Here is a 70,743-nt window from a genome sequence, read left to right as displayed (position 1 = left end):
ACTGGAGAGTAATGCCCATGGCAAAGCCACCAAAAGCCCTAGACAGCTGAAGTGTAGCCGGCTGCTGCAAGAACTTAGGCAAGATTCTACCTATTTCTGTAATGGGCCAGAGAGTAAATATTTTAAGGTTTATATCATGTCAATTGCATTTTTTATTTCTTTCTTTTTCAAAGTTTTAAATTACATTTATGTGTGTGTGTGTGTGTGTGTTCCTGCATGTTCTGAGAGTGTGTGTGCACATGTGTTTGCACACAAGCATGAACATATGCTCCTGTGTGTGAACCTAGGAAAGCCAGGGCTATGTAGACCCTGTTTCAAAACATAAAGCAAAAAGAAACAAATAGGAACAGTCATACAAAGAACTGCTCCTCTTTCTTCTGGCTCTCTGCACCTTTCTTGAGCCATAATAACTAGTCAGAAGGCACAGGAGGAACAGGGCCAGCCTGTATGATGACTCCTGCAAACCCAGGTGTGCAGCCAGATCCACCTCTGCTCTCATTTGGATGCAAATGTCCCCCAAAGACCCATGAATTAAAGGATTATCTCCAGCCTGTGACAATATTGGGAGGTAGTGGAACCTTTATATGGGTGGCCTACATGGCAGAAGTTAGCTTATTGAGGACTTGCCCTCTAAAGGGATAATGAGACTGGGTCCTCTTCCTGACTCTGCTTTTCATCTGTCATGAGGTAAGCAGGCTGCTCTGCCAGGTGCTACACTATTACTGTATGCCCAGAGGCAATGGGGCCAAGCAACCTATGTGAACCAAAACTGTGAACCAAAATAACCTTTCCTCCTTTTAAGTGGATTGTCTCGGGTATTTTATCATAATAAGGGGAGACTGAAAAACATGCTCAGCTAAGCAATGTATAAATGTATAAGCAAGCCATATACATTTAAGGCCTACATACAACCAAGTTCTACTTTGTGCTGGCCATAGAACATAAGAGAAGACACCCTCCAGCCACAGGCTGACGTGGAGAGAGCCTTCGTGTTATAAAACTGTTTGCATAACATAAACTATTTCTGAGCCTTGAATCTGTCTGTGATAGGTTTTGTTTGTTTGGTTGGTTGGTTGGTTGCCTGCTTGCTTGCTTGGTTTTAGTTTTTTCAAGACAGGGTTTCTCTGTGTAGTCTTAGCTGTCCTGGACTAGCATTGTAGACCAGGCCTACCTCTGCCTACCCTTAATACTGGGATTACAGGCATGCACCACCAGCTTGGGATGGGTGTTTTTGAGAACAGGGTGTATAGATAATAACCATTAACTGGTAGGAAAGCCCAGGAACAGGGCAGACAAGGCTCATGCCTTGTCTGCTTATGCCTGTAAAGGCATAATTATGTAAGATGTTACTGCCCCGATAAATGACTATGCAGACTCTAGAGAAGAGGTCAAACCCAGCAATTTGGTAGATTCTAAGTGTGGTCCCTTTTTTTTTCGGGGGGGGGGGAAGGTGTCCACAAGAGGTCCTACATTGCATAAAACTAACCTAAAGCAAAATAAACCTATTTCCATAGTTGGAGAGAAAATTATCATAAAGGAGAAGAAATCAGAAAACCTCCTTAGGTAAAAATGACTTTCAGAGGGACAATTACAGTTTCTTTTTTGTTTTTGCAGCACTAGGGATTGAAGGCAGGTTCTTGCGCATTCAAAGTAAGTGGTCCAGTGGAGCCATGCCCTGTCCCCTTTTCTCATTTACACTGAGATTGGCCTTAATTTTTCATATGCTAATCATTCACAAAGGCAGGTGACCCCTGGGTTTCCCTGGCTACTGCACTGCTCAGTACAGGATATGATTTAGAATGGAAAGAGAAGAAACAGAAGCCTGCAGCAAGCCAACAGCTAAGATACAGCAAAAAACACTGCAATGGTTCCACATCAAGATGGAAGACATACTGGTATACACACACACACACATATGTGCCCATAGCCTGCTCTGCTGGAAAGAATTGCTCCTGAAAGTCATATAGCAAAGCACCAAAAGGAGGTAGACACTTTCAAAGCCAGAACGCCACTCACTGATTTCAAGGCAGACAATTTCCAGGGATTCATGGATGGCTCACCCCAAAATTCTACATCTCACTGGCCAGAGTTCTATTCACTAACACTGTGGTGAGCTCAGGCATTTCCCAGCCAACTCTGTTGACTACCAGATTCTCTTCATTCTGCTCCAGGTTATTTATAGGACTAGGCTGAATGAGGCTCAGAATACAAGGAGGGATGAAGTATTCAGTCCTTGCATAGCAAAGCTTCTACTTTCTGGCTCCAAAACATCCCCTTGTGCCCAAAGCTCCCAGTCTTGCTTCTGGAATCCACTCCACCTGGGGTGTGGTGACCCCTGAGTGACCCACTGAAACCCATTTCAGCTCACTCCAAAGCCACACCAGCTTTCCTACAGACAAAACCAAAGGCTCCTCCCTATGCACTCCAAGGCATAATGTAGGTTTTGTAATTGAAGGCAAGGTCTCAAGGTGTAACCCAGACTAGCTGAAACTCTCTATGTACCCCAGACTGGCCTCCAACCCACAGCAATCCTTCTTGCCTCATCCTCTCAAGTGCTGTGAATACAGGAGCAAGCCAGAACATCCAGCTGTTGCCTGTAGCTCAAGTGCAAACCACTGAATGAGGAATGCCCTGTGGGCAGGACTTTACAGGCCAAGGTGGAAGAATGACAATAACAATACCCATCACTTACATAGGTCTTATGTGTGCCAAGTACTTCATCATCATCCCTCTTCCCTGCAAATAGTGGACCCCAAACTTGGTCTCTCCTAATCTCCTATCTACTCATGTTCTACCACCAAGCTATAATCGAGGCCCTGAATTATCTCATTAAAAATATATATTTACAGACAGATATGTTACCATGAATTTGAAAGAGAGCAAAGGGAGAAGAGGGGTATATAGGAGGGTTTAGAAGAAGGAAAGGCGTATAATTATATTATAATCTCAAAAAGATAAAAGAAATAATTTTTAAACATTTAATACATGTGCTGATTAAATGAAAATGGGCCCCAAAGGCTCATATATTTGAATGTTTGGTTTTCCAGTTGGTGGACTATTTAGGAAAGACTGGGAGGCATGGCCTTGCTGGAGGAGGTATGTCACTGGGGTTGGGCTTTGAGGTTTTAAAAGCTCATGCCAGGCCCAGTGGCCCTGCCTGCAACTTGCAGATCACATGTGAGCTTTCAGCATCAGCTCAGCACCATGCCTGCCTACATGCCTCCCTTCCTGCCTGCTCCGATGTTCCCCATCATGATGACATGGGCTTATCCTCTGAAAATGTAAGCAAGCCCTCAATAAATGCTTTCTGTTTTAAGCTGCCTTGGTTGTGGTATCTCCTCAGAACAATAGAACAGTAACTAAGACTTTAATTTGATGTCTATGGATGTTCTGCCTGTATGTATGTCTGTGTGCCACTTCTGTGCCCTTGTGCACTCAGAGACCTGAAGAGGGCATCAGATTCCCTGGTACTGGATTTACATACAGTTGTGAGCTGCCAAGTGGGTGCTGAGAACTGAACCCAGGTCCTGTGGGAGAGCAATCAATCAGTGCTTTTATTTGCTGAGCCATCTCTTCAGCCCATGCATTATCTCACTCAATCTTCATTAGAAGGCAAAGAAATACTACAAGTAGAGTAGTATTGGAAAACAAATAAATAAAAAATTTGTTTTGGAAAACAAATAAATAAAAAATTCCAGTCTTGGGGTCTCAGGTAGGAACCTCTAGGTAAGAGAGAGAAGGAAGAGATAGAGAAAGGACATGGCTGACTTGATGGGGCAGCCCAGGCAAAACCAACATGGAAAGTAACTTGGGCACATGGCTGCAAAATAGCAAGACTAGTAAAGAAGCTCAGTATAAATGAGTATCTGCCCAGTTATAGACCCTAAAGCTTATGAACAAATCTACTAGGTCTCTGTGTCAATTGTTTGGGAGCTAGAGCAGGTAAATAGAAAAGGCCCGCCAAATTATAACATCCTTACACCGCCCACACGCTATGCCATGTGTGCCCATGAGTGGAGAAAATAAATAAATAAATGCAACTTTAAGCTTCTCTATTTTTCCAAGACAGGGGTTCTCTGTGTAGCCGTGGCTGTCCTAGACTCACTTTGTAGACCAGGTTAGCCTTGAACTCACATATCCACCTGCCTCTACCTCCCCAAGGGCTGGAATTACAGGCATGTGCCATCGTTTTTTGTTTTTTGTTTTAAGTCAGGGTTCCACTACGTTGATCATCACTCTGGCCTTGAACTCACAGAGATCCACCTGCCTCTGCCTAAAAAGTGCTGGGATTAAAGAATGCACCACTGGCACTGTAATTTAATTATATACATATAATATAATATGTGTGTATATATATGCCCCGCCCCCCGGCCTAGAAATAGTGAGATTAGAAATCTGTCATGCCATAAAGCTCCATCTGTTCATCTCAGGGTCAGTGAACAATAAGCCACTGGCTCACTGTGGAGACACCAAGCTCTTACTCGGAGAAGTTGAGCCTCAGTGTTCTGCAGGGTATCTGCAGCCTTGAGGTACCCAGGCACATCAACAAGGCTCAGAGCGAGAACTGAACACTATGGAAAAAACTCTTCACTTTTGCTTCCCACCAGCTTCTTTGAAGAACAGCAGGGAAAGTGGGACAGGGAAGAAGCCATTTCTGTCTCTAAAGAAATGAAGGAGAAGAGTAGAACAACCAAACCTACAGTAGCTACCACAGCCAGCTGTAGGGAAATTTTCATTCAGAACATGGCTGCTCTGGCAACAGATCACATCCAAAGACCTTCTAGGTCTATGTGATACAGCTGGAATAGAGACACAACTTTAATCCGAGGAGACAGGGGAAGCAGATCTCTGAGTTCAAGGCCAGCCTGCTATGGAGCAAGTTTCAGGTAAAGAAAGCTCAGGTCCAAGCATGGTGGTACACGTCTTTAATACCAGCACTCAGGGGACAGAGGCATGCAGATCTCTGAGTTCTAGTCAGTGCAGTTCTGTCAGTTCAGCTGAGTCAGTGAGTTAAAAGGCAGTACAGTGGAGCTGAGTTCATGGCAGTTCAGTTTGTTGAATTCAGACAGTTTTTACTGGGAGAGTTTTGCAGAGAGGTTGAAGAGAGAACAAGCTAGACACAGGTGAAGACAGAACGAGCCAGAGAATGAGAAAGAGACAGAAGATTAGAACAGATTGCTAGACATAGTATAAGGCCAAGCAGATCAATTCAATCAAGAGGCCAAGAGAGAAACCAGATTGAATTAGCTTGGAGAGGAGTTTGAGCCAGAACAGCTGAGTTGAACCAGCCAGCCAGAGTTCAGAAAGAACAAAAGAAAGAGAGCTTATTTAGTGGTAAGTCTCAGAGGCTGAAAACATTCCAGGCTTAGACTAGATTCTACAGAGGCTAGAAGCTTCCAGGACTAGGCCTAGGTTAACAGATGGAGGCAGTAAGCCCTCTAGATGACAATTAAAACAGGCGAATAAAGGTTGCTCTTATACTCCTCACTCAATTCTGATGAGCCTTGAGGTAGGAAGCTCCTGGAACACAATTGGTCTGAGACAAGGGAAGTTCTGGTGCAACTCTCAGAGTGGGTAAACCAAGGAGTCATTGTTACCCCCTCCAGCCTGGCTCTGGGCAAACCCTGTTCCCAGGACACTGTGCTTCTTTCCTCTCCACTAGCTTTGACTTTGCATGCTGGCAGCCAAACCTTTAAATTTTTAGTGAGGCAGGGTCTTACTTTGCATCCCTGGCTGGCTTAGAACTTGATATGCAGAACAGGCTGGCCTGGAAATTACTATGCAGACCAGGCTGGCCTCAAATTCATGGAAATCCACTTGCCTGTATCTCTCAAGTACTGGGATTAAAAGTGTATACCACACCTAGCTCTAGCTTCTTTCTCTGCATACATTAGACCATAGGCTCTCAACCTTCCTAATGCTGCCATCCTTTAATATAGTTGTGGTGACTCCCAACCCTAAAATTATTTCATGGATACTTCATAACTGTAATGTTGCTACTGTTATGAATTATAATGTAAATAACTGATATGTGACCCCTGTGAAAGGGTCGTTTGACCCCCCCCCCCAAAGGCGTCACAACTCATGGGTTGAGAACTGCTGCATTAAACAGTTCTACTTTGTACTGAGCAAAGAGAATTTGAATTTTTAAAAAGAAAAAGGGGAAAGACGCTGCTTTCCAATTCCCATATCAAATCACAGAACTAAGTGCAAGCCAGCAAGGGGTACTGTACTCCAAACCTTGAGTACTCCATTCCTAAGAAAGACAACAGGCTGGGGACATAGCTCAGAATTTTGTCAAAGTCCTCATGGAAGATGCTTCTAGTGGATGTCTGTGTCATGTTGCTATGAAAGCAAGCCAGGAGCTTTTCTGTGTGACCCTTCCAGCAACTGTGGGAGAAAGATTGCCCTCTTTTTCTAAAGTGGCTATGGCTCAGAATTTCAATATTATCTAGCTAATAAGTAACTGTATTTGATGCCAAACTCAATTCCACTGTCATAACATAGCAGCTGCCTCCATAAAGCTTTAAAAAAACTAAAACATAACTGGGGTAAGGCTGTCCACCGAAAATATGGCTTTTTGTTTTGCCTAAAAAATATTTTTTTTTTAAAGCTTAGCATTGTGGTGCACACCTTTAATCCCAGCACTCAGGAAGCAGAGGCAGACAGGCCTCTGAGTAGGAAACCAGCCTGTCTTCACAATCAGTTCCAGCTAGCCAGGCAGAATTTACATAGGAGACCCTGTCTCAAAAAATGAGATGGGGAAATGGCAAAGAAAGACACCCAAGGTTGACTGCTAGCCTTTGAACTTACCCGTGGGCCATCACCTATGCACAAACCCACAGGTCAATTAGGACGGGTGAAATTACTCAGGGGGTGAGGCTGGGTGCAAGAAGACTGCCAACATGAGCCTGACACACACCCCACCAGCCCACATGGTAGACGGAAAGAACCAACTTGCACAAGTTATGCTCTGACCTCCACACGGGCACCATGGCACTTGATCACCATTCCACACACACACACACACAAAATGTAAATTTTTAATTTAATTAATGAGTTTAAAAAAGAAAGAAACCCCATATTACTGAAGATACATGAGTGTGCTTACCTTTGAGAAGTGCCACAGAAAGCTGGTCAGTGTTCAGGTTATTGACATACTTCCCCAAATAGGTATTGAGAACCCAGGCCACCAGCCCTTCCAACATGACTATTTCCTCAGAAAAAGATGCTTAGAAATCATAGATCAGTCTTTATTTCTCTCTCATGGTCACAGAATCTATAAAAGAAAAGGGGGGGTTACAACAGGACGACTGGATGTGGCGGCACAGCCTTTAATCACACCAGTGCGGAGTGGAAGCAGGTAGACCTCTGTGAGTTCCAGACCGGCCTTGTCTAGAGTTCCAGGCCAACCAGGGATAAGTAATGAGTCCCTGTCTCAAAACAACAAAACAGAACCTGGATGTACTTCTATGTTGACTTTCTGCTCTGCCTATCTGGAGGTGGAAGAATGCAAGGGGCAGGCTTCCAGATTCGGGAGGAATGGAAGCCTGGCACCCACACTGGTCTGCAGCTTTAGAGGCAGTCACTCCGAAACTTACTGAAAATCCCTACAGTTTGAAGCTGTGTCTTTTAAATTAACTCTTCTCTGAAATCCTTCCTTTGGGGACTAAACTTAGGATCAGACTGCCCTCACCAGGACTTTCCACAGGGGCAACCTGGCAACATCGGAAGACTCTTCCTTTTTCTATTTTATGTATATGTGTGTACACCATATACATGCAGAAGCCTATGGGCGCCAGAAAAGGGTGTAAGTTAACCTGGAACTCAAGTTACTGAAGGTGACTGAGTCTCCATGTGGGTGCTGGGAACCAAACCCAAATTCTCTACAAGAACCAGTGTTCCTAACTCCTAAGACATCCATCTCTCCGGCTCTGTGAAAACATTTTTATTATTGTTGTTTCAGATGCTGCTGTGGCTATCTTGTGAGGAGGGGCTGTGCAAGCCATAAACATCTTACAATACCCACGGCAACCCCACACAGCAGACTCATCCAGCCCAAAGGCTAAGCACGCACCTAGATCAAAGTAAAAATGTTCAAGAGGCTATGTGAACAAAACTCACTCTACAACACTAGTTAAGATGCCCTAATTAAAATTTGCAAATTTAGACTCATTCATTAATCATCTACATGGAAGAGAAATACAGTGTTTTATCACTAATCTTTTTTTTTTTCCACACCAGGAAAACAGGCTGGGGACAGCAAGTTGTTGGATATATATCCAATGCTGGCCTTGAACTTACCATATAGCTGAGGATATAGCCTTGAACTTCTGCCTGTCTTGTCTTCACCTCTCCAGGAAGTGAGGGGGAGATGTGCTGGGATTATAGGTGTGCAACATCACATCTGGTTTCTCAGCGCTGGAAATCGATTCTAGGGCTGTAAGCACCCTGTCAACTAGCTGTACCTCCAGCTCTATCTTCAATATCCCAGATGCTGCTGACCCAAAGAACTACTTTAGCCAACAAAGGCAAACACCACAAATCCTTTGGTTAAGGGTTCAGTATTTAGATTCAGTATTAAATCACAATTGCTTGTTACAATAAGTGGTATAATACTGTGCTTACCAGTATTATGAAAAAAATAGATTGTTCTTTTAAACTCATACTTAATAAACACTCTAAACTTTATCAAAATGTTGATTGGCAACAAAAGTCAGTTTTTGTATCTTCTGGTATATCTATGATAGTTTAACTAATATTTGTAAAATGATTTCCCTGGGGGACTGGAATCATGGCTCATAAGTTAAGAGCACTGGCTGTTCTTTCAGAGACCTAGGTTCAATCACTTCCCAGCACCCACCTGGTGGTTAACAACCATCTATAGCTCCAGTTCCAGGGGATCTGATGTCCTCTTTGGTCCTTCATGGGCACCAGGCACCACTGTGGTGCACATACATTCATTCAGGCAAAACATTCATAATATAAAAATAAGCTTTTTAAAACAGTTATGCCAGACGGTACATAGAATTTTTAGTATTACAAAAGGTTAACTTGAGGGCCATCCAAATAGCTCAGGGAGTAAAGACATCTGCTGCCAACCCCAGAGCCAAGAAAGTTTCATCCCCAGGACCCACACGAAGGAGAGAACTGGCTCCAGAAAGTTGTCCTCTGAACTCCATGTGCATGCTGTGGCATGGGCACACCCACACACAAACTCAAACGCATATACACACAAAAATAAACTTAATGTTTTAAAAAGCTAATATAAAAGAGACTGAGACAAAAAAAAAAAAAAATTAGGTGGGAGCCAAGAATGGTGTAACAGGCCTTTAATTTCAGCACTGGGAGACAAAGCCAGGTAATCTCTCTGAGTTTGAGGCCAGCCTGGTCTACATAGCAGTTCCAGAACAGCCAAGGGCAACACACCTTCTCTCAAAACAAACAAAACAGAAACAAAGTTTAGATGGGTTCTCAGATGCCTGGGCTAGTGGATTCCAATGAGAACTCAGAGCTTTAAATCTTGCTTGAGGCCATTCATGTTGGTCACCAGCCACCACCCCAGACATTCCAGATTTCCTATGGCATGTGCCCCACTTGGAACCAGACTATTTTCAGGATCCTTTCCAAGGACTTTGCCCCATGATTAACGATTTATCTTAGTGCCAGGAGATACACTCACCCCAAGGAAAAGGCTCACAACACAAAGCAGACCCAACGGAAAACCCCCCTAAGATTTGACCCAGCCTCCAGGGAAGACTGCTACTTTCTTGTCAGTAGTATCTAGCACGCCCAAGCAAAATTTGCTGCTATCAAGGGCAGCTAAAAATCAATTAACTGGCCTGGTGGTGCATGCCTTTAATCCCAGCACTTGGGAAGCAGAGGCAGGCGATCTCTAAGAGTTCGAAGACAGCCTGGTCTACAAAGTGAGTTCCAGGATCCCCAAGGCTACACAGAGAAACCCTGTCTTGGAAAACCAAAAGAAACAAAAAAAGTAATTTTTCAGGCTGTGCCACACCTTTAATCCCAGCACAAAGGAAGCAGAGGGAGCCATCTCTGAGTTTAAGGCCAATCTGGTCTACATGGGGAGTTCCAGGCCAGCAAGGGCTACATATTGAGATCCTGATTATCTTAATAACAACAATATTAAAGCAATTTGCAGAATACTTGCTTTATTTATTTCAAAAGGTTTTGTTTTTTTTTTTTTTTTGGGGGGGGGTTGTTTTGTTTGTTGGTAATGCTCCAGACACAAAACCAAGAATCTAGGGGAGACTCTTCAGGATTTGTTTGAAAGATCACAAAAACATTTTTTTTTCTTTTTATTCAAAAGTGTTTCACTGTGCAAGTAAAAGAAACATTATTGTCATTTCAACAACGTAAATCTATTAAAACGCAGTGTGAAACTGACTAGCCTGTTTTACTATGTGAGCCTCAAACAGTCCTGGGCAGCCAAGGCTGGAGTACTCTTTATTTTTGTTATTGCCATTAATTTCAGCCCTAAAAGCCAACTCTCCCTACAGTGCCAACTCCAGATGTTTTCCCGGCAAAGATCTGTCCTCTGACCACACACACACATACACACACACACACAATAACTATAAAGTAAATTTCCTTTTTCAGGAAACTACTGTCATTTGTACCCACGTTCAGACCCTACCGTAATTATTCTCAATGTGGAAGAACACAAAGTACACATTAAAAGACATGGATGGCTGAGGCCCTAAGATGCTCCTCTGCTCAGTAGATTGAGACCCAAGCCAGAAAGCATCCATTAGCTCTGCTAAGCATCTAGAGCAGGCTTAGGCCACTTCAAGGATTCCCTTAAGGAATCCAGTTTCAGGAAGGGCCGCCAGACTGGCCAGAATCCCAGGAGTGTTTATATGCTCCAGCCCATCAGGACTTCTAGGCAACTGCCCGGCAATAACCCCTTCCTGTCTTCCCCTAGCCGGTGTGGCAGGTGACACTGAGGATCTGGGCTCAGCCCATAGCCTGGGCAGACAGCCGGGCATGACCTTGAGCCAGGCCCCTCCCGAGAGGAGGCTAGACCTGGGAATGGGAAGCATTGGCAATTGGAGGCGGAGAGTCCCTCTGCCGGGCAGCTAGGGCTGAGCGCTGAGGGATTCCAAGAGCTCTGCTACAAGGGGACAACTCCCAGCAAGTGTCAGGCCCGGGACTCCACAGGAACTCGAAGCTCCCCTTGCCTTCCCTTATCTCCCGTCTGCTGTCAGAACCCCACGCCAGGCTGCAACGGGGGACAGAGCCACCAAGCCTAGGGAAGATGACTCTTCAGGGGTAAGAGAGGCGAAGGGTCTCCTACCTGGAGTAAGAGAGGGGAAGAGAAGGACCCCGGGGACTAGGCCTAAAGCCCCCACCCAGAGGTGACCCCAGAGGGGATGGAGACACTGCGGGAAGGGACACCGCCCCACCAGGGGCGTGCTGAGGGGACACTCGCACGCTAGCATCAAGCCTCAGGAGAAGTGACACGCAAAATCCAGAGATGTCACCAGCTTGCAGGGACCGGTGCCCCGAGCCCGGGCCTCAGGTGCCGGCGACACTCGGGCTCCGGGGTCCCCGCGAGAGCGCCCGGGTTCCCGGAAAGGCCGGCTGCCGCGGACCCCGGGCCAGGCCGTCTGAGCACAGCCGGAGCGGAAGCGTGGGCGCTGCCCGTGAGGTCCTCAGCCCTGCCCGCTGCCCCACTACCTGTCGCTGTAGCTGTAGCTAACGCTGCCGCTGCCTCCCCAGCCCGGCTCTGCGAAGCGCTTCCTCTCCGCCACTCCTCAATGGCGGTAGCTGGAGTGCTAGACCCGACCAATCGAGCGGCGATGGCCTGCGCCTGGCCAGCCGAGCACCGAGCCATCGATGGGACGCCCCCTAGCGTCGACAGCCGCTCGGGCAGGGCTGCAGGCACCTCCCAGGATGCTAGGAGCTTAATGAGCAGCATCCCAACCAGCCCCATTTTACAGGTGGGTAAACTGAGACCCGCCTGTACAGGAGTGTGTATATATAAACCTAGTTCAAACAGTATTATGCCTCCAAAAACCCTCTGCTTTCCATCCATCTTTTCATCTCACCCCACCCCCAGAGACCCCTTTTGACTGCCTCTGAAACCTGTAATTCAAACCGGGCCTTCCCCACTATGCTTTTATTAAAACCCACTTTCTGAGACAGCAAGATGGCTCAGCCTGTACAGGAGCTTGCAGTAAAGCCACATGACCTGAGTCCAGTTCCCAGCACCCACTTGGTAGAAGGAGAGAAGTTATTCTGACCTCTGTGTGTCTGCCCACACATACACACAAAATAAATAAATGTGAATTTCTCAACTTAAAAATAGTTTCCTCCTTTTGATCACTCAGGAGGATTAATAGTTCAAAGCCAAATTGGGCTACATGGTGGGTTCATCTATAATCTGTCTCAAGCCCCATCCTCCTACTCTTCCACCCCCAACACACAAACACAGACACACACATAAACACACACACACACACACACACACACACTCACTCACACACACACACTACTTCCTGAAGCTGAGGCTGTCGTTCAGATGGGACAGTTCTTGCCTAGCATCCACAATGCCCTGGATTTGATCTCCAGCACCACATAAAACCAGGCATGGTGGCACACACTTGTAATCCTAGAGCTCAGGAAGTAGAAAAAGGAAGATCAGGTGTTTGAGCACAATCTTGGCAACAGAGTGAAGTGGGAGCCAACCTAGGCTACATGAGACTGTCTCAAAAGAAACAAACAAACAAACAAACAAAACCAAACCTCCTTACTGTGCCACACTAAGTCTTAAGTGGATTTATTCCTTTCCTGCAACTCTTTCTCTGGCCCACTTGACCCCCAGCATGCTTGGAGCTCCTGCCTCGGGTCCTCTGCATCTGCCATTCTCTCCTAGGCCAGTGCTATCCAACAGAAGTCCAATGCAAGCACGTAGACTCATTTGTTACTTGCTATATTAAAAGAGATGAGCCTGGGGGTGTGGCTCAGTGGTACAGTCCTTTACTAGCATGGTGCTGGATTCAGTCCCTAGGACCAAAGACAGTAGGAGAGAGGAGAGAAAGAGAGGGAAAAGAGAGATAAAGAGAAGTTTGTTTAGTAATTCATTCAATCTAATGCTTCCCAAATATTCTTATAACAACATATAGCCAACAGCAAAACAGATTTGTTTGGGTTGATTTCTGAGACAGAGTCACTGCAGGTAGCTCAGGCTGGCTCAAACTCAAGATCCTCCTCCAGCCTCAGCCTCCTGAGTGTTGATATTATAGGTTCGTGCCATCGCACCTGGCAGGAAAAAAAAAATGGTTAATAAGCTATATTAACACTGTGTTACTGTAGGTTTTTGAAATCCAGGAGGAGTTTATCCTGTGTTGTTTCTCAGGACAAACCAGCGACTTTGAGTACTCAGTGAGCAATCAGAAGTGAACAGCTGCGGGGTGTGGCTCTGAACAGCCAGCTGCGTGGAGCTGACCACTCCTTTCTCCACACATCCCACTGCACAGGGACTTCTACCCCCTCCCCCCATGAGGTCCTCTCATCCATTACCCTCTTGTATTTTTTCTTTTTGCAAACTTGTATTTTTATTTTTAATCATATATGTGTATGATTAAATATGTAAAATATATATACACACACATATGTCTGTGTGTGGATATGTGCTCCTGAGTACAGGTGCCATCGAAGGCCAAGGGCACTGGATCCCTCTGGAGCTGGAATTACAGGTGGTTGCATGGGTGCCGGGAACCAAACTCTTTTGCAAGAGCAGCCAAGAGCTCCTAAGCACAGGAAACTGTGTCTCCAGCCGCTGCATTTCTTCAAAGACTTTGTTTGTCCATACAGGCTGGCCTGACACTCCCTACGTAGCTAAAACTCATCCTGAAGTCCTGGCCCTCTGCCTCCATCCCTGGGGTGCTGGAATTGGCATGTGGACCACCAGGCCCAGCTTTTAAAGCTCCTTGAGATGATGTGTGCACTTGTGTGTTCCTGCGTAGGCTCTCCTAACCCTGACAGTTACCCTACAGCAGATGCTTCAAATGTTTCCTCAGCAAACACTGTCTGAGCTCCAGCTTGCAATCCCAGCACTTGAGAGGTGGAGGCAGGGGAGGTAGAAGTTCAAGGCCATCCTCAGCTACATAGCCAGTTTGAGACCAGCCTGTGCTACAAGAGACCCTACCAGGAGAGAGGGGAGGAGAGGGGAGAACAGGGGAGGGGAGGGAAAGGCAAGAAAGGAATTCTCAAGTGTGTTCTTTACTGAACTAATGAACACATAGAGCACTAATGAGACCTGCCTTTGATTGTGTCTGTGAGGGCTTTTCCCAGAAGCATTAACTGAGAAGGAAGATGGAGGTGGAAGATGAGCTGCTGTCTCAGATGGAATAAAAAGGAGAAAACAGCGGGCAGATCAGTGGTAGACCATAGACTTTACTATGAAGGACTGTACCCACAAAAATGGGAGCCCAAAATTACCCTTCCTCACTTAAGATGCTGTTTGTCAGGTATTTGGCCACAGTGTTAAGAAAAGGTAACCAATACTGAATGAATGAATGAATGAATGAATCACTCTTCCATCATCCCAAATAATGGGATAAGCATGAGCAAGAGCAAGAGCAGCATGTAAGGCCTACATACCGTCAGAGGACACAGGAGGCGGAGCTGCAAGGCTGTAGCAACGTGTTCACCTTAGTAATTATCCAGCCTCATAATGCTGTGCTGATGTGGGTGATGGAGACTGTGAGCTGAGCCACTCCTGAGTGAGGCCTGGGTTCCCAGGGAGGCAAGATCCACCTCTTAGCATCTCAAAGTCTGGTCTCCCCTCAGCAGCCAAGAAGTGGAAACAAAACCTGGGACTCTCCATATGGATCGAAGAAGGGGGCAGCCCTTCAGCCCCAAAGGATTGCCAACACAGGTGTGGCTCTAGCTGAGGATTTTTTTTTTTTTTTAATGCAGCTGTGGGGACCGGGAGAGGGGCTCCTTGGAAGAGCTCTTGATTAGCATGTGCCAATAAAAAGAAAATAAATAGGGCTGGAGAACAAGTAACTCTGGTTCCAAGGGGCCCTCTGAGGGCTCCAGGCATGCACACGATGGCAAGACTCATACACATGAAACATGAATTTAAAAAAAAAAATGTCTTTGGCCAGGTACAGTGGCTCACGCTTGTAATCCCAGCACTCAAGGAGGCAGAGGCAGGTGGATCTCTGAGTTCGAGGCCAGCCTGGTCTACAAAGCAAGTCCAGGACAGCCAGGGCTACACAGAGAAACCCTATCTTTAAGAAAAAAAAAAAAAGTCTTTGTGCCCTTAGTCCCATAAATCTGTGTGTGCATTAGAAAGAAAGAGAGAGGGAAAAGGAGAGGGACAGGGAGAGGGAGAGAGATTCTATTACGTAGCCTTGGCTTTCCTAGAACTATATAGACCAGGCTGGCCTTGAACTCGAACTTGCCTCTGCCTCCAAAGTGCTGGAATTAAAGGCATGTGTGCACACTCAGTATCTTGAATGCTTTTAACCTTCTGGAACAATACTGTCAAATAGACAGGAGCTCCAACCGCAGAGATGGTTTTAAACTGTCAAGAAGCCAGATCAGCATGAGAGGGAAAAATAAACTGCATGAGATTCATGTTAAACTTTGTATTGACTCCAATTTGTCCAAAACATAACTTTAACATGTCAGCAGCGTAAAACTGACCCAGGGCACGTATATGATTGTGTGACATGTATACGTCCTTAGCGAACTGTGTCCTCCACACACAGCATCTTGTTCTGCCGCTTATTTTGTGTCTCTCATTGGACCTGGTTCTCAGGTGCAGCCTGTGCCTGGCAGCTAGGGTAGTTAGACGCCCAGAGCCAGAGTCTGTAGCGAAAATGCGAACGGCCCAGGGAGGGCTGTCACCGTCACCCCAGGGACATGGAAAAAGAAAAATGGCAGAGGATAGCCCTTGGGTCGGAGGGAGGTTCTGAGCTCTGGAGAGCAGGAGCCATTCCACATTCTCGGGAACAATTCACGGTGGCACTGGGCACAGCCACCTTTAGTTCAGACCCTCTGCAGGCCTGGCCTGGCCTCCCAGCTTTCTGAATGCTGCTCTGGAAGTGTCCCCTTGGTTGCCCAGGTGTCACTGGTTTTCATATACAATCTAAGGACCTGGCTATCAGGAGCCTCCCAACAGTCCACAGCTCACTAGAAGCACCTAGGTAAGCACCACGGCTGACCAGCCCCATCAGCCCGGCCTCCTGGTCCTCCTCTGCAAAGCAGACAATGGACGGCTTCCTTTCTTCTGGAAGTCTTCCAGATGAAGTTACGCAAGCCTGGTTTCCCAACGCTAAGATCAGGCCATGCTAGCATGGCTCCCACGCTCCTCCCGTCATCTGAAAGTTAAAGTGGACTTCCTGTACTGAGCTTCCAGCCTCAGAGCTGTCTAACCCCTCACCTCACTGCTCCCCTAAAGCACCAACCCGTCAGCTGGCTCACCCACTCCCACCCAGTGCCCTTGCTGCTATGCCTCACTTTGTATTTCTTCCTCTTATCCTCCTCCCCATGAGTTTCTGACCATAGCTCTGGGAAGAGACAAGGCTGTCCTCGGTTGCTTTTCCAGCACCTTCTCAGAAGACTGACCCGAATAAGCACTTACTGTGGGCCAGGAACTGCTCTAAGCATTCCACAGATAGGAACTGAAGCCGTCCTTCCCTCTATTTTCTTAATCCCATTGTCCAGATAGGGAGACGGGGTATCGCTGGCCTGAGATCAGTCACACAGACAGGAAGTGACTGCAACAGCCAAGATTCACGCCATGGAAGGTCAGCTTCCAGGACACAGTTTCTGGCCACCGTTACTGCCTTGGTTAGTCCCCTGTAGCAATAGAGTGAGCTTCACAAACTAAAGGGCAAGCTGACACTCCCTCCCCACCTTAGCCAAGCTGCTTGCTCAGCTGTAAAGGAAGCAATCAGCAGGGGACATGCCTGATCTGTTACTGGTGACTTCAGCCAGGTGGCTGCCTCAGTTGCTCCAAATTTGCCCCTTCTTATTACTTAATTACTTAATTATCTGATGCTTCAATGGTGTGAGTCATAGCTAGGTCCTTGAGGCTCCATCCTTAGTCCATGTTCAGTGCTTGGTGGTGAAAGGAGCCACTCAGTTCTCTCTCCCTCCCCTGTCCCCCCTTTTGTTACACAAGGTTTCTCTGTGTAACGGTCCTGTCTATCCTGGAGTCGCTTTGTAGACCAGGCTAGCCTCAAACTCACAGAGATCCACCTGCCTCTGCCACCCTAGTGCTGGCATTAAAGGCGTGTGCCACCGCCACTGGCTGGTTCTCTGTCTCTCTTTCTTCCCCACCCCCACCCCATCTCTCTCAGTCTCTATGTCTGTCTTCAGTAACCCAGGCTGGCCTTAAAACTCACTACATAGCCAAGAATGACCTTGAACGTCTAATTCCTGTGCTAGGATTACAGGGGTGCACCAACCATGCCTGGTTACGTGGCGCCAGGGATCAGACCCAAGGCTTGAAGCATTCTACCACATCCTCAACTCTCAGCTCATTTCTTCATACATCAATGTATCTAGGGGGCCAGGGATGGTATTAAACCTGTTATAAAGATGTTCAAAGATTAGAACAGTGTTGTCTGCTAGGAGGTAAACAACTCAAAAGCCTCAGAAAGTCCCTGAAACTGACTAAATACACTAGGCCCCTCCCTCCTTTCCTGTATTGGTTACTTTTTGGTACTGTAATAAAATGCCATGACCAAAAGCAACTTAGAGAAGAAAGAGTTTATTTGGACTTAAGGTTCCAGAACGAGACTGTGGGGAGGCCATGGCCACAGACAACCTGAGAAGAAGAGAGGAAGGTAAGCAATCACATCCTCCGCTGCACACACAAGCAGAGAGAGCAAACTGGAAGTGGGGCAGGGCTATGAGCTCCCAAAACCCACCCCTAACGATGCAATTTCCCCAGTAAGGCTCCACCTCCTACAGGTTCTACACCCTCCCCTAACAGCACCCCACAACCAGAAATCAAGTGTTCAAAGCCTACCGGAGACTTTTCTCCCTGATGTTACAAGCGGTAAGGACTGCAGACAGACACTCGGACCACCTGAGCTGCCTGGTAGACATGCGTAGAACTGGTGAGCTGCCTGGGTTGCGCAGTGAGCCCCGGGGTTCCAGCGCTCCTGAGCTGTCACTCTTGCGGGGGTGGGCTCTCAGTAATGCAACTGCCTTTCGGTCACCTCTGCCCCTCTAAGTAACTCGTCACCCCCCTCTGTAGCCCCAATAAATATATCGGCTTCCCCATGCTGGAAAGATAGTGTCCTTACCCTCAGGATACAAGATGAGTAGACATTCCTTCCCGTCTCCCCAGGACTAGTGTCATACAACACAGCCCCAGAATCTCGGGCAGATGTTCGGTATGTGTGCGGTGAGTGCTTTGCCAAGCTGTCAAGGCCACAGGGGGCCTCTCTGCAAGAGGCAAAGAGCACGGGCGTCCAGGGGTCATGGGTGGTCTTTGCTGAGGATAGGCCATCCAGGAGAGACCACAGAGCTAAGCGTCTACACCCAGACAAGCCTAACCAGAGGGAAGTTGTTAAAGCCATGGGAAAAGAAAGGCAGAGGTCGAGCAGGGTGAGAGCTGTAGGTAAAGGCAGCGGTTCTCAACCTGTGGGTGGAGACCCCTTTGGGGTTTGCCTATCAGAGATCCTGCTACTGTTTGTTTGTTTGTTTGTTTGACAGAGTTTATCTTTGCAGCCTTGCCTGGCCTGGGCTCACTTTGTAGACATCTGCCTGCCCCTGCCTCCCTAAGCGCTCCGATCTCAGGCGAGCGCCACCACAGGCATGCGCCAGCTCAACATTAGGATTTAGAACAGCAGCAAAGCTACAGCTTTGAAGTAGCAATGAAAGAATTGTATGGTTGGGGATCACCATAACACGAGGAACTGTTTCCAAGGGCCACAGCATTAGGAAGGCTGAGAACCGCTGCTGTAAGGAAGGCAGGAGGATGGAAAACCGAAAACGCATGGAAATGGGAAAGAGGTCCCTCGCCTGAAGATCTGATTGGCATCCCTCACTGGCTGAGGATCAAGGATTTCAATGCAGCAGCCAATACCCCTGTGAAGGGCTAAAGAGATGGGTCAGTGGGTAAAAGACTTCCTGCGAGAGCGTGAAGTCCCAAGTTCAAACCCACAGAGCCCATGTGAAAAGCCAGATGTGGCCACATGCACACGTGCTGTCGGGAAGGGGAACAGAGACCGGAGAACTTCTGGGCTCGCTGGCTGCCAACCTGCCTCCAGGTCACAGACCCTGTCTCAAAGTGCAGAGTAAGGTGGAAAGTGATAGAGCAGGGAACCCAGCATCCTCCTCGGCCTCTGTGATGCATACGCATGGACACATGCCACACACACACACACACACACACACACACACACACACACACACACACAGGCAAATACACATAAATAAAACATACCCATAGGCAAATACACATAAACAAAAATAGATTTCCTTATTTAAAAAAAAAAAGAAGTTAGTGTGAAACAAAGTTGGGATTGATTTATTTAGGTTTCTGATCCTGCTGCCTGCGGCGCCGGAGTGCTGGGATTACAGGCCTAGGCCACCATGTTAGATTTACACGGTGAGTCCACCCCAGGGCTTCCTGCCTGCTAGAAAAGTGCTCTCCCCGCTGAGACACGCCCCTGGCAGGGCAGGGTTTCCCTCTGTAGCTCAGGCTGAACTAACACTCACTGGAGAGCTCTGGCTGGCCTCCAATCCACACGACCTGCCGCCTCAGCCTACCACCCCTGCCCCCAGCCCAGGGAGTAAGGCTGGACTGCCACATGTGGAGCTGTTGTTTTTAAATTACGTTTCACCTCTTTTTGGGGGTGCTGCACACGCGCCACAGCGCTAATGGGGGGGCTGCTGGGAACAACTGTAGGGAACTGGGTGTCTCCTTCCATCTTGTGAAGGAGACTGAACTCGGGTGGTCTGGCTAGGTGGTAGGCGCCTTTGCTTGCTGAGCCGTCCGACCAGGCCCAGAGTTGGGATCTGTGAAGTGTAAGAGGGTCAGATCCAGAAGGGGTTGCCCCTAGTGCCGTAACATTATATGTGTGTGCACGCGTGCATGTGTGTGCATGTATGTGTGTGTATGTGTGATTTTGTCATTTCTGAAGCCACATTGGTCAAAGGATATAATTTAGAACCAAATTCAAAGATTAAGTAGGGTTTTAAAAATGAAGTTAAAACCTACGAGCTAGCTTATTTGTGTCTTATTGTAGAGAGTTTCTTTCCATAAGTGAAGTTATAGGATGATAAGTTTATGGGGCTTGTTGCTGCGGTTTCAGGGTGAGAGAAAAGTTCCGATAAGGCTAAACTCAAAGATCGTGTGCATTTGGCACTTATTATGGGCCATAAAGTGTCTGCACACCCTTGTGGAGATAGCACTCACAAAGGGAGGCTTGTCTCTGCACAGGTGGTCCTTATAAGGTGTGTATGTGTGTGTGTGTGTGTGTGTGTGTGTGTGTGTGTGTGTGTGTGTGGATGTGTGCTGATAATGGAACTTAGATCTTCTGGCAGAGCAACAAGTGCTCTTAACCGGAGATCCATACATGCATTCACCATGGTGAGAGGGTAAAGGTCAGAGGGCAACTTACCTTAGGTTGGTTCTCTCCTTTCACAGTAGGGGTTCTAGGGATCGAAATCAAGTGGAAAAGCTGGACGAGCCACCTTTACCTTCGGAGCCACCCCGGAAATCACTTTCTCTGGTGTGAGTCAGGATCCAGGCATGCGCATAGGATTGTGTCATACACACGGTAACTCCTAGAGGCTACATAAGGAGGAGAGAATGCAGGCCTGTCCTCCCTCTCTTCCTGCTAAAGCCTCCCCTGCTACAGCAAAGAGTGCAGAGAGCAGGTTCCCAGGGCACCAGCAAGCGGCAGGAAGAACTGGGGAGAGGGGGGATGCTCTTTGACACGCTCCTCCCTTGGCTTCCATCTTTGTACCCCACCTGCCTTCCTGAGCAGGAGAGGAGCCCTGGTTCCTCCTTCCTCCTTTTGGCCTCGGCTCCAGTCCCCTCCTGACCACTCCTCCAAAAGGGTGGTCCCACTCCTGGGTCCCTTGTATCCAGCACCCCTTTATCTTTCTGACAGCCTGTTTCCTTTCCACCTGCTTCCTGAGCAGCCTCCGTTTGAGGAGCCGCTGCACCCCAGAGCCTAGAAAGCAAGATCAGCTGAGAACATGGCAAATACTCCTTGACCTGGTCATCAGGATTTGGCAAGGTCTCCTGGTAGTGTTTTATTTTATTTTGCTTTCTTGAGACAGGGCCTCATGAATCCAAGCTGTCCTCCGACTTCTGATCCTCCTGTCTCGGCTTCCTGAAGGCTGGGATCGGAGGGGTGCACCGCCACACCGGGCGGGGTTGGAACTCAGGGCTTGGTGCTTTCTAGGCAAACACTTCACCAACTGAGCCACAGCCGTGCCCCCATTAACCGTTCCACCACTCATGCTGGCACACAACCCTCACTACTGACCATCTCCCCAACTCTTTCCACCTTAGGAAACTGAAACTCTGTTCCCAACATGGACCCACTGCCGGCCTCCCAGCCCCCCGAAACCAGCATTCTGCTTTCCACCTACAAGTTTGACTCTTCTATGTCTTTCATGGAAGTAGAGTCACGTGAGATCATGTGACCAGCTTCATTTGCTTACCCTGTCCTCAGCCTCGCTCGTATCACAGGGCCTATCATAATTCTTTCCATTTGTTTTTGCACGTACAACTATATCTCCGTGTGTGTAGGGGTGTGTGAATGAAGCAGTTTCAGGCGAGTGCCTTTTTAATTTGCTATTTCATTTTATTAGAGTGAATGTTTTGCCTGCAAGTATGTCTGTGTGTCACGTGCGCGCAGTGCCTGTAGGGACCAGAAGAGGGTGTCGGATCCCCTGGGACTGGAGTTACAGTTGATTGTGGGCTACCGTGTGAGTGATGAGAATCGAACCCAGGTCCTCAGTGAGAGCAGTCAGTGCTCTTAACCACTGAGCCATCTCTCAAGCCCAATTTTTGTTTTGTTTAGTTGTTTTTTAACATAGGTATGGACTCAAGCCCTCATACTTACTCTGTAAGCACCTTGCAGACTGAGCCATTTTCCCCGCTTCCATTTTCTTTTTTTAGTTTAATTGTTATTCTTTTTTATTTTTATTTAGGTTGTGTGTGCATGTGGATGACTGTATGGATGCCTGTGCTTGTGCTTGTGCCTGTGGTAGCCAGAGTTTGACATAACGTGTCTGCCTCTATCACTTCCTCTATTTTTTTTTTTGAGATTTCATTCTAACATATACACAAACATGCTTTCTCCTTCTCTCTTTTTTGAGACAGGATCTCACTATTGTTTTCTGTTAATGTTGTTTGTTTTTGTTTTTTTCAAGACAGGGTTTCTCTGTGTAGCCTTCGCTGTCCTGGACTCACTCTGTAGACCAGGTTGGCCTTGAACTCAGAGATCCACCTGCCTCTGCCTCCCAAGTGCTGGGATTACAGGTGTGTACCACTGTGTCCATCTTGGCTTTGTGTTTGGTTTTTGAGACAAGATCCTACCATGTAACTCTGGCTGGCCTTGAACTCACTACATAGACCAAGGCGGCCTCAAACGATACCTGCCTCTGCCTCAAGTGTTAAGATCAAAGGCATGTGCCACCATGCCTGGGTCTGATTTGTATAAATTATGTGTGTGGTATGGAACCTGAATGCGGGTACGGGCGGAGACTCATGGTGTTGGATCCCCGGAGCTGGGATGTAGCAATAGATGCTTCTGATCCATCTGGTGTGATCATAGGAATGCTGGGAATTGAACTTGGGTTCCCTGCGAGAGCAGGATGCGCTTAGCTGCTGGACCATCTTGAGAAGCCGTTTGCCTTCTATGTGTAGTGCACATTTTGTCTTTGTCCATCACTGGTGGGGTTCCCCTGGCTTCCGTAGCTTTCTTCTTGTGGACAGTGTGTGTTTGCAATGCTTTCGGGTGGCTATCCGTAGTACGATTTCTGGATCCTATGATTGTTCCATGTCTGGTTTGTTTTCAGGGCCTGAGACAGAATCCAGGGTGCATTACATATGGTTAGCTTTCTGAGGGACTTCCACGCCATCTGCAGCAACAGCTGCACTGATTCACAGCCCACCCACAGGGCACAGGGGTTCGCTCTCTCCACATCTCACCAACACTGTTAATTCTGTTTTTCTGCTGAGAGATGGGATGTTGTTTTGGGAAAAGAACAAAAAGGTCATTGTGTCTGTAAGCAGACAGGGAAAATGTGGAGAAGGAGGCCGATGATGAGGGAGGGAAGGCGGAGTCACCAAAGCGATACATTTGGCTTAAGAGAGAAGCCCCAGGCTGAGGAGATGGCTCGCAGTTAAGATTTCTTGCAGAGAAATCAGGTTCAATTCCCTATGGTGCTTTCTGTAACTCCAGTCTGGGGGATATGCCACCCTCTTCTAGTCTCCAAGGGCACTGTGTGCACATGGCCCACATATGCGGGCAAACATTCATACACATGAAACAAAATTAGACAGATATTTGAGAGAGAAAGAAGAATATGTTGAGAGTGTATGGGAATAAGGAACTGCTGTCAGCCATGGTCACAGCAAAGCCAAGGAAATGGGCCCAGGTATAGGCACTGGGGGCGGGGAGGGAGTGCTAGGAGTGCCAGGCATGGCCTTGTGTTACTGAAGCAGGCAGCCAGGTAAGCCATCTAAGATGAGGGAGGGACAAAGCCAGGGCCAGGGTGAGAGAAGATGGAGTGAAAAAGTATCTCAACAGTGTTTGGGGGGAGGGGCTGGCTAATGAGAACACCCCCTTAAAAGGATTTGGAGCCTCCTTTGACCGAGAACTTTTTAGGATCCTAAGATGAGGACAGTCCCTGGGACCACCTGGGTTGGTCCAGTGTAAACACAGGCATCCTTATCATTGAGAGGTGGAGGCATTTTTTGTTGGTTTTGGTTGTTTGTTTGTTTCTTTGTTTGAGGACAGGATCTGATACAACTCAGTCTGGTCTCGCACTTGCTGTGTAGCCAAGGATGACCTTAAACTCTTGATTCTCCTGTCTCCACCCAAATGCTGGGATCACAGGTATCCGCCACCATGCCTATGCTAACATTGCTGTCTCTGAAGGGTGACTGTAGGAGTCATTTCTCTCCACCGTGTGCATCTTGGGGATGAAACCCAGGTCAGCAGGCTCATCAGCGAGCCCTCTTACCTCTGTTAGACAGCAGGACACACAAGTACACACATAACCAGCCCCTGCCGCTGCCCCGGCCCTCTTCCCCCGATGCCTGCAGCTGCGCCCATTTCCTTGGCTTCGCTGGGATCACAGCTGGGAGAAGTTCCTTACTCCCAAACACTCTCAGCACGTGCTTCTTCCTCTCTCAAACCTCTATTTATTTTTATTTTATGTGCATGAAGAGGGTGGCGTATCCCCTGGAACCGCAGTTACAGGTGGCTGTGAGGCACCACACACACTCGCACTGGAGGGACATTGTACCGATAGGAGGTGACTAGCTTCTGGCAGTGGGCGTACCTCCGGCAGGAACGCGGCGTATCTGAGAAGGAGCCCAGCCCAGGACTCTCACCATCTGTTGTAGCGTCTTTTCCGTTGCTGTGATAAACTGTCCTGACAAAATCAATTTAAAAAAGGGGCGGGCAAAATAGCATCAGATGCTCAGAAACTGGGGTTACAGAGGGTTCTGAGCCACCTTGTAGGTGCCAAGAATCGAACCCTGGTCCTCTGGAAGAACAGCCAGTGCTCCTAACAGATGAGGTATCTCTCAGGCCCCACTTTTCCCACACCCCACACACATACCAAGCGCAGCTCCCCGACTTGAGTAGGTCGCTTGCTGTGAAAGCATGACGAATACTTTAAAATGCCATGGCCTGGCTCAGATGGCAAACTCAGAGCAGGCTGTGGCCACGTCACTAGCTGTGTGCACTGTGCGCTTTTGGCCCACTTGAGTCACGGCTCAGAGCTCACCTGTCTACTTTCCCATGATCACGAGGATGAGACGGTGTCTCGAAAATAACATCAGTGATTGAGTCATAATTTCTTTTTCTTCTCTTTCTTTTTCTAGACTTGGGCTTGAAGCCAGAGCCTCTCAGAATGTAGACAAGCTCTGCAACTAAGCTGCACCCACAGCCTTGGTATTTCAATTCTCCGAGCCAGATTCCCAAAAGAGAATTCATGAGGTTCTGGGAGTGGCGGTACGAGCGCTTTGAAGGCTGAGGCAGGCAGATCTCTGTGAGTTCAAGGCCAGCCTGGTCTACTTAATGAGTTCCAGGACAGCCAAGGCTACACAGTGAGATCCTGTCTTAGCCACACCCCTAACCCCAACAAAAGAGTTCATGAACCTTTTAATTTAGTTTTTGCATAATATCTGCAAATCAATAAGAAAATGAGTGGTTCTGCAGTTAATTTTCACGGCCAAACCTGACTGTTCAGAGCGGCCATGAAAGCAAACTTCTGGGTTGTTGAACAGAGAAGGGAAATCTCACCCTCTAAGAAAGCGGTTTTCAACCTTTCCAGCACTGTGACCCTTTAATATGGTTCCTCAGGTTGTGGTGACCCCAACCATAAAATTATTTTGTTGCTACATCATAACTGTAACTTCGCTACTGTTATGAATCGTAATGTAAAGATTTGATATGCAGGAGACCTGATATGAGACTCCCGGAGGGGTCCCGACCCACAGGTTGAGAACCGCTGCTCTAAGGGACAGGGTCATGGATTGAACCAAATGAAAAAGTGATCTGATCAGTGGTTCTCTCTGTCTCTGTCTCTCTCTCTCTATCTTGCTCGCTCACTTTCTGGCTGCAGATGAAATGTGGCCAGCCACCTCCTGTGTGTGCTGCCCCGCCTTCCCCTCCATGACCAGCTGGACTCTCAAACCAGGAGCCAAAAACAAGCAAACAAACAAACAAACAAACAAACACCTTTTTTCCCTTAGGTTACTTTTATTAGGTATTTCCTCATGGCACAGAGAAAAATAACTGATGAAATAATATATTTGTGTTTCCTGCTTTGATACAGTGTTGCAATGTTTTAAAACAAGGCTTAAACTCTGACTGGCAGATGATCTGTAAAATGTCTAGTCAAAAGAACAATGCTAGAATTTTTTTCTTTTTTCTTTTCTTTTCTCTCTCTCTCTTTCTTTCTTTCTCTTTCTTCCTTTCCTTCCTCCTCCTTTCTGAGGCAAGTTCTCATGTAGCCTAAGCTGTTTTTGAACTAGGCATGTAACCTTTTGCCTCTGCCTCCTAGGGCTGGAATTACAGGCCATCCGGTAAATGCATTGCTCTGGACTAAGCACAGTGCATGCAAACACTTTCTCAGCTGAGCTCTAGTTCGAGCCAAGGATACTACATACTTTTAAAACCTTTAAATTTTGTTTATTTTATCCATTGTGTGTGTGGGTAAGTGCATGAGTGGTGGTCAGGGCGGTCAGTTCTCTCCTTCCATTGTGCGCATCTTGGGACAAAATTCAGGTTGTCAGTCTCAGCAGAAAGGCCATTCACCCACCAAGCTAGTTGTCTGGCCTCAAGAATTGTATATATATTTGGAGACAAGGACTCACCATGTAGTCTTGGCTGGCCTGGAACTCACTGTGTAGATCAGGCCATAGAGATCCACCTGCCTCTGCCTCACAAGCGTTGGGATTAAAGACATGCACTGTACCTGGCAGAACGCTATTTATTTATTTACTTTTGGTTGTTAGAGACAAGGTTCTCTGTGTAGCCTTGGCTGTCCTGGACTTTGTAGACCAGGATGGCCTTGAACTCACAGCCATTACAGACATGCACTATCCCCCTCCCCCAATAGAATGCTAAATTTTTAAACTTAAAAAATTCTAAGCGGGGCTAGATCAGTGGCTCAGCAGTCAAACACACTGGCTGCTCTTGCAGAAAACCCAAGTTCAGTTCCCAGCACCCACTTGGCAACTCACAACTGTCTGAAATCCCAGGTCCAGGGGATTCAGCACTCTCTTCTGACCTCCTCGAGCTTTTCACACACACATACACAAAGTTTCAAAAAATGCTATTACCAACCTCTGCTACCTTTTGGGGCAGTGGTTCTGAACCTTCCCAATTCTATGACCCTTTAATACAGTTCCTCAGGTTTTGGTAACCTCCAACCATAAAATTATTTTGTTTCACTGAGCATGGTGGGGCATGCCTTTAATCCCAGCACTTGGGAGGTAGAGGCAGGCAGATCTCTGAGTTCGAGGCCAGCCTGGTCTACAGAGTGAGTTCCAGGACAGCCAGAGCTACACAAAGTAACCCTGTCTCAAAAAAATTATTTCCTTGCTACTGCATAACTGTAACTTTGCTACTGTTATGAATTGCAATGCAAATATCTTATGTGTGACCGCGGAGGTGGTCACATATGTGACCCACAGGTTGAGAACTTCTGCTGTGGGGGATCTTGAACTCCATAAGCATTCTTTAGTAAATAGAGCTTCGGCAAAGCCAAGTGCAGAGTTCCTCGGGAGCAGAATGATGGTCACCTGTATTGGGGGGACTTAACTCCATTATGGTTGTCTGCTTGGCAACCACATGAGTAATTCACAGGTGAAAAGCAAAGTGTGGGGCTGGGCATATGCTTGGTTGGCTGTGTTTGCCTAGCATGCTTGAGGGGCCTGGGTTCAATCCTCAGCACATGACCCACAGTGTGAACACGCCTGTAATCCCGACCCTTGAGGAGTAGAGGAGGACTAGAGGAGATAAAATTCAAGGTCATCCTTCCAGGAAGTTGATGCCAACCTGGAATATATGAGACCTACATGAAAAGATAAGATTAAGTAAAGTAAAAAATGTAATGCCAAAACATGGTTGCACATGGCTATTATCTCAGCATTCTGGAAACTGAGGCAGAAGAATTGCAAGTTTGAGGTGCCTAGAGTATGCAGCCAGCTTGGTTATATAGCAAGGCCCCATCTATAAACACACAGATAATAAGCAAAAATAATGATAAAAATAAAATCAATGTATTTTAAAATTTTTATTACATTTACTGTGTGTGTGGATGTACTTGCACAGGTGTGCAGAAGCATGTATGTGGGGGGGGGGTCAGAGGACAACTTGCTGGAGTCACTTCTCTTCTTCTGCTACATGACCCTGGGGATCCAACTCCAGCCATCCGGCTTGTCAGCAATCGCCTTTTCCCACTGAGCCATCTTGCCAATCCAAAATTAAGTCATCAAAGGGGAGGGGGAGCACCTGGAGAGGTGTCTCGTGAGTAAGGTGCCCGGTACACAAGCATGAGGATCAGAATTCAGACCTCTAGTATGCGTGTAAATGCCAGGCAGGCAAGGCCGCCCGCCTGTAATCCCAGCCCTCTAGAGGCAGAGACAAGTCTGGGTATAGATGAGAGTCCTGCCTCCGTAGTTAGATAGAGAGTGATCAAAAACCCAAAACCAACCGCTGCCGCCTCACACACACACACACACATGCAAACATGCATACACACAGAGGCACACAGATATATACAAACATGCATCCACACACATACAAAGAAAAGGAGAGAGGTTCTAGAAAACCGTCATCCCTCAGGAATGTGTCAAGAGGTCAGCACGCAAACTGTTCCCCAGCCGATGCCGCTGCTCACATAGCCGAGCTGGTCTAAGCACCCCAGGGATGGGCTTGTGCTACAGCCATTGCCAGACCTATGGTGTGGTTTTCCCAAATGGCAGAACCCACCTCCTTCCCAGAACGAAATGAAAAGGCCAGACTTAGAGACCAGCTGGCTGGAAGCTCCCTCGGCATCCACAGGCTACAAGTGGGAGACAGCCAGGTTCTCAGCAAGGGCGGCTGGAAAGGTGGGGTAGGGGGTGGGGTGGCTCCAGAGCCTTTCACTACATGCCTCCTGGACCCAATTAACCATGACCCCATCTCTCCTCACACATTAGAGGTAGGCCTGGAGGACTACAGAAAAATTCCAAACCATCCCCCAGACACAGCCAGGGATCAGTGTGCAAAACAACAACAAAAGCATTTATAAGCAGGAACTCTGCCCAGGAATACAGTGTAGCGCTCCTGAATGGACCCTGTTGGGATGCACAAATGTTCGGGGGCTGAGGCCACGCCCAGAAATAGTCCTTTCAACTCATGCTGTTGTTGCTTAGGAAGACCGAGGTCATCCCAGTACTGGCCACCAGGGGGCAGACGTGTTCCATCGCCTCTCCAGTCTGATGCCGCAGACCTAAGTAGCCCGTCCAAGTCTTGATGTCAGTGTTGAGCTTTTAAGTCTCCATGGTAACAATTGGGCTCCTGCACCCAGTTCATACCCAGTGGAATTTGTGAATACGGAACCCAAGCACCTGGGACTGAGCTTGCCTCTTAAAGAGTCTCCTGAATCCTCTCCTTCCAGATCTGGGCATGCTAGGGGAGCAGGTTGGTTAGAAAAAGGGTACGAATCCTTTGGCAAATAGCTGGCTTCAGCTGTTTCCAGGTGGGCCGGGACATGCACTCAGGGTCACCGAGGGTACAGTACCAAGCCGCTGGGGAGTTAGAGAGTGCTTCAGGCTGAGGTAGGAAGAGACAGGTGGCTGCAGGGGCCTGGGGTCTACAGTCCCTGAGATTCCCTGAAAGGCTCATTAGAAGGCCAGGAGGAAGAGCAGCGACTCTCTGCTTGTCCACTGGAGTAAAAGTCAAAGCAGAGCAGGTGACTCACACAGGAGGCTGGCTGTGCTGTTGACTGCATGTACTTACTTTTTGTATGTGGGCCTGGGATCAAACCCAGGGCTAAGAGCACACAGTATCACAGAGTTATAGCCCCAGCACCCTGCAGGAGAGCAAGGCCAGTCGGGCCTCTGTGAAGCTGACCCTTGAATCAGAAGGATTGGTGGGTCTGGAGACTTCCCAAGAGTCTAGCACTAACCTGAAGGGCTTTTTCGTCCTACAAGGCCAGCACTTCCGCCTTCCTGCTGGGACCGCCCTGCGGTGTCAGCACCAGGCTAAAAAGCTGCTGTCCTTTCTCCAAGTATATGGAGGAGGACATTGGCTGCTTAGGAGGGAAAGATACTGGGCCTCCCAGAAGGCAGAATGAGGCCAGAGCCCGGGAGGGTCACAGAAGAGCGAGGACTTGCTGGGACTGCCTTGTAGAACAGCAGGAGTTTTCCATCGCCCTAGCTGCCCCAGCCCTCTCTTGACCTGCAAGGAGGGCTGCCCAGGCCGCTAAGGGGATTGGACCCAGAGAGGGTCATGAAGTCCTGTGGGGGGAGGGTCTAGAAGGCCTGGGGGTCTCCTTGCAGCTTGTTCCCCCCGCCGGGGTCAGACTGCAAGCTGGTCGTACCAGCCTGGAGGGCTGGGCTTCATGCCCACATCAGGCACACCAAGGGGCAAGGGCTTCTCGTGGCTCCGCAGTGTCTCTGGGGTCTCCCGCTGGGACTGAGAAGGACACTCCTCCTGGGAGAAGGGGACCTGCTCGTCCTTTGGGGACCCTGAGGGGTTGGCATCTGGGTCCCCCACTGTGGCGCTGGCTTGGGAAGAGCATTGCGAGCCGTGCTCGGAGCCACTACAAACGTTCACAATACAGGTGACGTTGACATGGGTCCCGTGGCTGCCTTGGGAAGAATCTGTGAAGCACAAGATGGGTAGGGATTAAGTCTGGGGTTCCTGGAGTTGGGGTGTCTTTGAAGCTTGCTTCTCATCACAGAGGTAGGTTAAGATTGTGGGAAAGAGCGCTAGGCCAAGGACCAGGAGGCCAAAGATTCTTGCTCACCTCCCAGTTGCCCAGCCCAACTCTTCCTATGACTGATTGGAGAGAACTGTCTAAAGCAGACGAAAGTGCTCCAAGAACAAAACCCTGGACTGAGGAGGCTGGCATTTTAAAGCTCTGGGGTGGGAGGCACAGTTCAGAGGGAAAGGCCTGCCTATCACACACAAGGCGTTTGATCCCTACCACTGGGATATGGAGAAGCAGATGCCATGGTCAGAAGGGAGGTCAAGGACACCCATCACCCTACCTGGCCCCTGTGGGCCTCTAACTTTCCTAAGCTGGTGAGGAGTAGATGTCAGGCCAGCAGGGGTGGATATAAAGGGCTTGGTACACAACAGTTAACCCCAAATGTCAGTGGCATGTCAGCTGCCGCTGCTACTGCTGTTGCTGAGCTTGCAGAAGCTGAGCTTGCACAAGCTGCTGGGCGGATAGCAGTGGCAGCTGGCTGTTCAGCCCGGCTCCTGACTCCAGGACACTGGAACTCAAGGAAGCTTGGGGTGGGATGGAGCCAGCCACTCTGCTCAGTGCAGCCTCAAAAACACCAGGCAGAGAGAGAGCTGAAATCAAGGGACCACAAAGACATTTCTACCCTGGGCTTCCACAGAAGTCAAATGTCATGCGAAGTCACCATGGCCTTTGCATGTTACGAACAAGAAACTGTGGGGCAGGTAGAGGCATGGTTCTAGGGTTAACAGGCTCCCATGGTAGAGGGCGGGGAGAGCAAAGCAGTGGGAAGGTCAGGGAAACAGGGTACAGAACACCTGGGAGAAGACAGAGGAGGGGGCAGAGGTCAGAGGAGAAAGGAGGCCAAGGAGGGAGCCACAGAGGGACACCGAGGGGGAAAGAAAGCCACGAAAGATGACAAGCCCTGACAAGGCACCCAGGCTGGTGAGGCTGGGGGCTCCGACGGCCAAAACGGAAGCTGACGTGGAGGCTCCTGTGGGCAAGCAGGTGGCAGGGATGCTGCATGGGCACAAGCAAGCACAGGGCACAGCAGTTAGGGCAGCAACAGAATGTGGGCATCAAAGGAGGCAATCGTGGGGGGTGGGGGTGGGGGTCGTGTGGCTGCGGCTGTCAGTGCCCTGTCAGGTGCAAAATGCCACACTCTCTCATCAACAGCAGGAGGCTCACAGCTCATCGCCAGATGAGGAAATGGAGGTTCATGGGATTTAGGAGCCGGCTTGGATTCTCATGGCCCCAAGATTGCTCTGGGTGAATGACCAATTTCATGTTTACTTCTCTTGCCCCAGCAGCCAGTGCCGCTGAGGGAGAGGGACAAAGGCCGGTAGACCTGACCTTTCCACTACAAAACAAACCAAAGGAAATGCCAGGGTTCCAGCAAACCCCGCCAGGGACTCCACCATGGACAATGGAAATGCCAATCGCGTCTCTGTGATAGATCGTATCTATCTAGGGTAAGATGCAGATGGAGTAAATCCCAACAGGTCCGCACACCATGCCTCTGGCCCAAAGGAGCCCTCAGTGAGCTACGGTGAGGAGAGCCCCACAGAATGGGGCTGGAGAGACGGCTCAGCAGTTAAGAGCACTGGCTGCTCTTTCAGAGGGGCTGGGTTCGGTTCCCAGCACCCACGTGGCAGCTCACAACCATCTGTAACTCCAGTTCCAGGGCATCTGACACCCTCCTCTGGCCTCCACAGACACCATGCGCACCCATAGTACACAGACATTCATACAGATAAAACATCTATACACATAATTTTTTTTTCAAGACAGGGTTTCCTTGTGTAGCCCAGGCTATCCTGAAACTCCCTCTGTAGACCAGGCTGGCTTCTAACTCACAGAGAACCACCTGCCTCTGCCTCCATGAGCACTGGAATTAAAGGCGTGCACCACACCACCTTGCTTTTTTTTTTTTTTTTTTAGAACCCTGGGGGAGCTGTTTTATTCATCTCCCTGTTCCAGGACTCTGAAGCCCACAGCTCAGACTCCTGGTGCTTGGGTACACTAGCTGTGCGCTCCTAACAAGGTGATTAACCTTTCTGGGCCTCAATTTTCTCATCTGGAAAATGGAATGATAATGGTAACTACCTCTTAGTGTCATAGGCAGGTTTGGTTCAGGTAAAGCACCCAGGATAATGACTGGTGTATCACAGCCTGGCTTATAAAACTAGACAGAGCAAGCAGGGCAGGGTGTTGTACGCCTTTAATCCCAGAACTTGGGAGGCAGAGGCAGGTGGCTCTCTGAGTTCAAGGTCAGCCTGATCTACAAATCTACAAAGTGAGTCCCAGGACAGCCAGGTCTACGCAGAGAAATCCTGTCTCCAAAAACTAAAAAAAAAAAAAAAAAAAAAATCAGGGGTGTAAGCAGGACATGGCTTTAGAGAATCACACAGGGCTGTGAAGGGCAGACGACAGACAATCCTGTGGAGCAGAAATCCCCAAGAACAGCCAAGCCAGCATGGGGAGGGGGGGTTAGGAATACTCTCAGCTGAGTATTATTAGGAATTCTCTCAGCTGAGACAGGAGACTTAAAAGCCAAAGCGGGAGTATCTAGCAGAAGGGTGAGCCAGCGAGAGGGCCAGCACAGGGCAAGGTGGGCTCAAACTTAGATGTCCAAAGTGGCTGTGCCGCATATGAGCAGGGAACAGGAGGGGAGCCGGGGCAGACGCCTACATGGGGCAGCTCCAGGACACTAGCAGCGATTAGGCAAGAGATGCACAGGCCCCTGGCTTCACTTACAGCGGTCGGACTCAAGATTTTGCAACTTGGTGGGAACCTGATACACCCGTTTCGTAGAAGCTGTGCCTAGCACTGTGAGCCTGGACCTTTTTCAGAACTGGCGAAATGCAAGAGGACCTTCTCCCACGACACTGGGCAATGGCTCAGAGCCACATCCGTCAGTCATCACGTTGCCAGGGGCACTAAAGGCATGTTCCTCTTGGGTTGGGTGGAGGCCCGCCCATGTGTCCAGCACAGGAGGAGCCAGCTGGTTCCCTCCTCTTACCTGAACTCCTGGAACCTGCACAGGCCTCCTGAGACCCCTGGGCTCCCTCTGTGGCCGTTGCTTGGGGGTGGCCCATAAGGGGCACCCTCCTGTCTCTAGTGCTGGCTGAGCTCTCGAGGGAGCTGCTGCTGGAACTCGGTGCTGTGGTCAACAGGTGCTGCTGCTCAAGGCCTGTCGCACCCCGGGACTGCTCGTCAGGCAGGTGAGGCTGGGAAGGAGAGGGGAAAAGATGAACCCACCTGCTGGTGCCTTTGCTCTCCTTGTCTCCCCTGCCACCAACGCTCCACAGCTTACACACTTCTGCCCACGCCACAACATTTCTACACACAGGGAACCAAAGGTTTTCACCCTCGGCCCACAAAAGGAGATGGAAAAAGCAACTTTCTGAAGGTCATTCATCAGCTTGGGGAGATGTCCCCAGCCTGGTAGCTAAGAGCTGATTTCTGAATCTAGACCACCTGAGTCTAAAGTTCCTAACTCTACCACTCCCTGGCTGTGTGACCTTGAAAAAGCTACCTAACCTCTCTGGACCTCCATGTTCCCCTGTATAAAGGAAGAATTACAGCTTATGTCCTTGGGTTGTTGTAAACGCTAAGCACCTGGGAAGATCAAGAATAGTTGTGCTCAGAGCCCTACATGGGACACTGTTTATAAGAACTTGGCAGAGGTCCAGCGGTGGTGGTGCAGGCCTTTTAATTCCAGCACTGGGGAGGCAGAGGTTCTCTATGAGTCCGAGGCCAGCCTGGTCCACAGAGCTGTTCCAGGACAGCCAGGGCTGCACACAGAAACCCTGTCTAGAAAACAACAACAAAACAAAACAACAAAAAGGAACTTGGCAGAAGGATTCCACTCAGGCTGGTTCAGCCTGGGAGCCGTAATGATCTTCATGTTTTCCAACGGCTCCAATTTTTTTTTAAGATAGTAACTTTGTTCTTTTTGGGGAAAAAAAAATTTTAATTTTTAATTGTGTGTATCCACCGTTGCCATGGCTTCTTAGGTGGCCAGGCGTGTCCCGTAGTCTTGAGTCCTTGTCTCCTACCCAGCCCACAGCTTCTGACTCTGGACTGGAAGGACCTTGCGCAAGCTGTCCCCACAAGGCCAGAAAAGCCCACAGAAGGTGAATCCTGTGCTCAGCTTTACAGAGCTGGCTGATGACCTGATGACCACAGCAAGAGAAGCCAGGTCAGAATGTGGAAGCATGCACACTGCATCGTCCTGCCTCCCCTGGGGTCCTGCCAGCTGGGTACCCCAGTCTGGAAGGGATGGAAGGTGGCATTCTGACTTCACAATCTGACCTTGGCCCCAGCCTTACCCAATCATTGCCCTTCAGAAGCGCTCATAAATGTCACACCTCACCAGCCACAGAGAAGGAGATTTTCTAGCTGGGCCTCCCCCTTTCTGCTTGTGGTAGAGCCAGGCAGAACAGAATCCCCCAAAGGTCACAGCTAGCTCCCTCCTCAAAGCCACAAGCTGCAATGTTCAGGTACAGACACCATCATAGTCGTGTGACTCTGGCTGGGGACCCCATGGAGTGAGCGCCGAGGAAGCTGAGGTCCTCCTACAGTTCTGGGCCTGGGCCTGCTATACTGGGCTGGCATGGGCAGGGGCAAGGCTGGCTCCTGTAGGCCTCCGAGCTAAGGGTGCCTATATGTGTAGGGCCACTTGGGCATGCCTAAGAGTGGCGAAGTGATTGTATGTCAGGTAGTGAAATACGTTCCTAAGTTTGTGCTCCAGGCCATGCCCATCAGCTGTGCCACCTCAGGACAGTTACTGATTAAGAGTGTCTGGGCCTTGTGTCCCAGACTCTAAAGCTGGGGGCAATAACCTCACAGCCTGTGTCACAGCCAGCCAGCAAGAGCCTGTAAGACCTCAGATAGGGCTGGCATGAGTTCAGTACCCAACAACTGGTGATGACTAAACGTGAGGCCGTGTGCATGACTGGAGGAAGCATGGATGAAGTCACACACTGTTTCTCCAAATAACCCTACTTTTCCCAGCCCTCAGAGTAGGAGCTGAGTCACTGCTGGTCCTGCCTGACAGCCACACTCCAGCACATGAGGACACCATCTGCTCAGCCCCCAAGTGGAGCCCTGAGGCAGGCGGCTGACAGGAGCCAGGGACGGGCAAAGAGTGGCATCTAGGCTCTCCAACTCCTGGTGACCAACTTTGGAGAGCAGGCCCTGCTGGGAGCGACCAGGCTGAGATAGATTTGGATGTGTCAGCCAAACCCGCCTGCTCAGAGGCTTTAGGCACCAGGACACACCCCAACCTTATAAGGACAGTAGCTGTTAAGCCTGAGTTTCCTCATCTCTCTAGTGAGGAGCTGGACACAGCACAGGGAGATCCTGGCTATGCCCAGCCAGGCAAGAGCTGGCCTGTTTCTTCCCAGCTGGAATGTAGCTAGACGTCAGCTGGCTCTGAGGGAACCTTTAAACTCCTGGTCCCCCAGACTCTACTTGGCCCAGCTATTGGGATGACAGGCATGCGCCACCATACCCATTCGCTGCTGCTTTCATGATGTTGCTTATGGCACCCATAAGGAAGAAGAGGAGGAGGAGGACACAGGGATGCTTACCACCTTGGCTTCTCTTTGAAGGCAGGAGGGCTTCTCTACAAAAGAGATGGGGGACAAGTCAGGAGAAGGACTTGTTCATCTCATCTATCCTAATAAGCATAGCATGGCTAGGGTAGAGCCAGCGGGGTGGACACAGTGCAGGGGATAGCTGCCCAGGTAAGGGCCACAGATGAGCCCGTCTTACTCTCAGCCACTATGCCCCGCCCCCAGCCATCCTCCAGACCAGCCTGTGCCAGCAGCCCTGCCTCAACCACATTCTGCCCACGGAGACCCAGGCCAGCTCACAGACCTCACAGACCCCACAGACCCCAGGCTTCCTGTACAGGAATCCTGACGGTCAATCCCCTGGGATAGCCTTGGCACTGCCTCCGGTAGCCAGGTTAGAGGCTATACCTTCTGCCCCAGACCCTAAGCTCCTAGAGAACAAAAGGTTACAGCTTCCAGATCCTTTGAGTCTATGATAGTGTCATGCTCTGTGCTAGACCACAACCGGAGGCACCCAGGAAAGTGGCAGGAAGGGGGCGGGGACCTGGGAACGGGAGGGAGCAGAACTTACTTTTCTTCTGCACCAGGATGAAGCAGTTCACAAACCCCAACACCATCAGACCCAGAGCTGTCACCCCCACGATCAAACCTAGGGAGAAAGTAGGGTGCTCAGAAATGAAGGTGCCAGGGCCACTGGGGCTGGGGGTAACAAGTCCAGCCTTAGGGCCTCAAATTCAGTGACAAAGCCAAGATCAACATCTGTGAACTGCATGCAGCCAGAGGGCCACAGTCTAGGGCCTCGGGCTTGGAGCCATCCTAACCCCAAAGGGAATCCAGATACATAATTAATCCCATAGTCTTGTGGGCCAAATGGGTTCAGCAGAACCAGCCATCAGAACCTATGTTCACATTCTCCCCACCCAGGGAATCTCTATGACAACATCAGGTCATTGGAGACCCAGCTCTCCCACACCTGCACCTGCTGAGAAGGACAGAGACCAGGCTCCTAGGTTTGCTTACACAGAACCTTCAGGAAGCAAGAGAGGAGGTGAGAAGAAAGGAGCGAGAGAGAGCTCCCTTTTTATTTTATTTTTGTTGGTGATTTAACCCCCAAGCTGGTTGAACACCCCACCACTAGGCTACATCCTCAGCACCCGTTAAAAGTATTTTTATTTTGAGTCAAGCTCTGACTAAGTTGCCCAGGTTGGCCTTGAACTTGCAATTTTTCTGTCTCAGCCTCAGCAGTAGCTCAGACTGTGCACTTCCAAGCCTGGCTGGGTCACTCCTGAGTCTGGGACTCACCAATTGGAAGAGAGATGCCACCTACAGTGACCTGTTCGCTTTTGGGGGTGGAGACCACAGAGGAGGTGTTTGGCATTTGGCTGGACCGCAGCTCTGGCTCTGGCGGCTGTGATCCTGTGGGCTCTGGCGGCTGTGATCCTGTGGGCTCTGGCGGCTGTGATCCTGTGGGCTCTGGCTGAGATTTGTAGACTGTCCTTGGGATGGTGCTTGGAGTTGGGAACTGGGGTGCACAGACTGCATCCATGCTTGCATTTCCAGGAACGGCCAGGATGCTACAGCTGAGGGAGGAAGACCACAGACAGTGAGCTTATTCCGGGGAGCCGGCGGAGGACAAGGATCCCCACAGCCAAGCAACCAAGTGTGAGCCACACCTCCTTAGCACCACCCCCTCACGTAACCTCCCCCCCAATTATTTTCACCCAACATCACTCTATCCACGTCAGGCTTCTGCTCACATCACCCGTTGGCTGTCCCAGAGACAATGAGTGACAATCCCAGGCCCCGGTCACCCAGGGGTCGCCCTCCCTGCTCCTTCAGAACCCAGGAAGTCAGCACTCACGTGCGGTGAGGCTTGCACATATCAGTGGAGGACGTGGTGTTCGAGAAGGTTCCTGGGGCGCAGGCCCTGCATACCACATTTCCATTTTTGGACCCTTGAAGAGAAAATCCAGAGCTTGTCAACAACATGAGCACTACATGCAGCCAGGCGGGGATTATCTTAGCAGTGGGGGCCACAAGGGAGGCCTGTTTGTAATTCTCTCTCTTAACACACATACCTATACATACGTACCCACGTCTACACACAGGCACATGCAATAAACACACATACACATGCGTGTACAAATACGCCCATACATGTATATGAGCCTGCTCTCCAGGGTTACCTTCCGGCCCCATCTGATGTCCTACCAGCTTAGGGCTCAGTATAACCAGGGGTTCCAGGAGACAGATACACAGATGCACACGGCAGCCACTGGGGGGTTCCTAGGTGAGGCTGAGAGGCCGAGGCCTGTGACACCTCAGGGATGCTCATGTGGGGAAGGAAGAGGGGTCCTCACTTGTGCTGGCCGCTCCGAAGCCGGGACCACACTTGCTCATCTTCATGCACTGCCGACAGCTGCCAGAACTTGTTTTCAAGGCGCAGTACTGGCCAGCTTTGCAGGCACACAATCGGTTCTGCTGTCTAGTGCAGGCATGAACCTCCACCTGGTCTAGAGGAGGGGAGGACAGCCAGGGTCATTCCCACCTCCACTCACCCACTCTGCCCTCCCCCCCAGAGCTGCCAGGTTTCCCAGCACAGGCTCTGACCTGGCGCATTGTCCCATATCGTCTGTGCTCCCAACTCCACCACAGTGTGAATACACACAGCTGTTCTTCTGGGCTCTACCTCCTCAACTCTGACCTCACCTCCCCACCACCTACTTAAGAGACCAGATGAAGATTTGGCGGGATCTAGAAGGAAAACGTCACCTGGAAGGGGCCAGGAAAGGTGTCACACATGTGTAACCCCAACTCTGGGGAAGCTAAGACAGGATGGTTGTAAGTTCAAAGCTCGCCTGGGCCTCAGAGAAAGTTCCAGGCCAACCTGGGCAATTTAGCAAAAATTCACCTCAAAACAAAAACATTTGGGAGGCAGGCGGTGGCCCATACCTCTAATCCCAGCGCTCAAGAGGCAGAGGCAGATGGATCTCTGTGAGTTAGAGGCTAACCTGGTCTACAGAGCTAGGTCAGTCCCAGGACAACCAACATTACACAAAGAAACTCTATCTGGTAAAATAATCATCATCATCATCATCATCATCATCATCATCATCATCATCATCATCATCATCAAACAGAAAACCTGAACTGAAAGCCATGTCTGGGAATGCAGACCTGCAATCCCAGTTACTCAGGAAGCTAAGGCAGGAAGTCCATTAGGTCCAAGCTAGCCTGAGCCATCTAGCAAGATCCTATCTCAAAGGTAAAGGGCTCCAGAAAGATGAAGCTTAGTGAAAGAGCACTACAAGGCCCTCTTTTCAACTCCCAAAACTGCAAATAAAATTAAATGAAGGGCTAGAAAGATGGCTCCCCCATTAAGAACCTGGCTGCTCTCACAGAGGGCCTGGAGTTAGTTCCTAGCACCTACACGGTGTCTAACAAAGGTCTGTAACTCATCCTAGATCTGATGCTCCATTTTAGCCTTCATGGACACTACATGCCAGCAAAAATACCCACACCTGTACAATTACAAATAAATTAAACCCTTTCAAAACAAATTTAAAAGGTCTGGGGATTGGTGTAGCTCTGTTAAAAAAAAAAAAAATGCTTGTTTCACCGGCGTGAAGGACCAGGTTCCAGCCACATAAGTACATACATGTGGTAAAGAGCCACTCATGTCCCGGAAGATGAAAACAACTGGCCCAGGGTAACCCCATCCTCCTCAGTAGGCTGGAGGGCTAGTGACGAGGGGAGATGTCCCACTCAGGCCACTCACCAGCGGGACAGGAAGGCCTGCAGCTCAGGCAACTGAAGAGATGGTTCCAGAGCTCGGTGAACGTGCCCTTCTCACAGTCAGCACACACAGTGTCTGAGGTCTTGTTGCAGGAATGCTTCACATGCTGGCCTGAGAAAGCAAGGGCCGAAGTCTCAAAGGAAGCCCTTAGGTTTTAGGGTTCTCTTCTGTAGAAAAGCCAGTGTCCCCGGAGTATCTCAGTGATGGTGTGTGCTCATGCTCCTGTGTTCCTGCCCACTGGGTCTCAAGCAAATGACACGAAGTCTCCAGTAAATAAAATCTGAGTTCTTCGTGCTGACGCTGCTCATCTCACTTAATCAAACATATATTATTATCAAGATGGTGGTGGTAGTGGTGGCATGGTGTGTGTGTGTGTGTGTGTGTGTAACCTGCTCTCTCCTACCACCACTGGTTCAGGGCATCAAACTCAGGTCATCAGGCTCTCTCAGCAGGTGCCTTTACACACTGAGCCATCTCCCTAGGCCTCATCTCTTCGTCCCTGTCTCCCATCACACTCTTTTTACTCTGGGCCACGCCTACCAGCCTAAGGTTCCTTGAGCTCACTACACAGGCTCCTTTGGGGGCCTTCCACCTTAGGGGCATCCACTTACTTCCTGGCCTGCTGTCTCCAGTATGTCTGTGTGGCTTGTTCCCGTCCCCTTACAGGGCTCAGAGAGGCCCTCCTGGACCACCCAACCTCATCTTGAGCACCCACCCTTGTCTGTCTCCATTGGCCCTGTGTAACCTTCTCTCCACCACAGCACCTCCTGGCAGACAGCACCACATATGTCTTAGGTAATTTGTCTGTCCTCCGTTAGAAAGCAGACTTGGGACCAGAGAGATGGCTTGGCAGTTAGGAGCACTGGCTGCTCCTCCAGAAGACTGGGTTCGAATCTTGGCAGCCACAGGGTGACAGACAACAATCTATACTGCCAAGAGTATAGGATCTAATGCCCTCTTCTGACCTCCAAGGGCATTTGCATGAATGTGGTGCACAGACATACATGCAGACAAAACACCCAAACATGTAAAATAAAACTAAGTAAATCTTACTTTAAAAAGAAAAAGAAAAAGAAAGTCAACTCCACGAGGATGAGGGTCAGGTATGTCTGCCCAGCATTCTGCTATAATCCCAGCAGACTGAGCACACAGTAGGTGCATTACAAATACTTCTCAAGTGAATGCATACACTTGATTGACAGGGGGGGCCAGCTGCTCAGTCCTCTGCACTGCAACCAGGGCTCAGGTCCACTATCTAGGATATAGCTATGCATTTACTGACTCGATAATTACACACAGGACATCTCTATGGGCCAGGCACGTGCTGGGAATTCTGCAGGACCAAGCTGCAGTGTCTACTCTAGAGGAGCACACAGTGGGGCTATGAGAAAAGCAGGCCATCATTACAGTGTGGGGCAGGCTTCCTGGACAAGAGTACGGGGTCTAAAATGTAGGTAGGTAGGTGTTAACCAAGAGAAGGCTTTAAGAAGTGTGCTGAGCGGAGGCAGCATGCACGAAAGCTGAATCATGGGCCCTAGAATGTATGTCCCTAGAAGCAGCCCAGGGAGAATTTACGACCCTCATCCCTGGACAAGCAGCCCCTCCATGGTACCGCCATCCCAAACCCCAGCAGCTGCCGCTCACCAAGTGGACACTTCGCACAGCACATGTGAATCACCCTGTCATAGTATTCCTCTGGGCTCCGGCACTCCTTCTGGGCTTCTGGCGTGTAGGGCGTCTGGGCAGTCTGGGAAGGAGCAAGCGAGGCAGCCATCAGTACAGTGACTGTGAGCTCCAGCACACCCGTCACCGGGCCTCGTGGATAGGTTCTTGCGCTGGAGGAGGAGGAAGGCTTGAGAAGGCAGAGTCCTGGCTTTCTCCTTCTTGGCCTCCCTCTTCAGCATGGCACACTGTGCTGGGCCTTCCCTCCTGCTGGGTGAATCCCAGTAAGGCTTGGAGAAGATGTAGTTTTTGAAGACAGTGATTCTGGTCACAGAGACAAGGTCCCCCCTTCCCCCCCCCCACACAAAGCTGCTCATTCTAGGATACCCGCCCGCCTGTCCCTCTGTCCTAGCTAATACAGGGTGGAAACAAACCTGGGCACCCCCTCACATCAGTGCTGCAGTCCTGCTGGTGGAAGGTTTGGGCCAGCAGAGACTCCTGGCCCTACTCAGAATCCCGCTGCCAGGAGAATGGCCTCAGCGTTGGCTGACAAGTCTCCAACTACGAGGCAAATACCTTGGCCTCAAACCAGGACTGACGCCCATTTGTCTTGGCTGGCAACCCTGTGGCCTGCTACCACATCCTGTCACCCCACCCGCTTGCCTGAGAGCCTTCTCCTGTCACAGAAGCCATGCCTCAGCTCTGCTCCCAAAGACTGGACTGAGATGAGGTCTCCAACAACCGGCCAAGATGGACTATGACTGTTGTAAAGAAAGGAAACAGAGGCATAAAGAAAAGAGGCCACCCACCTCGGGTCCTAAAGCCAGTGATGGAGATTTGAGCTTTGGGTCCTGTCTGCCTCTCTTGCCCATGTTTTCAATGACTGTGCCAAGTACCTCCATGGAGAGACCAGCAAAGCAAGGGATGATGGGGAGGAGGAGCTCAAGAGATGGCTCAGTGGTTAAGAGCACTTGTTACTCTTGGAGAGGACCTGGGTTCAGTTCCCAGCACCCGCATGGTGGCTTATAACTGCCTGTAACTCCAGTCCTAGGGAATGTGAGTCTCCCTTTACGTTCCGAATATTTCTGCATGCATGCGGTTCACATATGCACACTCAGGCGCATTCATATTTACTTAATTTTTTTAGATAAATAATTATGAAAGACAGCCAGACAAGACAGACTGGTGGGGAGGAGAGAGCAAGAAAACATCACCCATGCAGCACAGAACCAGCAGTGAGAAACACAGGGCCCTCCCTCTGGTCTGAAAGCGTCCCTGGGAAGCGTGCAGCAGCAATGCCTGTGCCTGTCCCAGGGCCCTGGCGACCTGCCGAAACCCAGCCTTCCTTCCAAAAGATGGGATAGCAATCTGAGGCTTTAGAGAGAAGCATGAAGTAGCCACTTCTGCGAGAATGTGAGTTCATGAGCGGACCTGGGAACAGACCTACAAGAACAAGGAGGGTGTGTGTGTGCCCAGCGTCCTTGAAACTCCTGCTGACATCACCTGGAAATGATGGAGGGTCATTCTAGGTTAGAGTTGAGGGCCGGTTCTTACTCTGTGTTGTGCCAACGGCTGCCGTCATGTGTTCAATGGGAGCTCAGAGAACACGTATTAAGCCAGTAACCCTGACGAGTCCCCTCTGACTCCTCAGACAAAGGTAGACAGTTTCAGTGGCATGATTTTGTTTTCTTACGCTATCATTTATAGGCTGTATGATCACAGGCAAGTGTCTCCACCTTCTGACTCAGCTCCACGGGAGCAAGAGAGATACATAAAATATCTAACAACTATCACAGTAAAGGTACCCATCAATTCCCTTGAAAAGCAGCCATAAGAAACCGACTACAGTACTAGGTTCATCTGTATAGACTGGGTAAACTCCCATGATCTGTGGGCAGCGGCTCTGCCCTCCACCTTCCTTCCTCATCTCATCCCCACCACAGCAGCACCACCACCCTGCCCAGTGTCATGCAGCGAGTGACACATGAGCAGCTTCCTCACAGGTTTTCTTTGCTCAGCCACCAAGCTGAGTGATAACAGCTGGAAGCCACCAGGAGCCATGACATAAGGGACTGGGATTCCTTGCTGTGGACTGTCTTTGGCTCTTCTGGTCCTGCCACTGTGCCCTAGCTGTCTCCTGCTCCCTCTGGCCAAAGTCCCCCACCACACATACCTTCAGAGTGTATCTCCACTAGGCCACTGCCCAGCCCTTGCCCTGGATGAACAACCCAATGCAGCCCCCTACCTTGTCTTATGCTCAGCCAGTCTTCATGCACCACCCCAGACTGATGGAGGGGGCTCTAAGCTATTCTACCCAGAGCCAGGCAGAAAAGGGTGATCAGCATTTGCTACCCTGATCGGGGGAGTAATTACAATGTCATTTCCTTGAAGTAAGGTCCTCACCCTGGGCACTAGGGCCAAGAAGCCTCAACACAAATGCATCTGCTGTCCTGCCTGATCTCTGAGTCCCCCCAACCAGGGCAATCGTCTCCAGAGAGATCATGCAGACAGCTTGTGAGGGAAGTTGCAGAGCTATCCTGAGAACCCCGTCTGAAAAGCTGCTGGAGCTCCCTCTGGACAGGTATACACACACACACACACACACACACACACACACACACACACACACACTATATTGGCCCTTTTTTCCCTTCCATTTCACGACAAAATAAATGATCAGTTGTGGCTGAGTGCCCACTGTAAGGGCGGTCCACATTGCCTGGGGCATTACTGGCTGTGTTCAGGGTTAGGGTGTGTCAATGGTGCTAGCTGCCTCTTTCACACCTCTAAGGAAGTCTCCGGGCTAGGGAGCCATACTGCTCCAAAAGAGGGAAGAGAAAACAAAAGAACTCTCGGCAGGGACTAGAGCAACCTCTGCCGTACTCAGCCTGGTCTGATTAGTCCACCCCATGGAGAAAGTAAGATAAGTTGGGGGAAGGGAGTGAGGAAGGCACACAGAGCAGACTTAGGGGAGTCCTGAACCCCAGAAATCACAGTGTCATAGCTCATTTTATACCCATCATCCCACAGAATGCTAATTGACACAGAAGGCCCAAGTGTCCCCACAAAACACCCAGACTAGTCTTCCTGGAGAAATGGTTTGTCTCATTAATGAAGTACCTACCACACCCTCTCCACTTCCCCAAATGGCAGCCACACAAGGGCTGGAGGTGGCCTCCATCACATGGGAACCTATCCCTGCCAGCCCTGGGGTTTATCCCCCTGGGTGGTGGTAACCAGGGGAGCCCCTAACTTATCTGGGGCCTGGGTAGCTTCTAGTGGCCCAGAGAAAAACCCTGCTTTGGCAAGGAACAACTTCCTGCCAGACCCAGAGGGCCTGATGGGAAAGGGCCTTGCCTCAGCCAAATTGGACTGTCTCCGTGATCCTCCCATGGACAAGGGCTCCTGGAAGCCAGCTGAACCCGTGGCCCTCAGCTCCTGCCTTCTGGGGCCCTCCTTGTCCCCAGCTTCTCTGTGGATAAGCTCTGTGATGCTTTCTCCTACTGCTATGTGTGACCCCCAACTCCAGCAGCTGGCAAAGGGGCCCAGCCCTCCCTCAACAACCTCGAGGCCTGTTTATTCTCTTGGACAGAGAAAGAAAAAAAAAAAAAAAAAAAACCAAAACCACAGCCTCGTCAGGGCTAAACAATGAGGAACAGAAAGCCCCTGCACAACGCAGAACAAAAGGTCACTCCTGCACGGGGAGCTACCCAGAACCCCCAAAATGTAGCCCTGGGAGCTGGGCCTCAAGGCCACTCAGGGACTATAAAGGGATGGAGGTGGGGGTGGGGAGGCAGGACATACACGACCTGAGCTTTGCAAGGCTGGGAGGACTCTAATCTTTTGCTTTGAATTGGAAAGCTGCTGATTCACCTCACTCCCAGTCTGTGGGGAATCTGACACTGAGAAATGAGGAACTGAACCCAACTGCACTTGATGCTGTCAGTATGTTTATCTGAGCCAGTTGTTCAAAAGACAAAGCCCCAAGCAAGGAGTAGGGGAGTGGCACGTGTCTGTAATTCCAGCACTCAGGAGGCGAAGGCAGGGGGATCTCTGTGAGTTCGAGGTTAACTTGGTCTACAGAGTTCCAGGGCAACCAGGGCTACATAGAGAAACTCTCAAAAAAACAAAAACAAAAATAAACAAACAAACAAAAAACAAGGCTCCAGGTCAGAACTGAAAACCTTTGGTAAGAATAAACTACCCATTGAACAGGTAGGAATTAGACACCTACTATACCTGATAAACAAAGACTGAAAAGAGGAGAGATGGGTGGAGATGGATAAAGAAATGGATAGATGAAAAAAAAAATGGATGGATGAAAAATGGAGAGAGGAATAAGGAGATGGATGGATGGATGGATGGATGGATGGAGAAATGGAGGGGGGAAATGGAAAGATGAAGAGATGGATGAATGGATGAAAAGAGATGGAAGGATGGATGGGTGGATGGACAGATGGATGGAAGGATGGACGAATAGATGGGTGGATAGATGGATGAATGTAGAGATAGAAAGATTGAGGGATGAATGGATGCTACATGGCAAGAGCCTGGGCAGGGATCTACCACTGAGGCATGGGGCAAGATGGAGAAAGTGGCATGAAAGAGCTTCCAGCTTGTGGTAGAGTGTGTACCCACTAGCACCACCATTTACATGAGCTAGAAGGATGAGTACGGCTTATACCCAGAAAAAGTACCTACTGTGTGAGGTGCCATTCTGGGCATACTCATATGAATTTCCCTTTTCTTTCTAAACCAAACCCTTGAGGTTGGTACAAGCCTTTGGTGGTTTGGATGAGAATGGGTCCCATATTTGAATGCTCTGTCTCTAGTTGTTAGAACTGTTCTGGAAAGAATTTGTTTGACAGATTTTGTAGCCCTGGCTGTCCTGGAATTTCTATGTGGCCTTGTTGAAGGAGGTGTGACATGAGGGAGGGCTTCAAGGTTTCAAAAGCCCATGCCAGGAGGTGTTCCTCCCCTCCCTTCCTCCCTTCTTCTCTCACAAGAGAAGCTCCCCACAAGCCCTCACCCCCACCCCACCTCCTGCTTATGAGACGTGAGCTCTCAGCTACTGCTCTAGTACCACGCCTATCTGCCTGCCTATCATGCTCCCTGCCACGATGGTCATGGACTCACCCTCTGGAACTGGAAGCAAGCCCCCAATTAAATGCTGTCTTTCATAAACTGCCTCAGTCATGGTGTCTCTTCACAGCAATAGAAAAGTACCTAAGACAAAGCCTATTTCACAGTACAGACATGGCGGATCCAGGAGATTCTGTGCAGGGACAGACTGGGGACTCATTATTGCTACATCAGCCTCCACGCCTCTGACAGTCTTATAACCTGTGATCCATATGTGTCTGTGTAGAGGTGTGTGTGCACATGTTTGTGTGTGTTCAGGTGCACTTGCATGTATGGGTATACAGGGAGGGTAAACATGAATGTACACGTCTCTGTGTGTGTGCAGGTATGTGTGGATACAAATACAGTTGTCCTGTATGTGCATGTGTGTGTGTGTGTGTGTGTGTGTGTGTGTGTGCATGTGTGTGCCACAGGTCAACCTCAGGTATCACCTCTTCTCAGTGCTCTGTCCACCTTGGTTTCAAGGCAAGGTCTCTCTTTGGCCTGGGGCTCACCAATTTGGCCAGGCTGGCCACTCTGTGAACCCAGGGAGCTGCCTGTCTCCACTTCCGAGGTGCTGGGATTCCGATCGTGTGCTACACCTGGTATTGTCACATGGGTTCCAGGCCCTCCTGCTTGCACAGAAGACACTTTACTGACTGAGCCACCTCATATGCTGTGACTTTCTCGCCTCATGGAGTGGCGAACAGTTCGGTGATCTCCCCGGGCTAAAGGCTACCACATCCCAGGGCAAATGTGACAGAGCTGGGTACAGCAGAGGCATCTGCCCAAGGACCCTCCACTCAGCTGGAAGCTATTTGCAAGCACTAGAGAGGCCACATCATTTGCATGTGTGTGGGGGGGATATGCATTTCATTCTTGACCTTGGAGGTTTACAGAAGCCCCACGGACTGTGGGGGTACAGCCGCATCAAGTCACACTGTCGCAAGGCCTAGGCGGCTAGGCCTGTCAGCCATCATGGAAACAAAGAGCACTGGCGTCAGGAAGGACCAACCACATCACAGGTGGGTGGCCCAGGGGTGACACATCCCTCCTCCGAGCTGCCGCCTGTGATGTGCTTCAGAGGTGAACTGAAGCAGACAGGAAACCCACACTGGGATCCGGTTCTTAGGGCCAGGTTCTGGGCTACATGCCAAGGTTGCTGCCACCATGTAGTACTCAGTTCAGCAGCACAGAAAGGCCCTCCATCTCCTTGAGGCCCTTCGATACAGCGTTCTCCACCTCCTGCTGGCTCTCCTCAACACCTGGGCACCTCCTGGCAGCTAGTCTCGGTTGGTCCCCAGCATATGTTCCTTTGCAGACAGACCCATGCCACCCTCCTACTTCCAAGACTGCCGCCCCTGAAATGTATTCAGCAGCCCATGCTGCCCCCAGGCTGAAACAAACCTCTGGCATCTGCCGCCTGCCTTCACCTGCTGCCTGACGCAGAACATCGGATTCCCACGCTCCTCTTCCACACCCTGACCCCTGCTGACACCTCGGGCCACACATTCTGCAAAGCGGACTCCTGGGCTTCTTCAGAGCCACCCGCCACCATCATCTCATTCACACGTAAACCTGTGAACCCCAGATACAGGTCACAGATCCCTCTAGGAGGCTGCTGTGGCAACCCAGGACTATTTCTATATTTCCCAGGTTAGAACATATTTAGGTTAATTCTTTGTTCTCCTTGTGTCTACCCTCAGACCCCTCTGTGGTCTCTCCTTGAGCCAGAATCTGGTTTGACTCCCCTTCTCTTACTCTCCCACCTTGGTTTCGACATCTACAAAATGGGAACGGAGCCGTGCCCACTATACCAAGTGTTTTGACTCACCAAGCCAGTGCATGTGAAAAGCGGGGTGCAGCCCAAGCCTGGGACATGTGTCTAATCAATAGATAGGGCGCTAGTCAACAAAAGCAAAAGGTTTAAATTTCTATCCGTTGAGCTGAGTTTGGCTCACATGAGAACTGGACTAGAAATGGACAACAAGGCAGTGTCCTCAGAAACCGAAGGACTGCATTCAGACCATAGCCCATGTAGTGGCCTTTACCAACCACAAATCACATCTGGGTGGTAGCCAGAACGTGGCTCCACAGCCTAAAAAGCTGGGCTCTGGCTGGTGACAGAGCAGAAAGACCACGAGCAGGCCTGGCCCTCTCATCCCCTCAGGCAAGAGCAGTGGCCTGCTGCCTGGCTGGCTGAGGATGGGAAAGCTTCATGAGTTTGATGCAGCAGAGCCAGGCCTGGTTCTCCGGAGACACCGCAGAGATCAGCTCAGTGTCGAGTCCACACCAGTCAGAGTGGGCAGCCAGCGTTATTATGGCAAGGCTGTTCCTGTGGCTGACCATGGAAACCCCAGGGAAGGTAGGGGTGCAGCTCACTGGCAGGAGGCATGAAGGTGCAGATGCCATGCCTACTGCTGCATAAAAGACCAGGTATGGCCGTGCACACCTGTAATCCCAGCAATGGGGATAGGGAGCCAGGAGGACCATCTTCTGACACGTAGTGATTTGAAGGCCAGCCAATCAAATGACAAAAACAGTTTGCCCAGATTGGGCTGGGAAGTAAACCTTTCTGCAAGGTGGAGATACAGGGGGAAATATGCTCTAACTCCCTCTTCTATTGTTGGGAGCAAAGCCCTGGGACCCTTCCTAAGGGCCTGACCTGCCAGATAAGCACCGGGTGCCAGCAGGCCATAGCTTCTTACAACCCATTGTTCCCAAAACTGTTTGCTTTGGGACACATCCGTGACCACCGATGTGACCACCGATGTTATCTTCGGGCCTTGTAACTCTTTAACCCACCTTCTTAGCCTTGGGAACTTCTCACCAAGGGTCTTGGTATTTTTCCACTATTACTTTCCTTTCTCGCCCCTCTCCCCCGCCCTGCCAAAACCACGTTTTAAAAGAAACACCAAAGTTCAATAAAGGAGACACTTGACCAGCAACCGTCTGCTTGTGTCCTTTCTCTCTCTCCCCCATCTTTTTCAGGATTGATCCCCTTCGCCCCCATGAATAACTGAGTCCCGCGGGGCGGGACATTCTATCAGCCCTCCCACTCCTCCCCCCATCTGCGGCCCTCCCCACCTCACCTGAGTCACAGTCTCCATCCCAGTCACATGTCCTTCACAGTAAGGACAGATGATCAGCCCACCTACTCACTGGCCCAGGCCACCTCCTTGCCTGCAAAGACTGGTGTCTCCTCATTGCCTCATCTTCTGATGGAAGAGAGTGTGGTAGCTGACAACAGACAACAGTATTGAAGCCTGGCTGTGAACTCATACTGCATCTCTAATTAGCAGGCATCTTATTTTTCTTTGGGGCTAATTTTTTAAATTATTATTATATATTAATTATTTATAAATTATTTTTTAATCTTTAAAATTATAATTAATTTAATTATCAATGCATTACGCGTGACTTCTTTCTTACACAATAAATTTATTTTCATTTTCTCTGTACGAATGCTTTGCCTACCTGTCTGTCTGTGTACCACGTGTTTGCCTGGTACCTGCAGAGGCCAGAATGGGCATTGGATCCCCTGGAACTGGAGTTACAGACTGTTAATTGCCAGATGGGTGCTGGGAATCTAACCTGGGTCTCTTCAAGGGCAGCAAGTGCTCTTGATGCATGAACCATCTTCCTAGCCCATTTGTTGTTGTTTTTATGTGTTTGAGTGGTTTTTTTTCCCGAATGCATGTGTGTATGTGTGTGTGTGTGTGTGTGTGTGTGTGTGTGTGTGTGTGTGTGTGTGCCTGGTGCCCCAGGATATCAGTTCTCCTGGAAGTAGAGATGGTTGTGAGCCACTATGTCAGCGCTGGGTATCAAACCAAGGTCCTCTGGAAGAGCAGCTTGTGCCCTTAACTGCTGAGACATAACATACTATAAGGTGTTTTGCAGAACTACAGTTGCTTTTTTTTTGGGGGGGGGGGGCTGGAACCTTCCTTCTCTCACCTCCCAATGAATTACAGATGCAGCCCATCATGTCCAGCCCAACAATTGTTTAATGTACCTGGTATTAGTTCTCCTATAATGGCCACAGACACACACCCTCATGTGTCTTTGTTGACTCTAGCAAACTTCCCGCCCAGCTAGAGGGGCTAGTCTCCCCAGTTCCTCTAGCCTCCACCTGGCAGCTACTCTTCTCCAGCCTGCCAGGCTCTGGGACTCAAGGCTAGGAACATTCCCTGGGATTCCCTGCAGGAGGGGAGAATCATGAGGGCATCAAGAGAAGGTGAGGATGCGACCACAGGACCAAGCAATGGGGAGGCACGAGGGGAGGCCTGAGGGGTAAAGAGTGGAGAAGACTGGACTCCTGCCAGAGAGAGCAGGAAGGAACAGGACCCAGGCTCCTGGCCAGAGGCACACACAGGCAGTCTGAGAGGGAACAGCTGGTGACAGCCTCATTAGGAAGCTTGGTGCTATGAGTGCAGACAGAAGCTGGGGGGGGGGGGGGGCGGCTGAGGCCAGGCGCAGGAGATAGCTAGGGCACTGGGAGGAGTTCTGCAAATTGAGTCAAAAGGGCAGAGCCCTTCCCCACAGAGTCCCAGTCCAGAGCTACACTCCACCCTCTGCCCTAAGCTACTGAACACCCGTCCCCCTCCAGCAGCTGCAGGCCTGGACGCCAATGCTAGCTCTGAGAGGTCCTTGCTGATCTGGCCAGGGCTGAAGCAATGGAGATTCACAACAGAAAAGAGAACTAGTGACCCAACTCTGGCCCAAAGTGGAAGTCACACTAGGCCTGGGCCCCAGACTCCAGAACTCAGGATCCACAGCCTCTGTCCTGTCCTGAAAGGACAAGAAATGTCTTTGTGCCTGGCCTGTAAAATTACCTCCAAGTCCCTGCCCACTCAGCTTTCAACTTCAGACTATCTCAATTTCTTGAACCTCAGGTCATTGTGGTCCTAAGGCCAAAAGCAGATGAAACCCACACTGGCCATCCTAACGAACAACGCTGGGGGTGGGGGTGGAGGGGAGACAGGAAGTCTTCCCTGTCTTGACAGAGGGCTTGGGTCAACCCAGGGCCCATGCTCCCAAAAAGAACACAGCACCCCTGAGCAGGTCACTGGACTCTGTCACTTTCCAGTTTCAACAGCAGAGCGTACTCACTCAGGCTGCGTGTCCTCTTGCAGTCTCCCACACTGAACGTGTGGGCCGGAAGCAGGCCTTCTTAAATGAGGATCAGCATAGCATCCACAAAACCAACCCCTCCAGCTTTAATCCCAGCCTTCAGGAGGCAGAGACATGTGGATCTCCACGAGTTCAAGGCCAGCCTGGCCTACAAAGAAAGTTCCAGGACAGCCAAACCTACAAAGTGAGACCCTGTCTCAAAAAAAAAAAAAAAAAAAAGCAAAAAACAAGAAGAAACAGGGTGAGTGAGGAAGACCTCAGAAAGGTCAGTCAGCCTGTCATCATCGTACTCAAGCCTGTCATCACTGGCAAGGGTCAGGACTACAGGTCAGAACCACACCAGCCACCTTCCTACCCTAGCACAGCTCACGCTAGGAGTGCAAGGAAGCCATCTCCCTCAACCTCCTGCTGGTAAATGAAACAGACTTCCTCTTCCCTGGCTCACAGACAAGCAGTCCAAACCACAATGGTGTCATTGTGAGCTATGACATCACAAGATATGTCGGTAGAAAAAGACATTTGTGTGGGCCTGAGGAGGGGTAGCTCCTGGAGCTTCAGAGCCCCTGTCTCACAGGAGGGGTGGGCCCCAAACCCCAAAGCCCCTGCCCTGCATCCCAGGACAAGGAGACAGACTGTCAGGCCAGATCAGCACTAAATGAAGTGTTCCCTCTACGTGTGACAGAGCTTCTTCGAGGAAACACCCCCCGACGGGGTTTCATTAAGCCTGTAAGCTTGCAGACGGCCCTTCTGCTTACTGTTACGCAAACTTCCTCAGCATCTGGGGCACGCCTTGCTGCTGACACATCAAAGGTGCCAAGTTCTAGGGAACAGGGACAGGAAACCCACAGCTTCCAGGCCTGCCTGAGACATCGGCACCCCAGCTTCAGGCAAGCCGATGGGCAGCCATGAAATCTTGGTGCCAGTGGCCCCTGAGACAGGGAAATTATTCTAGCCAAAGCAACAGGGGAAAAAGTGAGCAAGAAGGGCTGGAGAGCTGGCTCAGTGCATAGCTACTTGCCTACAAGCTGGAGGACCTCAGCTGGGCTCCTCACAGCCCACATAAACGAGGCAGCTACCTGTAAATCCAGCACAGGGAGGCAGGCACTGAGACCCAGGAGCAAACTACCTAGACTAACTCCACACGTGAGCTCCAAGTTCAGTGAGAGACCTAGCCTCAATAAATCAAGCACAGGGTGATCAAAGAAAGATGTGTAATGTCAATTCGGGCACCCACTCCCACAGACATGCAAATACACCTACACATGTGCGGGCACACCGCTCATACATACATACATACATACGTACATACAAAAAAAAGTGAGAAAGAAGAAAGAGGGAAACATATCGGCTTTTTTTTTTTTTTGGTGACATGTGTAGCTGCCAGCCTCACCCCTTCTGGGAGAACACTGAGACCTGGTGCTGCTGGAAGGGTTAGGATCAGAGAGGTTAAACAGCTAGAGCAAGGACACACAGCAAGCCAGGAAACTCTACTCTGCTAATACCCAGGCCATGCTCCTGCCTCAAGGCTGTGCTGTCTTCGAAGTCACTGGCACAGGGAACTGGATAGCATCAGTTCAGAAGAGGGCTTCCCCATCTTGGGTCGTAAGTAAACAATCTCAGACACACACACACACACACACACACACACACACACACACGGAAGAGATTTTAGAGAGAGCCTGGTATCTATCACACAGGGATGAGCTAGAACAGTGACTTTCAACCTTCCTATTGCTGTGACCCTTACAATTCCTCATGCTTTGGTGATCCTCCAACCATAACATTATTTTCACTGCTACTTCATGATGGTAATTTTGCTACTGTTATGAATCATAGTGTAAATATCTGATATGCGGGATGGTCTCAGGAGACCACTGGGAAAGGGCCGCCTGGCCCACAGGCTGACAGCCACTGAGCTAGGACCTTCTGTACTCCTTCCATCTTCTTCAAATATACTCCTCGTCACCCCCCGTATGACATTTAACACCTGCCGCTGAAAGGGTGGGGTGGCAACTTCCTGACCACACAGACTTTGCTACTACTTGGGGTCCCAGACCCCGGGCAGGCAATTATCTGAGGGGCCCTGCCAGGGGGCATGGGGCAGGAAGTACAGCAGGAGAAGGTGACAGGAAGGAAGTTGGTGCTGGGGTGCTAGGCAGCAAGGTCACTCAGGCAGGGACTTGGGACAACTGGATATCTGACGCATAAGCTTTGGGTTCCTGTGGCTCCCAGAGATGGGGTCTGAGGGTTCTGTGAACCCCGCCTAGCTGTGAACACTATATATAATCAAGTCAGTACAGGCTACCCGTGGCTCAAACAGACACCAGTGGCTCCAGAGCCTGTAAAAACCTCAATCCAGGCCATTTTGTTTGAATTCCTGACCGTGGTGGGGGCCAGGCAGCAGGGCATCTATGGTGGGCAAGACAGTCGGCCCATCTCTGCAGCCCATTTCCTCTTCATCCTATTTTTCTAAAGCACACCCTTGCTTGCTCTCCTGAGGTCCAGGGTTGTCTCAAAATCCATGTGTGCCCAAGGATGGCCTTGAACTGATAATTCTGCCTGTATCACCTCAGGTGCTGGGATTAGGTTGGCAGCAAGGGCAACAAGAACTGTAATATATCCACCAAGCAGGGTGGCAAACATCTCCCTTTCCCCACAGAGACACCTGGGTGAACTCTCCCCTTCCCTGGCAAAGCCACCCTGTCTGCTCCTCTAGTATAAGGCCCCGAGGGGCCTTTATGTGAAAGTGTCGCCTAGCCCTGGAGAGGGACAAATGCTTCAGGAAGCCACCGGCTTCCAGGACTATTGTCTACGCCATTCTTCAACCCAAGAATGCCAGACAAACACTCAGGATGTAACTGGGCTGGGAGAGTGTGCCTGCCTAGTGTGTAGGAACACACGCCCACACCTACAGAAGTCAAGTGTTGACGGTAACACACGCAATGTAACCCCAGCACTGGAGCTGTGGAAGGAAGATCAGGAGTTCAAGGTCATCCTGACCAACACAGTGAACTAAAGGCTAACCTGGGCCACACGAGACACCATCTTTGAAAAAGGAAAGAAGGAAAGGAAGGAAGGAAGGAAGGAAGGAAGGAAGGAAGGAAGGAAGGAAGGAAGGAAGGAAGGAAGGAAAGAAGGAAGGAAGAAAGGAAGGAAGGAAGGAAGGAAGGAAGAAAAAAGCCAAGCAAATTCTCTCTTCCCGTGAACAGGAGTAAACAAAAGCTAACTTAACCCAGGTCACACGGGCAGTTCTGAGCAAACGTGAGATGGTTCTGAGATGGTGAAGTGTGTAACCTGGCAGGATGGCTCCTGGGGCTCTGGAGCTGGCTTCCTAGAACTGGGAAGTGTGGGGAGCAGGTTTCCATGCACACTGGGAGAGTTGATGGATGGATGGCGCTGCCTCAGAGTGCCCGGCTACCTGCCCACTGCCGCCTGAAGGTCCCGATCACAAGGCCACATCCTCAGCCACAGGAGAGATGTCCCAGAAGGGTGTCAGTCAGTGAACAAAAGACAGAAATGTGAGGAAAGGAGGAAAGAGCCCTCTGGCCCAGCAGTACTGCAGGGACCCGACTCCACTCCAGGGCCAGCCTGGGGTGCTGCAGACTCTGGTGAACCAACAAACAGCAGCGTTGGCCCCAAGACTCCCAGGGACCAGGAGGCCACACCCACCGGGTTAAGACCCTGCTCAGAATGAGTGCTCGCCATCCCTGCCTTCACATGCATCTATTTGCCCAATGGCTCAAAAAGTGGACGGTGCGTTCCCCAGAAAAGGAGACAAGAGCCTCAAGGGTAAACTGAGTCTGCCGCCCCTGGAACCTGCTAGAACATCCTCAGGGTTCTCTCTGCTGCCCAATCCAGCTACACACAACATCTGTGAGTCCCATAGTAGGGGCAGGAGTGGGGATAAAGGTAAGGGAGTTCAGGAAAAAGAACACTGGGAGTGAGGCCAGCAACTTGCCTTCAGATCTCACCCCATCACCTTCCAGTGCTGGGGTCCTGGGAAAAGCCACAGCTTGTAACCATCCCCACACCTTTCAGTGGAACAGGGGTACCCCCCACCCCCTTGTAGAAACGGCCAGAAGGGAAGTTTCAGTGCTGCTACATGCCCAAGAGAGTCGAGTGTCCCAAACCAGGAGCTACTGTAGAATTAACCTGAGGAGGAGGCTTGCACAGTTCTTAGCTCCAGTCTCTCCAGTCCTTGAGGTGGGTAAGACACACAGAGAAGGAAAAGTAGCATGCGATCTGCTCCAAAGAGCAGGTCATGTCTAAGTCGAGGAATGTGGACAGGCTTTTCTGGAGAACTGGTATTTACAAAAGGCTTGGAGGAGTTAAGGGGTGGGCTGCAGAGCGGACAATGTGTGTGCAGGGCACAATGGCAGACGCCTAGTCACCAGCTTCACCGGGCACAGGTGCATTCCAGCAGGCAGCACAGATACCCCCATACCCTCATCTGGCCGGGGGTACCTGGAAGGGAAGGATTCTGCCCCTTCCACTGAAAGTCACCACAGAGGCTTCTCAGATACGGATGTCTGGGCTTGAGCAAGGTCTTTCCGTCAAAGGCAGATTTGTGGGAGTAGGAACAGGGGCAAGCCAGCTAAGAGCCCATAGCAACAGTCGCAGAAGGCGGGAGTCTGAGCTGACCTGGTCAGGTAGGGTAGGAAGTGTGAGAGAAACCTCTCCGGCCACACCAGCACACCACCTGGACCCCACAGAACCTGCGCCTCCCCTCCCGTTTGGAAGCTCATATGTTCTGGTCCCAGGGACAGACCCCAGCTCAGTGCCCAGAGAGCTATTCTTTGGAGCTCAGAGCACCACCCGCAGTCAGACTGGTGACCGCAGCCATGCACATTCATACTCAGCCCTCAGAACCGGATCTGTCCGGATCTACACTCCATCCTAATTAACACCCACCCCCACCCCCCAACCCCCAGGGACCGACGACCAACAGCCACTGTGTATGAGTCCATTCCTTTCCATCCTGAGAAGAGCAAATGGTCTTGGGCAGCTGAGTCACCTCAGGACACCACGGAAGCCACCTCCCCCTTTCCTGCCCTGGGCTCAGGAGGCAGAAAGCAGGCCTAACTGCCCACAGGTGGAGCAGAGCAACCGCACGACCCCATGCGGCCAACTCCCGCCAAGCCCTTCAGAAAAGGTAGTTTCTCTGGGCCTCACTTTCCATACTTGCAATCTGTGTTCTCTTTACCCATCACCAGTGGAGACAGGAAGGAAAAACGAAAACTAAAAGATCGCCCCGTGGACTTGACCCTGTTCTGGCGTCGGTAAAGTGACTCCTGGGATCTTTACTCTCTCCGTTTTCTTGAGGCTCCTTGGGTAGCTGCCTGTCCCCAGCGCACAGAATATTCTGAAATGGCCTCTGAACACAGCAGGCAGATCCTTGGAAGGAATCTGGGTAAGCGGCAGAGAAGTGACTCACTGCCCAACTGTTAGGCGCCTATTTAGACTCCTGGCCCCAACGACAGCTAAGAGCTCCAGTGTTTCTAAGAAGAAATAGACTGTGGCGCGGAGAAGAAAGTCTTCAGAAGGGGCAACCCGCTCGGGCACGGGGCCAGTGACCCAGTACGGTCCTTCCCGCCTCAAGTGCGCGAAGGGACTTCGCGGCGTCACTGCGAACGGTGCGTCTAAGCCTGGGCTGGGTGTTACCCTCGCCCTGGCTGCCCTCGCAGAGAGAGCCACAGGGCAGTTCTGGGACACAAGACTGCCGGGACCCGAGTTCCAACCTACGCTCCCAATGTGCCAGGTTTCGGGTTTCCCGTGGGTCCCCAAAGGAGCGTGGCGCGTGTCTGCTGGGGATGGGACGGTCCCTTCCGGAATTGTACAGTACCTGGAATGGGCACTTTGTGATGGACGGCAGTCCCCCGTGACCCCAAGAGTCACCCACCTGGGCGGGCACGGTGTGCCCGGTGGCCCACAGCTGCAGTTCCACGACCAGCGCGACCCAGAGGGCGGTGGGCGCCATAGGGACGGCGGTGGCTCCCGCCCTTGCGCCTGGAGCTCGGTGTCCTCTGCTGCTTTCGAGCCGGTGACTGAAAGCGAAAGCCTCAGGCCAGGAGCTAGGGCAGACCAGGGGGCGGGGGAGGGCGGGAATGGGCGTGGCCCCTGGCTGAGGCCACGCCCCTCGCACAGAGTCCGCCCCTCTCTTTGGGCACCTCCACCTGGACTTCCTCGGGAGCTCTCTGGGCCTCCTCCAGCACCTCTTAGAGCCCCGGGTGACTCAGTCTCACTCCTCCGTCACCCTTCCAGTAGAGGAGAAGAGGCTGGGGCGGGAGACAGGTACCCACAGTATTTGTGACTGGGTGCCCAGGTTGGGCCTCCCCTCAGTTAATCTGTCTCCATAGAGCACCCTAGATCTCACCAACTTCCCAGTCCCAGTGGTGGGACACTGGGGAAACAGTCTCAAAACTGACACCCGCGCTGGTGAACCAAAGCGTTCTAGACCATTCACTCATTAGACCCTAGAGCCAGACTAGCTACATGTGAGTGTTTGCACTTCTCGGTGAGCTTCCTAATACAAGCTATGCAATCTGGCTCCTGTACCACGTGGCATGTCTGTTGGCTCACAGTGCACAGCCACAGTGTGGATAACATTGCGTGGGTACAGCTGATTTTATTACGTTTCATTTGTTCGGGTTCCCTTGAGCAGGCTTGGAGTCTCAGGTGAGAGCAGTCCCCTTGGCTGACAGGTAGGCAGAGGCTGAGGGAGAAGCCATGCTTCCCTGGAACTGGCCTCATCAGAGCTCTCGCTGCTGTAGTCTGGCAGTCCTCGGGCTAGCACGTCTTCCTACAGCCCTGCACATGGGCATTTGGAGAGGAGGGGTGGGCAGGGAGGCAGGCAATTATTCTGCCCCCTCCTTGTACACACACACTCTCACTGTAGGCTGACAGGAGAGCCCTGCAGCCACCGGCCCTCCTGAGGACAAGCTCAAGGATGGTACCTCTAGGTGCTGGGGGAGAAACTGGGAAGTGACCCTTGGGAGGATGGAAAATCCCACCAGGTCAGGAGCCTGGGAAATCACCTGGTTCCCACATGTTTCTGAGACACGGGACACAGCCCACAGTTTCCACCCTGGAGAAGGGCAGCCTCCGAGCAGAGAGGAGAGTTCTGATCTTTAAGCCTCCTGTGGGAGATGTGGAGGTCGGGGGTTGGGGAGTGCTCTGGTCCACCTGAGAAAGCCAGGAACGAGGTGTCACCTGTCAGAAGCAGGAGTCAGTGGTGTGGCCTGCCCTGGATCCTGGATCACTCACCGGCTCCAGCCAGGGAGCAGCGCCACCAGCACCACACATGGGAGACCATAGGCTAGTGCCTTGTCTTAGTCTGCATTCCGTGGCTAATACTGCAGTACCAAACTGTGTGCGTTATGAAGAGAAGGGGATGATTTGGGCGCATGGTTCTCTGGTCCCAGGTCAAGGGGCCACAGTCGACAATGGCCTTACTGGGAAAATCTATATAGCGAGAGGCAAGGGGTAAACGTGAATGGTGTGTGTGTGTGTGTGTATGTGTGTGTGTGCATGTGTGTGTGTGTCTGTGTGTGTGTTCCTCTTTCTCTTCTCCTAAAGCCACCAATATCAGTCACCCTGATGGCTTATTTTTAAATGCTAGGCATGGCTTTTATTTCTTTATCAGCTGTTATTCTGTGAAAAGGACCACAGCCTGCCCCGACCCCATCCATCAGCTAACTTAGAACCTGTGCAGGTGCCTTGCAAACGCTCAGCAGAGATCACTTGTGCTCTCACCAATAACGCTTAGTAATCGTGAAACTAGCAGTTACTGGAAGGCTACTCTGGGTCAGCAACACATGTCTCCTGGTACACATGGTCTTGCACATGTAGGACCTTTCACAGCTAGGAGAGGCCGTGGGTTCAAACCCAGTTTAGCTGCCTTCGTTGCCAAGGGGCTCCTACCCAGCCCAGTCACTGCTCATATTGTTACACCGTACAGTCCTGTGGGATACAGGCACACCATCCTCCTGGCTAGTCCCTTGGTACCTAGAAAACACATAAAAGAACTGCTCATCAAGGTGGATGTGAGTAGGACTAATGCTAAGAATACACAGGAGGCAATAGAAAGATGAAAGCTAACCAGACAGGCCTTTAATTCCAGTACCAGGGAGGCAGAAGCAGGTATAGCTAGGTCAGTGAGTTCAAGGCTAGCTTGATCTACATAGTGAACACCAGGACAGCCAGGGCTGCATAGAGAAAACCTGTCTCAAAACACCAATATATCAGAGACAGACTCCAGTAGAATCCCATCAATCCTTGGCGCTGCCTACCCGACCATGCATCTCTTAGCCCATCAGCCCTAAAGTACAGAAAAGGCCCATTGTTTTTATATCAGATCAGCAGAGACAGGGTGGTAGACAGGCCAGGGCTCCCCAGAGCCTCTGAATCTGGCCCCTCCCCATTTCCCAGGGCAGCCCCAACCCTCCGAGAGCCCCTGTCATCTCTCACCCTGACAAGCTGACATCTCTGCTTCTGTAAACAGAAGACTCACCTTTGAGAGGCAGGGCACGCAGGGTTGCTCATGCTGCTAACTGAACACTTGCTGGATGCCAGGCTGCCTGGCAAGCCTCTGGAAGGAAGCACTGCAGCTTCAGCCAGCATTGGTTTCAGCCTCTGAGACACCCACCTGTATGCACCCAGAGAGAATGGGCCAAAAATTGCCCCCCCAGAGCCCCAGTGCCAGCATCCCCTGGCCTTTTTTTTTTTTTTTTTTTTTTTTTTTTTTTTTTTAATGTGGTGTGCCTGTGTTGGCCCACCACTGCTCGTAAGGTTTGAATGACAAGCCAAACCATGATTCTACCCAAGTTCACCTTGGGGAAAGCAATGAGTCTGGTGGACTTCCTGACAGAGCGGGGTGAGCCCAAATCAGCCACACTGGAAAGTCTTCACCAGCGTGGACAGTGGCTTCCACATAGCTGCACAGAATTCCTCTTCTAGTCTTCCGCAGTCAAGTGCTCTAGTACTGCTGGGGGCACACCCAGGCCCCCAGGAGGAACGCAGACAGAACTGTGCACAGACGTCTTGGAGGACTGGCTGGGAATGTCAGGTGGGAGGATCCAATGCCCCTCCCACCCCGTTCCTCGGATGGGCTCTTCGGCAGACCTGCGTTTTCCCGGAAGACTGCATTGTTTTCTAGGAAGAATGCCTCCTGCAACAGCTCCTGTGATGGCAGTGGTGGGCGCACACTCCGAGGTACGTACACGCACGGGGACCAGAAGTTATTGTCGAAGGTCATCCTCACTTCTCTGTATTTTGAGGTAGGGTCTCTCACTTGAGCCCAGCACTCACCTATTTGGCTGGCTGGTCTAGCTCCCTTGCACTACAGACCCCCTGTTTCTACCTCCTGACCAGCAAATCCACTACGCTCCCCCACCACATGGGTCCTGGGAATCGAAACAATGGGTCTCACATACATACGGCACGGCAAGTATTCACTGGGCCATCTCCCCAGACCCTTGAGCTGATTGTTGAGGGGGTTGTTTTAATGAGCGCGCGCATGCGCGCGCGCGCACACACACACACACACACACACACACACACACACACACACGGTACTGAGAGAAACCAGCAGAGGGTTTAGGTACAGCATGCAATAGCTTGAGGTGTGTGTGCCAGGACAGGCAGCTTCTACTCGTCTGCGTGGACTCTTAGAAACAGACACAAAGCAAGCTCCTCCAGGGGCACAGTCTCCATAGGGCTGCTTCTGAACGAGGGAATCCCTTGTCCTTCCCCACTCTGGTCCCAGCCAGGCCCTTTCTTGCTGACTCTTGTCCCTGCTTATCTCCATACCCTGAGTGTGGTGGGCCAGCCCCTTGGTGAGTCACAGACTAAAATCACAGAACAGGAAGCTGTGCCTGAGTTAGCCACAAGTTCACAACTGTCTCTCTCCTGTTGTCCTCTGAGACACACACACCTAGAGCAGATGTTACAGGAGGTTCTGAGCAGTCTGCCATGGTGCTGAGAACTGAACCCTGAAAGAGCAGCAAACACTTGTAACTGCTTAGCCATTTCTCCAGCTCCTTATTTCAACCTCTTTTACTTAATCACTAAACTAGAGGCCTTTGACTCTGAGCTCCGGTTCTTGCTCATGTAGTTTCTCCCCAGAGACAACTGCTTTGAGTTTACGGTTTCTCTGGTCTATTTTCTGCCTTCCTATGAACACAAACAACACAGAGCATTACAGTGAGCCCTCAGACCTGTGGGCTCCACCTCCTAGAGTTTACTCAACCAGGGACCAGGCATGCTCTAGAAAGCAAACAAGCCAAAACATTGCGTGTGCATACTGAATACATTCAGACCTTCCCCCCACCCCCGGCATTATTGTTTATTCTCTAAACTCATATTGGTGTTAGAAGTACCTTACAAGCAGTTGGAAGTCTACAGGCAAATGTGTCACCTTAAAGCACCACATTCTTTTGCATAAGGTACCAGAACACATACGGTTTGAGTATACTGAGAAGCAGGGATGCTGAACATGAGCATCCATGGACTTGAGTGTCTGCAGGAACGGGTCCTGGAAGCCACTTCCAGGAGACAGGGAAGGGCGCCTGTGTTTCACAGGCGTGTGTAATGACCTACACAAACCCAACGGCAGGAGCGTGTCCCACCTGTAGACAGCACTGTCTTTGAGATGAGAAGATGCTCACGTTGCTGACTGAGTTCAGTTCTAGCTTCTCCTCCACCTGCTGTGTGCATTTGGGCAGTGTCCTTGCCCCAAGGCCTATCCCTTTTTTCATTGATTCCCCTGTTGTGGACTTTTGGAGACATGCACTGTCCCATCTCTTGTACTGCCAAACACAGTCTTTCAGAGGCACAGGAGAGTTTCCCCCGGTGGTAAACCTCGAAAGTAGGGCTGCTGGAGGGAGGTGATGCACTTTTTCATTTTCACTGGGTCCTCCTGTGAACCAGACTCCCAGGATGCACATCTGCAGTGTCCTTTCATCTGTTTCCTTTTGTAACTACTCTTTTCTCTTCTCCCCCATCTCTTTGAAATTTTTAAAAATGTCTTTTTAAAATTTATTATTTATCTTTATTTCATGTGCATCAGTGTTTTGCCTGAATTGATGTCTGTGTGAGGGTATTAGAGCCCCTGGAACTGGAGTTACAGACAGTTGTGAGCCACTATGTGGGTGCTGGGAATTGAACCTGGGTCCTCTGGAAGATCATCTCTCCAGCCGTTAAAAAATTTTTTTTGAGGCAGAGTCTTATGATCTCAAGCTTTCTGTGTAGCTAAGGATAACCCTGAACTCCCAATCCTCCAGCCTCTACTCCCTGGTGCTAGTGTTCATGAAGGTGTCCTTTCATGCCACATTAGGGATGGGACCAGGGCTTCATGAGTGCTGGCGAGCATACTAGCAACTGAGTTTTATCTCCAGTCCTCTTTTATTCTTTCCTTTGTCTGGTGCTTGGACAAGAACCCAGGGCTCTGTAAACCCTAGAAAGGAGCCCTTTCTACCTGAGTCACAGTCCCTACCCCTTTATCTTCAAAGGGCTTTCAATTCTGCCTGTCCCCCACAGCCTGACCCCTCTCACCTGAAATCTGAGAGAGCCCTTCCCAGGGCCAATCCCCCTTACCTTCACTCTTCTAACTCCACACTCCCTCCTCCACCGCTCCCGGCCATCTTCACTGTCTATCCCCAAACCACCTACTCTCTCTGCAACTCCACATCTCCCATTCTCCCCCTCTGACTCTGAGGGGCATAAGGAGATGCTGGTCCCATCCATTAGCCACAGGCTTGTAGATACAGACTCTTTCCTTTTTTTTTTCGAGACAGGGTTTCTCTGTGTAGCCTTGGCTGTCCTAGACTCTCTCTGTAGACCAGGCTGGCCTTGAACTAACAGAGATCCACCTGCCCTGCCTCCCCAAGTGCTGGGATTACAGGTGTGCACCACTGAGACTGGCACTAAGGTACAGACTCTAAACAAGCAATGGCTGCCCTGACCCTTACATATGCTATGGACTCTGCCTCAGTGTCCCCACCTCCCTCTATAAATGGCTTTTCTGCCCTTCATTGTGTCTTTTGTGTTTCCCAGGCATTCCATAACTTTGTGGCTGGTCCGAGCATAATTTTTTTTTTAATTCCTCTTGATCATTATCTGATCAAGGTCCAGAGGGTAGAGTGAATTGTATTATTCAGACCTTGCCATACAAGGCTTGTGTGTGTGTGTGTGTGTGTGTGTGTGTGTGTGTGTGTGTGTGTTGGGCCTGAGTTCAAGCCTCTTACATGTTAAATATGCAGTCTCCTACTGAGCTACACTCCAGCTCAAGTCTATTTTCTCTCAAGCTCTCTTTCCCTCCTCAGGGCAACTAGGATGCCGTGCAATCCATCCATCCTTGTAAATCAATGGGCACTGGAGCGTCTCAGGAGTGAGCTAGGGACCACAGGGTACCAGGCACATGTGTACGGCCCACACACCATCACACCCCACCAGAAGGGTCAGAGAGTGACTATTTTGGCACGTTTTCCCCTGAACTCCCCATTAGCCAGCTTTCTGACTAGGGCTGTTCAGTGGGTGTGAAGTGGAACCCGATGTTACCTCATTTGCATTTCTCTTAAGTTCGTGGGTCTAAGCACCTCTTCACTGCTGCTGAGTCATCCGGGTTTCCCCTTCTGTGAACTGCTTTTCAACATCCTTCCATCTGATCTTTATTATTTCCCGTCTTCTTGTAGATCGGCTCTAATTCCTTGTATCTTCTAGATATTAATCCCTTGTCATTTTCAGATATCATAAATACCTCCTCCATTCTGGTATATGTCTGCTGGCCTTATTCATGCTTTCCTCTCCTTGTTTAAAAATTTCTTAATTGAGCCAGGCACAATGGCACACACCTGTAATCCCAGCACTGGGGGAGGCAGAGACAGGTGGATCCCTGTGAGTTTGAGGCCAGCCTGGTTTACAAAGCAAGTCCAGGACAGTGAAAGCTACACAGAGAAACCCTGTCTCGAAAAACATATATATATAATTGGATGGCTGATACACTTAACAGGTAGAAGGTGTGTGCCACCAAACCTGAATTCCATCTAACCACGAGGCAGAATGAAAAAACCAGCTCTTCACAGTTGTTCATATATGGGTGGGATTGGGAGGGAATAAGGGAGCGGGATACAGCTGGGATACAGAGTTAATAAAATGCAACTAATTATAAAAAAAAATAAAATTTAATTAAAAAAATAAAAATTTAAAAAAGTCACTTACCTGAAACACCATATGATCCCTTCTAAAGTCAATGTAATAGGAGAAATAAAATATATTTATTGAATTAGTTAAAAAAAGTTGTTCATATACATGTTCCTTCCCCCAAATACACACAGCAATTTAATTAGTTAATTAATTAATTAATTATAACAAGTTTTTTTTTTTTTTAGGATTTTTTTTCTGCCTCTGCCTCCCCATTGCTGGGATTAAAGGCTACCAGGCTTAAAAAGATTTTTAAAGGTCTTTTAAAAAGCCCTTCATTTGTTTGGTTGGTTGGTTGCTGTGTGTATATGTGTTTTATTTTGTGGGTGGGTTGTTTTGTTTTTTGAAAGAGGGTTTCTCTGTGTAGCCCTGGCTGGCCTGGAACTCGCTCTGTACAGTCGGAGATCCACCTGTTTCTGCCTCAATGCTGGGATTAAGGCATGCGCCATCACTGTCAGACTCAAGAACTCCCTAATTTTAATGTAACAACAATCCATCAATATTCTCCATTAGATTATGGGCCCTTTCATGTCATGGAGATATTTTTCTTTTCTCTATCTTTTGCTTTTGCTGGCTTTATAATCTTAGCTATCACAGCTGGGCCAGTCAAACATCTGAATTATATGCAGTATATAAGGCCTAAAGAGCCAACTTCATTTCTGTCTAGCCTGTCTTCACACCACCAACCAAACATCCCATCCCTCCATCATTTATGCAAGTACCTGGCTCAGTTGCTGAAAGAGCTTATTTCCTTTTTCAGACTTGTTATTTTGCCAAACTGATGGCTCAGGCAACCAACTGATCAGAAACCAAGCACAAAAGATGACGGAAAGAAAAAGAAATGGGGGAGGGAGCCCAGGATTCCTAGGGACTGGCTACAGTGTTACTAAGGAGGAAAACTTTAACTGGTCACCCTTTTTTTTTTTTTTTTTTTTTTTTTTTTTTTTCCTGCAGCCTGGACTGTAAAAGGCGGCTTCTAGACAACACTGCAAGGGGTTGTAAAAAGCGGCTCTTTGATCTAAGATTAGCTCTTGCTCAGGAGCAGGCCACTGTAGAGGCCTCCTGGCTTCTCTGCAGAAAGGTTTAGGCTACTGGTTCCATAGTATTAGCCCATACATACACATAGACAAACAATCAGACATAAAGACCTGTACATAGTCATACATACATTCAGTGGACATACAAAAGGACCTCCTTATATACAGACAGACAATTGACATACACTCATGTAAGATACGTACAAAAACCAGACAGACCAACATATTTACATGTAAACACATATCTAGATACATATTTACAACTCATGGATGAAGCGAATTCCACTGGGCTTCCATCACCCAGCTTCTGCCAACTGGGTGTTCTGCCACCATTTATTTTACGGCTTTTATACCTCTGAGACAAAGCTCCTGGAAAAGGAATGACCTCATAGTCAAAAAGGCAATTAATCAACAAAACCAGATGAATTCTAAAATACAAGTTACATGTCTTAAAACCAAATATTTCTTATCTATGTATCTATTATACAAATTCATAGTGAGTTCAAAATGACAAAATTTGACAAGGCCTAAAGGTTAACAGGGTCTAAAAGTTATATGTCTTTTCAATCAGGACTGACCTGACTACACATTTTTCAGCTATCTCTAAGTTTATAATTAGTCAGGATAATAATTTGTCTGTCTTTCATTCTAAGAAACAAAGTAAATTTAAAAGGACAGTATATAATGCCATAAGGTGACAGAGTATAAGGACTAACAACAGAAGAATTTGTTTATATTTTGACATTAAGGTTTGTACTTAATTAGACATTGCTTGGTAGCCCCATTATAATTTGGGTTCATAGGAGGTTTAAACTAGCTTGCCTATATTTATAGTGTATACCAGGATTCATGAATGAAGACTTATCTTGAAAACACAAACCTATGGCAAGTCTATCTCCTAGTGAGATATCCGGAGGTCCACAAAGGTATTTATTGCAGCCATAAACATTCTAAAGTTGTTTTAGAAGTTCTGAAACAACTTAACTTTTAAAATTGTTTGAATCAAATCAGGAATTCCATAACCAGGAATTAATTCATCTAAACAGCAGTACGTCTTCATTACGCTCCCACAGGAAGTTTGTTCAATCAGAGTGTGTAAGTACCCAGAAAGTGGCAAATCACACCAGACCAGAGGACAGACAGATGCAGCAGTGCACAGAGAATGAGTGTCAGAGCCTGGAAGCCATTCTGGGGTGTTCCTTTTAACAGAATGGCTCCTGATATTTGGTCACTCATGCCTGGGACCTTAGGGCTGTAGAGGGCAGAGCCAAGGATTCCTGGGGCTCCCAGCTGCCGGCTTAGCTCCGGATATGGTGAGAGACCCTGGCTCAAGGAAAGAAGACAAAGAGTGACAGAAAAGGGCTCCTCATGGCCTCCTCTGTCCTCTGTGCAGGCACACATGGGTCTATGCACCACCACCCCTTCGTTGCTTCCCCACAACTAAATCCATTTGTCAAATTCCCCAAATACCAACTGCACTTTAACTGAGATTTCAGAGCCAGTGAAATGACTCTACAGGTAAAGGCTCAGTCCCGAAGAGGCACACTGTGGAAGGAAAGAACCAGCTCCAGAAAGTTGTCCTCTGACTTATACACGAGTGCACAAGGCACACACACACACACACACACACACACACACACACACACACACAATGAATAAATGTAGAAATATCTGAATTGAGATTTCACTGAACTGACAGGTGAGTCTGGGGGAGAAAAGACTTACTCATCCACGGGTACAGTTCATCAGTGTGTTCCCTTCATATCTGTTCATTTGGATGTAGCTGGGGCCAAAAGACTGTACCTCTCCCTGACACACACACCCTTCACATCTGGGTTCCCAGTTCATACCAGCAGCGACTCCAGAACAGCCAAATGGCAGGGCTTTATAATCTCATCTTTTAGTTTAATCGACTCCCATGAGTCCTCATGGCTACTATAGCTCGGGCGCCCGATACAGAGCAAATCTCATTATAATCCCGAGTCTGTGTAGTACAGATTACCAGGAAGTGGCTGCTAGTTATGTTGCACCAGGCACTCCAAAAAGGCTCCAGTTCACAGAGAACTTAAGGTTCTTCAGGTGTCCTGGACATATGGGATGTAGAACTCAGACATCAAAGCAAAAAAGCCACCATCTTCATCAACTTGTGGCACTGCTTGCAAGGGTCCTTCATGATCTGGCTTGTTGACCATTGACATCCCCTTATAAGAAGGGGCACTGGACCTTCATTTGAGTTTCCAGCCACCATATTCTTCCCTAACTTCATGTGGCCTGTGGTCTCAGGAGATGCTGGAGTACATAGACTGGAGAATTTGATAATCAAGAGGGGCTCTATCTGTAGGTTACAGAGAAGTCAGCATCCATGTGGCATGAGAAGTTTTCCAGTGTGGCAGTTTTGGGGTCACCCAGGCTTCTGTACATAGCCCTCATTCATGCTAGTCAAGAAGCCCAATAAACTCATTAAATCCCCAGTGTGAACTTTGGTAAATCATACTTTGGTTTGTCCTTAGGACCTTACGAGGAGGGGACAGGCATTGTTTCCATCTCCCTCTGGGAAGAAATTCTCAAAACCATATGGCTTCTTCCAGCAATAGTGCCTTGGGGGAGGTTGAGTGACAGACACATCCTGCTCTGTGGCCACTGAGTTTGTATGTCCTCAGCATGCCTCACTTCTCCCTGTGCCTCAGTTTCCCAATCTGCAGACCGAGAAGGAAAAGTTATGAGTCCTTAGGGTTACAAAGCCCTTTGTGTGTAGTTCAGCCCTGCATGCTTCCTCCAGGCTATGCCATCACAGCATCTCTCCCCGGGGACTAGCAGCCTAGGAACCAGCATGGAATGTCTGCATTTGTAAGTTTCGAAGCCTTCAGCTTAGAGGCGGAGTAGAGAGAAGATGAAGGGGGGTGATGGGCACGGGCCAGTTCCCTGCTAGGCTGGACACAGGATGGCTCTAGTCCCATTTCATGAGCCACAGTCAGCCTCCCCTCCCTGCTCTGAGGGACCTGACTCCTGACAGCGAGCCAGAGCCTATGTTCATCAGCAAGGGGCTGAGTAAGCCCACGGTCCCCGTGTCATAGACTGCAGTTTCCTCAACCCCTTTTCTCTTCCTCTATTCAACAGGGAAAAGAAAGAAACAATTTCCCCCGGGTTAAGTTTCTCAATCTCCACTCAGTCATACGTTTATGAGTCTGTACCTTGCAGCAGCCTTGGCTAGGGTGAAACACAGTGAGTCAGTGTGGGCCAGCTCCTTCTAGACAGCCCAAGGCAGAAACAAAGTGATTCTGGCTAAGGGAGCTTCTCAAGGGGACAGTGACTAAGCTAGCTCTAATTGATCCCCAGGATAAAGTTGATCTTCAGCATTTCCCTCCCTGCTCCCCAGGCCTGTTCTACCTGTCCTAAAGAGTCAACATATATTGAGCACCTACTGTTTGCCAGGCAGAATCGCTGTGCCCCTTTACCCTCATTCAACTGAAATACAGCCCTGTGGCACAAAGGAGAACCCAGGAACCTTTAACTTCTAGAACCACATGGCATGTCAGTCGTTAAGGAGCTTTCCAACGAGGCGATTTTAGGAGATACCTTGGCATACATGCATGAAAATATAGTGAAATCCATTACTTTGTATACTAACTAAAGTAAATGATGAAATTAAGGACGAAAGTTATTTTAGACAGTTGTGGGATTGAGCCCTAACTCGGGCCATTTTCTGCTATATGAATTTGACCATTGACAAATCTCTTCCTGAGCCCACCTTCCCTCAATTGCCTACAGGGGTGGCTGGCGTCTGTTCGGTGGAGGACTCTGTCCACATCAAAGCAAACAGCCCCTGATGTCTGCTGGGTGCTTGGCAAATGCAGACTCAGGAAGGCTGGAGATGTGCTCCGCTGGCAGAGTGCTTGCCTGGGATGCACACAGCCTTGGGTTCCACTCCTAACAGCTCAGACACGGGGTGTGATGTACAGGAACGTGCCTACGGTCCCTGCCATAAATAAATGCAGACTGGGAACTTGATGGGAAGAGGTTCCTGAAAAGCCAGCCCTGCTCTTCCCCTTCAGGCTAGAAGGAAAACCCCCTGTGCCAACTGCTCCAGCCCCTCCTGAGGCCAGTACAACTTCCGGCTGACTGCCCCGCCTGGCACCCCTGCCTCTCTTCCTGGAGCACACACGTAAAGGGAAAGTCAGCCCACACACCGTCGCACCCTTCAGCAACCTGGACCAGCACATGGAGGGGTGGCGTGCACCCCAGACTCACAAACTGCTCATCCTCTGTCATTCTGCCAACCACTCCCTTCCTCCTGCTGCTCTGTCTGTCTCCCCCTTTTCCAGATTACCCGCTATGATGGTTAATAGTGACGATCACCTTGACAGGCACACTCACCTCTGGGCGTGCCTGTGGAGGGGTTTCTAGACAGGCTTAATGAGGCAGGGAAGACTCGCCCTAAACGTGGGTGGATCCATCCCATGGGCTGGGGACCTGTGCTAGAATGCAAGCGTCTCTGTTTCCTGATCACAGATGCCTCACGCTCCTATCTCCACGCCTTCCCCTCCACGATGGCCTCACAGTG

At 49.8% G+C, this 70,743-nt stretch overlaps 2 protein-coding genes and 1 long non-coding RNA gene across 6 annotated transcripts in view; all 3 read right to left on the bottom strand.

Annotated features, from left to right (window-relative positions):
- Vps13d (vacuolar protein sorting 13 homolog D) overlaps positions 1 to 11,765 on the bottom strand; it is a 223,693-nt gene extending 211,928 nt beyond the window's left edge. For all 4 annotated transcript variants that reach the window (XM_055615224.1, XM_055615225.1, XM_055615226.1 and 1 more), the window contains exons 1-2: positions 11,701 to 11,765; positions 7,112 to 7,279 (exon numbers count right to left, since the gene is read on the bottom strand). In XM_055615224.1, coding sequence (XP_055471199.1) covers positions 7,112 to 7,208 — 97 coding nt within the window. In that variant the 5' untranslated portion in view covers positions 7,209 to 7,279; positions 11,701 to 11,765. The remainder of the gene's footprint in view (positions 1 to 7,111; positions 7,280 to 11,700) is intronic.
- A 5,974-nt stretch (positions 11,766 to 17,739) lies between these two features.
- Positions 17,740 to 18,402, bottom strand: LOC129682659 (uncharacterized). The gene is made up of 3 exons (XR_008721023.1): positions 18,297 to 18,402; positions 18,017 to 18,085; positions 17,740 to 17,812 (listed from the first exon to the last, which is right to left on the bottom strand). It is a non-coding gene; the product is annotated as an uncharacterized LOC129682659 (long non-coding RNA).
- Positions 18,403 to 27,981: 9,579 nt separating this feature from the next.
- On the bottom strand, positions 27,982 to 57,983 carry Tnfrsf1b (TNF receptor superfamily member 1B). The gene is made up of 10 exons (XM_055615262.1): positions 57,848 to 57,983; positions 41,680 to 41,782; positions 40,018 to 40,146; positions 38,600 to 38,752; positions 38,101 to 38,194; positions 37,542 to 37,819; positions 36,811 to 36,888; positions 36,255 to 36,289; positions 33,680 to 33,887; positions 27,982 to 30,571 (listed from the first exon to the last, which is right to left on the bottom strand). Exons 1-10 carry the CDS (start codon positions 57,923 to 57,925, stop codon positions 30,267 to 30,269), a joined length of 1,461 nt encoding a protein of 486 aa, XP_055471237.1. The 5' UTR covers positions 57,926 to 57,983; the 3' UTR covers positions 27,982 to 30,266.
- Between the last annotated feature and the right edge of the window lie 12,760 nt (positions 57,984 to 70,743).

The sequence above is a fragment of the Psammomys obesus genome, unplaced genomic scaffold, assembly GCF_907164565.1.
Source record: "Psammomys obesus unplaced genomic scaffold, mPsaObe1.curated_primary_1811, whole genome shotgun sequence".
NCBI classification, from domain to species: domain Eukaryota; kingdom Metazoa; phylum Chordata; class Mammalia; order Rodentia; family Muridae; genus Psammomys; species Psammomys obesus.
The sequence above is the reverse complement of the archived record's forward strand: the minus strand, read 5'-3'. Positions and strand labels throughout refer to the sequence as shown.

Excerpts from the sequence above, each read along its gene's own strand:
- Tnfrsf1b (XM_055615262.1), bottom strand. The coding sequence starts at position 57,925 with ATGGCGCCCACCGCCCTCTGGGTCGCGCTGGTCGTGGAACTGCAGCTG. Across the intron at positions 40,147-41,679 it reads CTGTGCGAAGTGTCCACTTG|GCCAGCATGTGAAGCATTCC; the intron begins GTGAGCGGCAGC and ends TTGCTTTCTCAG. Across the intron at positions 38,195-38,599 it reads CTTCGGAGCGGCCAGCACAA|GGTCCAAAAATGGAAATGTG; the intron begins GTGAGGACCCCT and ends TTTCTCTTCAAG.